General features: G+C 40.8%; 5 protein-coding genes across 5 annotated transcripts in view; 2 read left to right on the top strand and 3 right to left on the bottom strand.

Moving 5' to 3' along the window:
- Nucleotides 1–3730: 3730 nt before the first annotated feature.
- On the bottom strand, nucleotides 3731–12948 carry LOC306737451 (uncharacterized protein). Its single transcript, XM_079219185.1, is given in 15 exon segments — nucleotides 3731–3870; nucleotides 3987–4204; nucleotides 4324–4449; nucleotides 4565–4726; nucleotides 4851–5007; nucleotides 5130–5212; nucleotides 5487–5880; nucleotides 5939–6074; nucleotides 10981–10985; nucleotides 10987–11198; nucleotides 11318–11443; nucleotides 11559–11720; nucleotides 11845–12001; nucleotides 12124–12206; nucleotides 12451–12948. Coding segments are annotated over 15 exon segments (2556 nt in total). The 5' UTR covers nucleotides 12895–12948; the 3' UTR covers nucleotides 3731–3779.
- Nucleotides 12949–17830: 4882 nt separating this feature from the next.
- On the bottom strand, nucleotides 17831–23020 carry LOC306737452 (keratin, type I cytoskeletal 20-like; the record flags this gene model as incomplete). The annotated part of the gene is made up of 9 exons (XM_079219186.1): nucleotides 17831–18223; nucleotides 18341–18381; nucleotides 18473–18702; nucleotides 19307–19432; nucleotides 19549–19710; nucleotides 19838–19994; nucleotides 20588–20670; nucleotides 20965–21093; nucleotides 22715–23020. The coding sequence occupies 9 exons, from the start codon at nucleotides 23018–23020 to the stop codon at nucleotides 18117–18119; spliced, it is 1341 nt and encodes a 446-aa protein (XP_079075312.1). The 3' UTR covers nucleotides 17831–18116.
- Nucleotides 23021–26647: 3627 nt separating this feature from the next.
- Nucleotides 26648–27122, top strand: LOC306738262 (uncharacterized protein; the record flags this gene model as incomplete). Its single annotated transcript, XM_079220090.1, has 2 exons — nucleotides 26648–26891; nucleotides 27046–27122. The coding sequence occupies 2 exons, from the start codon at nucleotides 26648–26650 to the stop codon at nucleotides 27120–27122; spliced, it is 321 nt and encodes a 106-aa protein (XP_079076216.1).
- A 185-nt stretch (nucleotides 27123–27307) lies between these two features.
- hap1 (huntingtin associated protein 1) lies at nucleotides 27308–39094 on the bottom strand (the record flags this gene model as incomplete). The annotated part of the gene is made up of 14 exons (XM_079219316.1): nucleotides 27308–28991; nucleotides 29765–29867; nucleotides 30088–30276; nucleotides 30772–31109; nucleotides 31298–31516; nucleotides 32186–32397; nucleotides 32993–33067; nucleotides 33156–33286; nucleotides 33373–33451; nucleotides 33638–33746; nucleotides 34464–34558; nucleotides 34672–34788; nucleotides 35005–35081; nucleotides 38878–39094. 14 exons carry the CDS (start codon nucleotides 39092–39094, stop codon nucleotides 28598–28600), a joined length of 2355 nt encoding a protein of 784 aa, XP_079075442.1. The 3' UTR covers nucleotides 27308–28597.
- Nucleotides 39095–59068: 19974 nt separating this feature from the next.
- The window catches only part of jupa (junction plakoglobin a), a 19952-nt gene continuing 6931 nt past the window's right edge, over nucleotides 59069–72089 (top strand). The window contains exons 1-5 of the mRNA XM_079219831.1: nucleotides 59069–59203; nucleotides 70203–70252; nucleotides 70696–70863; nucleotides 70969–71216; nucleotides 71650–71888. Coding sequence (XP_079075957.1) covers nucleotides 70240–70252; nucleotides 70696–70863; nucleotides 70969–71216; nucleotides 71650–71888 — 668 coding nt within the window. The 5' untranslated portion in view covers nucleotides 59069–59203; nucleotides 70203–70239. The remainder of the gene's footprint in view (nucleotides 59204–70202; nucleotides 70253–70695; nucleotides 70864–70968; nucleotides 71217–71649; nucleotides 71889–72089) is intronic.

The raw sequence follows: 72089 nt of genomic DNA on the forward strand, positions 1-72089 counted from the left end.
CTTCACTACTAGTTACTTTACTTTCCATTTTTTTAAGCAAATGTCCAAATTAACCGCAAAGATACCTGGACAAACATCATGGCCCTTTCATCACTTTATTTTCAATTTTCAATAAAGGACATCTCTTAGCCTTTCCACATAGTGTATTGTAAACATGTAAAACAAAATGGCATATAAAACTCAGCCATTAACTTGAACGAACATTAACCCTGTTCACACTGTCTGACCAAAGAAATATGCCTCACTTTAAAATCCAAACAACAAGATGCAAGAGGCTGTGTATGGTGGGGACATTCAGGTCAAACAGCATAACACATTAAAAACAGGTTTTTGGAAACATGTGACCCCACTAAACCAAATGGGGGCCTACTCCTAAGAACAAAACCAGCTTGTTATAGGAATCATTGTAGTGGTTTAAGAAAAATAAATGGCACTTTTTCCCATAAAATAGAAACAGAAATGCACTTAACCCAAAAAATAGAAACAGAAAATGCAATTAAATAAACAGAAAATCCACTTCATCATTGCCTAAATAAACAGAAAGTGCACTATATCCTATGAAGTTTATCATTTTTCTCTATTCTTCAAAATAGCGATTGTATCGCATGAGTAAAAGTCTCTCGAATCTTTTATCCGACAGCCTGTTCCTCCTTGGGGTCAGAACAATACTGCCCAGGCTGAAAGCCTTTCCACAGTGTTGCAACTTGTTTTATTACATGATTTACTCTTATTGTGAAGAGCATGTAAACAGGAAGTGCTTTTACTTTGAAGGCAGAAAGTACAATGATACGTGCTTGTTGACGCTAACTAATGTTGATGTTACGTGTGGAAAATCTATACATGTCGGGTGCAAGAGCGCGTTCTCAATCGCTTTAACAGCTGCAGTTCACCAGTAAAGTGTTTCCGTTCATACCAGACGTGTCTTGTCCTCATTAGAAGCTCCACGTTATTACAGACAGGTGCACTTGATGGTATTGGAGTGTTGTATTGCTTTGCAATATCCTTAATCCTAGGGAACCTGGAGAGAACCTCCCAGTTGGATACGGGCATTTTTAAGTACTCCATGACTTCTATTTCTGCGTGTAGGAAAACTCCTCTTCAAAATAAAAAAGTCAGTGTGACTGGACAGTTGAAAGACACCTCTCGCCTGGACATAGAGTGCATTTTACACTAATATTTTTACCCTTTCGAGCAACAAAGTTAAAATAATGAGAATATCGCCACTGGCTGAACCCTCCTGTCTCCGTCTGATCCATTTCCCGCTTCCCTTCTACGCATCAGCAGCTACGTCACTCAAATCACTCAAATCGGAGTTTTGTGATAGGTTGTTCATGCAGGAAGTGTCGTGTGCCTCGCGCGCCGCTAAAAGAGAACTTTTCGGACTGGTAAAAATGTCTTGAGTAACGTAAGAACGTGCGTTACTGAGGTCTAGTAAAGTAGTGTAGTTACCAATATTTTGAGTGTAATGCGTTACTTTACTTCGTTACCTATAATAGTAATTACGTTACTGTAATCCGTTACTTTGTAACTCGTTACCCCAACACTGCATGCTAGCTAGCCAACTACTAGCAAGCTCGTCAATAACTAGAGGTCCTGAGACAGGCACGCGCCACCTCAGTTGTAAGTAGAGCAATCCAGGTGATAGCTAGATACTCATAATCAATAATATGTATGTGCCAGCAAACTATAAAACATACATATTAAAACATTATAAATAAAATAAATGTTTTAAAAGCTGCCTCGTTTCTGATTTCTACTTCCGATGCCAAGAAGTTTGTCAACACATCGTCTGCTGGGTGAGAAAAGCACTGTTGATAGCCTCTCCTTTTTTTATTACTTTATACCATTTATTGTGCGTCATACAGTCTCTTTAGCTGGAACGCACACACCTACCTCTAATGACCGAGAACAGTGCTGTTGGTTTTGTCTTTTTAAATGCCCCTCATTAAATTGAACCTTGACATGTTCAATCCAAGTAACCTACGCAGTACTGGGAACATGAGACATTTTAATCAACAAATATAAAATGAAAAAGTGTTGTAGTGACATTAACAAATATCTAATTTTATTTTAAAGCCACTGGGGGCCGACCGGGAGAACTTCGGACGTGTCTTCTATGCTACAAACAAATCACTGTCCTGTATTTCTTTCGAGCCGTTGATCCATTTACTCATGTTGTTCCACATTGACACCATAGCATTAAATCAGCATTGTTCAATACTTGTACCAATGAATGTGAGCATGCCAGTCACGCTCTCACACCAACAAGCTGCAGAACACCGCAGGGTACCACAGGACAGGATAAGACACGATAAGATGACACGTTGACGTGGTCAAAAACGGTCTGCTTCCCTCCCACACCCCTGATTCTCATCACCAGGCACTTACCTATATGCACTTTTACATGAATGGCCACCCTCTGTTTAAAGACAGAACTGCAAGTGTAAATTCACTTTGTGTTTCCCTCAAAGATAAAAGAAAACAACAAAGCTACATCATGGCTCCGTTAAGCGTGGTCATCAAACAATAATAAAATTAATTTGTCTTCTGTTTATCAGTCCTACGATTTTGTCAACAACCGTTCGGGACTTTTGAAAGGGCACTTTGAAACAGAATCCGATGCAACTTGAATACAGCTCATCTGCTGCTTTGAAATGTGTATGAATACACATCTCTCTCTTTTTTACACTATGTTACCCAAGGGGGACTCATATTTAAAAACGTTTACAACAGCACACAAATGCGGCACAAGAGACAACCCAAAAATGCATGTGCCAAGTTAGATGTAATTAAATATTTTTTTTTATAAAAATCACTTCTGATTTATTTAGTGATGCAATGATTACTACATCTTGCCTGAAACGTCCAGATATTTATTCAGTTTTATGGTCATGACCTTGTGTAATCGTGTCCAATTAGAATAGGTATCCAGTATTAGTTAAATAATAAATAAATGTTCTCCAAAATGATTGATCAGTTGGTCATAGTTAAAATAGGCGTTTAGTATACTTTCTTTATAAAATCCTAAATTGTGACCCTCTTATTTCATTCACATCTTGTTCCTCAGTCCCTACATATATATTAAGTGTAGTGAAACACTGATTACACCATAACTCTACATTATTACACTTGACATTGTGGTCTGTAATCTAAATTGTACCACATTATAATTGTTGTGAGGTATTAAGGTTATACAGTTTCACACTGTAGCTATATTGTTCCTCTTTTTTTTTAAATATAGTTTTTGTCTGCAGTTGAGCTGTACATCTCGTACTGTACTGCTGTACATTGTGTGGCGTCTGAGGGTAAAGTCCAAAACTCAAAATTGTGGAAAAGGGGAGAGCATCAATACTCTGCTCAGAATTGCCAAACTAGCCTCAGGATGGATATCAGCAACTTTATATTCACGACCCAAAGTCTCTATCCTTTTACATCCAGGACATAATGTGGCTGACACTGCTACAGCCTCAAGCTATTGGGGTTTTATTGAACAAGTTGTTCATACATATCGGTCAAAATAATCATATCTTAGACCTTTCAAATACCAAAAGTAACTCTTCTCAGGACGCAGATGAAATATGTAATTTCATAAGCCCTTTGCTTCATCTCAAAACCATGCCACTATAGACTTTATTTAGAAATAAGACAGAAATAAGTCAAACAAGACAAATGATAGTCAGCAAACCACAGTGTTTTATTGCATTCACATGTGTATGTGAAGGAAGTACTTGAATAATAATTGATACGTTGCTTGTGGTCATCAGGTGACAGGAGACAACTTAGGTGGATCTGGAAGTGGAGGACACCACCTTGCCATCCACTGTCTCTGTGGTTACTATCCTGGTGGTGGAGGCCCGTGAACTGCTGTAACTTTGGAGGGGGAGAATTACAGTTCTTGTATTTAATATCAGTAAATTACATCCATTTACAGAGTTAGTTATTAGTTGACAATGAAAGGACAAAATTGTTCTTTGCAGACAAATTACCTGCCCTCTCCGTCCAGCAGCCTCCTGTATTCTGCAATCTCTATTTCCAGCCGTGTCTTGATGTCGAGCAGAATTTTGTATTCCTGGCTCTGTCGTTCCATGTCAGCACGCAGATGCATCAGCTGTTCCTCCAGGCTCGTCACCTGCATCTGGAGGCCCTGGAGCTGCATGGAATACCTTCCCTTTGTCTCAGCTAAACTGCCTTCCAGAGCCGCTTTCTGGAAGAGAAAAGGTGAAGAGAAGAGGGATGAAAAAGTGAAGGAGTGAATACACTGAAAACTACTGTGGTTGCATTAAATTGCATGTAAGATTTTCCCATTGTCTCATTGTCTCTTACCATGCTAAGTTGGGACTGTAGCTCGATCTCCAGGCCCTGCATCGTACGACGGAGCTCAGAGATTTCTGACTTGAATGTGTTGAGACTTTCTGTGGTGGCGCTCACCTCCTTGTTCAGCATCTCTGTCTGGAGTAGATATGGGAGAGCATCAGTGTCATGTATAACTACATATGTTACATACGTACCAGTCAATGAGACGTTACTTAGGCAATTAATAGCACCTCCAAGGTATTGGTCTTACCTGTGTTTGGAACCAGATCTCCAGCTCTTTTTGGTTCTTGGCGGCCACACCTTCATATTGAGAACGTATTTCAGTCATAGTGCTGCTCAGGTCTGGCTGTTTTTTTGCGTCCACCTCCACATTGATCTGTCCACTCATCTGGCCTCTCATTGCTGCCAATTCCTGTTGAATAAGAGGAGATTGTTAAAAGGAGGATGTTTGCTGAGGTGTTTGAGGAGATTTCTTTTCTATATTCAAGACAGCAAACTAAATGCAAACCCACTGCTGTCAAGCATTCACTACCCACCTCCTCGTGGTTCTTTCTGAGGAAGATCAGCTCCTCCCTGAGGCCTTCTATCTGCATCTCCAGGTCTGATCTGGCCAGAGTCAGCTCATCCAACAGTCTCTTGAGACCGGCGATGTCTGCCTCTACTGATTGACGCATGGCTAGTTCATTCTCATACCTGTGAGGCAGCACAAAATCGAACATTTGCAATCAGTGTATACATCTTCCATGTATTGGTTCAGGGTGATTTCCAATGTATTATGTTTCAGACTCTTTCTGTCTCTCATATCTGATACTTACTTGGTTCTGAAGTCGTCTGCTGCCAGTTGTGCATTGTCAATGGACAGATAGATGCCTCCATTGTTACGAGTGGCCTCCTGGATCTGTGTGATGAAGCAAGGTTTCATTTGACATGATTAGTGCAATTCTTACTTCAAACTGTTTCTATGAGACTCTGTAAACATAATATAACATTACTCTCCTCATGTTCCATAGTATCAGCCTCTACAAAACCATACATATGCCTTGCCACTCAGAGTAAGTTAAACCTCCAATGCTTCATTTTTAACATATTCATCCAATAGTTGCATTGCATGATACATTACAGTGTGGCATGCTTTCTTATCTCACTCAGGAATCAGGGGTCATGTCACATACCTTTCTTTGCAGGTCAGCAATGGTGGCCTCGAAGACAGAGTAGTCACGAGAAATGGGGGAGCTCTTACTCTCCAAGAACTGGCGGATCTTGAACTCCAGCTCACTGTTGGCCTTCTCAAGGCTGCGTACCTTCTCCAGGTAGGAGGACAGACGGTCGTTCAGGTTCTGCATGGTGGCCTTCTCATTGGCCCCAACATGGAGGTCCATGCCACCACCTCTACCGAAGCCTCCACCCGCTCCCCCTCCCATGCCATAACCACTTCCACTGCCAAAACCAGAGGACACAAAATTGCCAGAGGAAACAGAGATTTTTGATCCACCTGCACCACCATGCATGCTCAAAGCATAAGAAGGCCGTGGTCCCTGGTTTCCAAAATAACCTCCACCAAAGGATCTAACAGACATTCCAGACGGCTTAGAGCCTCCATAGCCTGAACTATAGGTGGAATAACTTGACATTGTGAAGACTGCTCAGGAGGTCTGCCTGGGAGAGAATGAGATGGACGAAGATGCTCAGCTCTCCCTCTGTCCCCTTTTTATCCGGCACAAGGCTGCTGCTGCCTCTGGTGTGGGAGGGGAAGGGCAGGACTGACAGGAGGAGCATTACCTAAAAGTGTTGCTCTGTCCCACCCATCACACACACCCTTTAGGTTAATTGTGTGATGATCAGAAGGAGAAAAGCGATTAATCCTAATCCCATTTTGTTACAATATTAACTGAATTCATTCAAACCTCACAGCTACCTGCAAACCTTATACAATGGCTTAATTTTTTCATTCATCCTTTTCCCCCATATACCACATTAATGTGCATGAAGACATGACATCAGTGTGAACGTTTATTTTTTATTTCCACAAAGTCACTGGCAATTGAAAAATAGCCACTCACGTTACTGTCAGCCTCAGAATAGTTATTCAGTCAAATCTGACAGTTTATCAACTTCAGGTCATGTGACTTTACTTTGTGTCATGATTCTTGAGCAAAACTGCTGGCCAAACCTGTTATGATACCAAGGCAACACGCACTGTAATTAGAAACCTTGTAAAATTGATCAAAATGATAGGTTTTTGTCTCTTGACTTTCTGCCAAAACATCACTTCTCACAAACCTCTTTGTCGTTTCTATCGGTGTTATTAAGCATGAAAATTAGATTTTAATAATTGGTTATTTAGTTCGTCATAGTTTCAGTTGTTTTCACATCTTACATGTTATAAATTACTTTAATGGTTTGCTCAACAATAGTTTTTATAGACGTCTATGATGTAAGTTGATGCCTGGCCTTAGACAAGACCTTTTCTTGGCCTCCAGAACATGGTCACAAGCCTGGAGGCTCAGCTGTCCCAGCTCCACACCAACATCGCCAGCAACAAGCAGGAGTACCGCATGCTGTTGGACCTCAAGACTTGGCTGGAGATGGAGATCGCAAAGTACAGGAGGTTGCTGGATTGGGAGGATGAAAGGTGAAACCTGATGACGAGAGCAAAACAGTGACTGAACTGGGGGGATATACAACTCCAATTTGATTTCATGATTAATTAATGTTTTCAGTAACACTAATTAATGTTTTCAGTAACACTTTTTAATAACTACATGATTTTTAGCATTAGTTAAGCATGAGTAAACACTTAATTCATCATTTGTAAAGCATTGTTCCAACATGAACACTCATTAGTATGCAATTCATGAACACAGTTATAAATGTTTTATCCTTGATTAATAAGCTTGACTATTATGCGATTCATGATTGGGTTTTCATACTCTAAAAATGATGGATTACCCATTTGTAAATTAAGTAATACATATATATATTACAAACCAATTAAGGACTTACAGATGATGCACTAATGGTTAACATGTGTTTTATAAACGTGTTTTAATACTATAAATCATGATGATTCAGGTAGTTACTAGTCGTTAGTTAAGTAATAGTTAAGTATTTTGTGTGACCCCATCTAAAGTGAGGACTATCTATGCTTTACAAAGCATTAATAAATCACATTGAAAGGCCAGCAGTGCCTCAAAGCTAACAAAAGTCTCCGTTATCTTCTCAACAGAAAAGGGAAATAGACGTGACACAAAGTTGTAAGAACATGAATATAATGGTGATGGTAGGCGTGTTGAGTACGTTTCATAGTTTGCTGGCAGGTACACATTATTGATTATGAGTATCTAGTCATCACAGCTAGCTAGCTATGACTAGCATGCTAGCTAGCCAACTAACAAGCTTGTCACTAACTAGAGGTCCTGAGACAGGCATGCGTCACCTCAGTTGTAAGTAGACCAATCCAGGTGATAGCTAGATACTCATAATCAATAATATGTATGTGCCAGCAAACTATAAAACATACATATTAAAACATTATAAAAATAATAAGGCTGGGTTGCACCAACATGGATTAAATTAATCCTGGTTTAGAGTTAATCTAGGGTTAGTAAATCTAGGTCTAAACTGGTTTATAATTAATCAGAGATGTGTTGCACATCTTAATTTTAACCCTGGATTAGTTAAACTAGTTTAAACAAGGGTTAAAACAGAATTAGTTTATGTTGCCGTGGAAACATTCCGTTACTGATACCGTTAGTTACCGTTAGTTACCGTTCATAGCCTACCACTACAGCGGCCATAGCTAATAAACTCCGTCACCAGCTAGCTATTATGGCACGTCAAAGAAGGTCAAACTTTTCAACATTTGAAAAGATGTCGCTGACTGAGTTAATGGAGGAGTTTAACTCCAGCTACTAGGAGCTGGAGAAGTGGTGGCACAGCTAAATTATTCTCACTTCCATGCTTGATTGCTTGTCCAACCTTCCCATTGAGGTATATGACAGACTCCTTTGTGAATCTATACCGCTGTGAAAACTCACTGTTGTCATAACATTCAATTGGGTTTAACCTATCTCTAATTTTCCTGCGAGGAACTCTTTCCTCTAACTCCATCCAGTGAAGTTATGCAGCCATGTTGTCAATACAACGGAGATAAACCTCCTCCATGGGTGGTTTGAATATAACTGCTAATCCAGGTTTAGTCTAGGTTTAAAATAACTGGTGCAACAGATTTGATTTTAATTTAGATTTGAATGGAAATTAAGCAGAGATTGCCAAAGGGTTATATTTACCCAGGATTAATTGTAAACTAAGGTTAAACTAGGTTTAAAGTTGGGTGCAACTGGATTAAAAGACAAACCTGGTTTAAACCTAGTTTAAGAGTTAATCCTTGTTGGTGCAACCCAGCCTTTATGTTTGAAATGCTGCCTTGTTTCTGATTTCTACTTCCGATGCCAAGAAGTTTGTCAACACATCGTCTGCTGGGTGAGAAAAGCACTGTTGATAGCCTCTCCTTTTTTTATTACTTTATACCATTTATTGTGCGTCATACAGTCTCTTTAGCTGGAACGCACACACCTACCTCTAATGACCGAGAACAGTGCTGTTGGTTTTGTCTTTTTAAATGCCCCTCATTAAATTGAACCTTGACATGTTCAATCCAAGTAACCTACGCAGTACTGGGAACATGAGACATTTTAATCAACAAATATAAAATGAAAAAGTGTTGTAGTGACATTAACAAATATCTAATTTTATTTTAAAGCCACTGGGGGCCGACCGGGAGAACTTCGGACGTGTCTTCTATGCTACAAACAAATCACTGTCCTGTATTTCTTTCGAGCCGTTGATCCATTTACTCATGTTGTTCCACATTGACACCATAGCATTAAATCAGCATTGTTCAATACTTGTACCAATGAATGTGAGCATGCCAGTCACGCTCTCACACCAACAAGCTGCAGAACACCGCAGGGTACCACAGGACAGGATAAGACACGATAAGATGACACGTTGACGTGGTCAAAAACGGTCTGCTTCCCTCCCACACCCCTGATTCTCATCACCAGGCACTTACCTATATGCACTTTTACATGAATGGCCACCGTCTGTTTAAAGACAGAACTGCAAGTGTAAATTCACTTTGTGTTTCCCTCAAAGATAAAAGAAAACAACAAAGCTACATCATGGCTCCGTTAAGCGTGGTCATCAAACAATAATAAAATGAATTTGTCTTCTGTTTATCAGTCCTACGATTTTGTCAACAACCGTTCGGGACTTTTGAAAGGGCACTTTGAAACAGAATCCGATGCAACTTGAATACAGCTCATCTGCTGCTTTGAAATGTGTATGAATACACATCTCTCTCTTTTTTACACTATGTTACCCAAGGGGGACTCATATTTAAAAACGTTTACAACAGCACACAAATGCGGCACAAGAGACTACCCAAAAATGCATGTGCCAAGTTAGATGTAATTAAATATTTTTTTTTATAAAAATCACTTCTGATTTATTTAGTGATGCAATGATTACTACATCTTGCCTGAAACGTCCAGCTATTTATTCAGTTTTATGGTCATGACATTGTGTAATCGTGTCCAATTAGAATAGGTATCCAGTATTAGTTAAATAATAAATAAATGTTCTCCAAAATGATTGATCAGTTGGTCATAGTTAAAATAGGCGTTTAGTATACTTTCTTTATAAAATCCTAAATTGTGACCCTCTTATTTCATTCACATCTTGTTCCTCAGTCCCTACATATATATGTAGTGTAGTTAAACACTGATTACACCATACCTCTACAGTATTACACTTGTGGTCTGTAATCTAAATTGTACCACATATTATAATTGTTGTGAGGTATTAAGGTTATACAGTTTCACACTGTAGCTATATTGTTCCTCTTTTTTTGTGGGTATTTTGTGTCTGCAGTTGAGCTGTACATTTCGTACTGTACTGCTGTACATTGTGTGGCGTCTGAGGGTAAAGTCCAAAACTCAAAATTGTGGAAAAGGGGAGAGCATCAATACTCTGCTCAGAATTGCCAAACTAGCCTCAGGATGGATATCAGCAACTTTATATTCACGACCCAAAGTCTCTATCCTTTTACATCCAGGACATAATGTGGCTGACACTGCTACAGCCTCAAGCTATTGGGGTTTTATTGAACAAGTTGTTCATACATATCGGTCAAAATAATCATATCTTAGACCATTCAAATACCAAAAGTAACTCTTCTCAGGACGCAGATGAAATATGTAATTTCATAAGCCCTTCGCTTCATCTCAAAACCATGCCACTATAGACTTTATTTAGAAATAAGACAGAAATAAGTCAAACAAGACAAATGATAGTCAGCAAACCACAGTGTTTTATTGCATTCACATGTGTATGTGAAGGAAGTACTTGAATAATAATTGATACGTTGCTTGTGGTCATCAGGTGACAGGAGACAACTTAGGTGGATCTGGAAGTGGAGGACACCACCTTGCCATCCACTGTCTCTGTGGTTACTATCCTGGTGGTGGAGGCCCGTGAACTGCTGTAACTTTGGAGGGGGAGAATTACAGTTCTTGTATTTAATATCAGTAAATTACATCCATTTACAGAGTTAGTTATTAGTTGACAATGAAAGAACAAAATTGTTCTCTGCAGACAAATTACCTGCCCTCTCCGTCCAGCAGCCTCCTGTATTCTGCAATCTCTATTTCCAGCCGTGTCTTGATGTCGAGCAGAATTTTGTATTCCTGGCTCTGTCGTTCCATGTCAGCACGCAGATGCATCAGCTGTTCCTCCAGGCTCGTCACCTGCATCTGGAGGCCCTGGAGCTGCATGGAATACCTTCCCTCTGTCTCAGCTAAAGTGCCTTCCAGAGCCGCTTTCTGGAAGAGAAAAGGTAAAGGGAAGAAGGATGAAAAAGTGAAGGAGTGAATACACTGAAAACTACTGTGGTTGCATTAAATTGCATGTAAGATTTTCCCATTGTCTCATTGTCTCTTACCATGCTATGTTGGGACTGGAGCTCGATCTCCAGGCCCTGCATCGTACGACGGAGCTCAGAGATTTCTGACTGGAATGTGTTGAGACTTTCTGTGGTGGCGCTCACCTCCTTGTTCAGCGTCTCTGTCTGGAGTAGATATTGGAGAACGTCAGTGTCATGTATAACTACATATGTTACATACGTACCAGTCAATGAGACGTTACTTGGGCAATTAATAGCACCTCCAAGGTATTGGTCTTACCTGTGTTTGGAACCAGATCTCCAGCTCTTTTTGGTTCTTGGCGGCCACACCTTCATATTGAGAACGTATTTCAGTCATAACGCTGCTCAGGTCTGGCTGTTGTTTTGCTTCCACCTCCACATTGATCTGTCCACTCATCTGGCCTCTCATTGCTGCCAATTCCTGTTGAATAAGAGAAGATTGTTAAAAGGAGGATGTTTGCTGAGATGTTTGAGGAGATTTATTTTCTATATTCAAGACAGCAAACTAAATGCAAACCCACTGCTGTCAAGCATTCACTACCCACCTCCTCGTGGTTCTTTCTGAGGAAGATCAGCTCCTCCCTGAGGCCTTCTATCTGCATCTCCAGGTCTGCTCTGGCCAGAGTCAGCTCATCCAACAGTCTCTTGAGACCGGCGATGTCTGCCTCTACTGATTGACGCATGGCTAGTTCATTCTCATACCTGTGAGGCAGCACAAAATCGAACATTTGCAATCAGTGTATACATCTTCCATGTATTGGTTCAGGGTGATTTCCAATGTATTACGTTTCAGACACTTTCTGTCTCTCATATCTGATACTTACTTGGTTCTGAAGTCGTCTGCTGCCAGTTTTGCATTGTCAATGGACAGATAGATGCCTCCATTGTTACGAGTGGCCTCCTGGATCTGTGTGATGAAGCAAGGTTTCATTTGACATGATTAGTGCAATTCTTACTTCAAACTGTTTCTGTGAGACTCTGTAAACATAATATAACATTACTCTCCTCATGTTACATAGAAACAGCCTCTACAAAACCATACATCCAATGCTTCATTTGTAACATATTCATCCAATAGTTGCATTGCATGATACTTTACAGTGTGACATGCTTTGTTATCTCACTCAGGAATCAGAGGTCATGTCACATACCTTTCTTTGCAGGTCAGCAATGGTGGCCTCGAAGACAGAGTAGTCACGAGAAACAGGGGAGTTCTTACTCTCCAAGAACTGGCGGATCTTGAACTCCAGCTCACTGTTGGCCTTCTCAAGGCTGCGTACCTTCTCCAGGTAGGAGGACAGGCGGTCGTTCAGGTTCTGCATGGTGGCCTTCTCATTGGCCCCAACATGGAGGTCCATGCCACCACCTCCGCCGAAGCCTCCACCCGCTCCGCCTCCCATGCCATAACCACTTCCACTGCCATAACCACCTCCACTGCCAAAAGCAGAGGACACAGAGATTTTTGATCGACCTGCACCACCATGCATGCTCGAAGCATAAGACCGTTGTGTTTGGCTTCTCAAATAGCTTCCACCACTAGAGGATCTAGTAGGGTTTACGCCTGAACTATAGGTGGAATAAGTTGTCCTAGACATTGTGAAGACTGCTCAGGAGGTCTGCCTGGGAGAGAATGAGATGGACGAAGATGCTCAGCTCTACCTCTGTCCCCTTTTTATCCGGCACAAGGCTGCTGCTGCCTCTGGTGTGGGAGGGGAAGGGCAGGACTGACAGGAGGAGCATTACCTACAATGGTTGGTCTGTCCCACCCATCACACACACCCTTCAGGTTTATGTTGTGTGATAATCAGAAGGACAAAAGAGGGTTTAAACGTAATCCCATTGTGTTACAACATTCACTGAATTCATTAAAACCTCACAGCTATCTGCAAACCTTAAACAATGGCTTAATTTTTCCATTCGTCCTTTTTCCCCATATACCACATTAATCAGTGTGAACGTTTAACTTTTATTTCCACAAAGTATATTGTGAATTCTAAAACAGCCACTCACGTTACTGTCAGCCTCAGAATAGTTATTCAGTCAAATCTGACGACTCTACTTTGTGTCATGATTCTTGAGCAAAACTGCCGGCCAAACCTGTTGTGATACCAAGGCAACACGCCAGTAAACATTGTAAAATGGATCAGTATCATCTGTTTTTGTCACTTGACTTTCTGCACACCACTTCTATTTTCTATCGGTGTTATTAAGCATGACAATCTGATTTTAAAAATGTGTTCTTTAGTTAGTCATAGTTTCAGTTGTTTTCACATCTTTAACTTTATGAATTCTTTTTATGTTTTGCTCAACAATAGCTTTTTAGACGCCCATGATGTAAGTTGATACCTGTCCTTAGACAAGACCTTTTCTTCACTTTGTACTTTGGCATGTGTATCATGCCCAAACAAGAACAAGCTCTTTCTTGTTTGCTTTTTTTCCATTTCGCCACAATCTTTCTATCAAGTCCTTACAAGCATGTATACCTTTCCTTGAGGCTTTGGAATATATGCAAACGCTTACTTGATTCTAGGAATTCTGGATGTTTTATTTTGAACATTTTGAGTTTTAACTTCTACCTAACAAATTACTATTGCAGGCTGTTCACATCTAGAGCCTGGAGTAATACAAACCAGATGTTTCTTTTCACTGCTCTTTTCATTTTTAGGTTGCAAACTCATCTCATGCATGTGCTAAACAGCTATAAATAATGTTGATAGTTTGAAACCCTAGTAACATATAAGTAAATATAATTGTCTCTCTCTGTAGACAGAATTTTCACACCAACACACCAACTTCATTGAGGGTTTCACTGCCTGCATTATTTCTTGCAAGTAGATTCTACAGCACAGCAGAATAGCAAGAAAAACTATATATATATATATATATATATATATATATATATATATATATATATATATATATACATATATATATACATATATATATACATATATATATATGTATATATATATATATATATATCAATTAACTGGAGCAATTCAAAGTGATGAACGTTGTTTGTTCTAACCTCACTTTCTAAATATGAATCCTTTGCACCACCGGCAGAACTAAGTAATGGTTGAAATGTGCATTCACATAAAACATTGCAACACGGTAGAGTCTGTACACATTGTTAGATTTGTGCAATCAGACATCACTGTGAAAGTATAACACAGGGGTGTGACACAGGAGAGGTGTAAACAGCATATTATTACAACATACTGGTTGAGCTGGTTCATGTAAAGTTTACTGTCGTTTAGTGTCACAATTAAAAGAGCAATTATCAATGTCTGGGAAACTGCAACGCTGTAAAAATAAACATGATTAACTGTGATAAGTGATGTATCAACAAATCTGTATACGGTTTATTGACAAAGGTTGTGAGAATAAAGAATATTGACACACATTGCACAACTTGCCAAGAATTTAATTATTGGTGTAATTGATCAAATTAGAAACCAAGACAGTTTATTAGTAACTGGCTGTTGTCAGGCAGCCATTTTTCCTCAGGCAGCAGGCAACAGTTGCATCAGCCTAAATATCACTCACTGTCAGAGACGTCTCATACTGCTCTGCAGTTGGATCAGTTGGAGAATGTAACTTTGATTGTGATTGAATTGCAGAACTCAAAAAAGCAAAATATGTTTCCTCATGCTCCCTTTTTCTGAAATGAAAATGCATGTTATGGAAAATTTGGTAAATTGCAAAAAAAAACTCTTCTGAACAGACCCGCAAAATGTATCTGCTTGACAATAAATATCATCAGGCACAATTATCAAACACTTTAAAATGTATCCCCGTTTCACGATATTACTAATTTACAATACAAACAAAGACAGCAAGGCAGTTATTGAACGGCATCTAGAGCACAGCTCCCCATGCATGGCTACCACAAGGCTGAAACAGCAGCCTGTAGTTCTTCTTTCCATCAAACTACGTCACTGTCGAAGCAAATGATGGCGCTGGGTGCAGAAAGGACAACATTTAGCAGCTGCAAACTCCACTTTTTGGGCTGCAAACTCCGCTTTTTGGGCTGATATAACATGCACCGAGGTATTCGTTGCTACAATCAACTACATTTACTATCAGGACTGAGTGGACATCCACATAAAATGTAATTTTAGTCAGCAGTGGTCTAGAGGTATAAATTAGTTTGTGACCAGAATATTACACTCTGCTTGAGCAGAGCATTTGACTGCTAGCTGCTTTACGGAGCTGCTCAGTGGCACTCACATTAGACTGTGGTTGTGTGTCGAGAGTGTGAGCACGACATTTTCATTTCCACTCGCATTTAGATTTAGATTTTTTTTTTTCTTCAGTAAAACCCAAACGTGGTAGAGTTTGTTGTTTCAAATTCCCTTAAATGTTGCATCTCATATCTCAAAGTGCTTCCTTGCTGGTATCAAGCTACTAATCATATAATATATTGTATTAATTGGGAAACAAAATGAAGATATTTAATTGTCATACAATGTTCCATGAGAAACAGACTCTTCTGCTCAGACAAAGAAGGGCAGAGTTGTTGTTTATGTGGGCAGAGTGATTCGTGGCGATGGTATGTCTGGCGGGGCAAGGTGTGACCGTGGTTCTCGTGTGAAGCAAAGTATAAATGAGGCGTGTGTGCTTATAATTGAGATCCCAACTGATGTATTCTGCATTCACTAAAAAGAATTCTCAGATTTTCAGAAGATAAATTAAACTGTATTCAAACCTCACTGCAGACTAATTTGCATGCCCTGTATCTGGTAGACAATCTAAGGGAGTTTTTGCACTCTGCCAAAAAAACATAACAATAAGTCTCTTTGACACATTTAGTGAGTCACACAGCCCATCCACTTTTCATGTGAACAGGAATGACTTCTCACAATGCAGAAGGCCCATTCAAGGCTGGGTATGAATTCCTTCTCTGACACAAATAACTGCAGCTTGTACTGTATGTGGTGAAAACAAGAACAGTATGCTCAAAATGTGCTGTGCTATGAGGAAGAGCCCGCAGGGCTTTTACCTGGGTGTGTAACCCTCACATGTGAGCCAACAAAAAACAATATCTTCCTTTCTATCTCATGTTGTAGAGAGAGAGAGAGTGAAGTCTGGGATGACTCACCTTGTGTGTCTCTTGACAATGCTCCTCTGCCCTTATGTTTACTCTAATTCAGGTCCAGACTGGTTTCTGCTGCAGCCTGCGATGACCTGCCAGTATCAACCGCCCCTTTACCGCAGTAACACCCTTGATGTTCAGATATACTGAGAGTTGTGGAAATTTACAACAGTACTCTCCCTATACTTTCATTGTCTCTTTGATACTGTCAGTCAATGAAACTGAGCCGAATGAAGAGCCCATGTGCACAAAATTAGGCACTTAATCGCTTTTGATAATATTAGAGATCATTTCAGTCAGCTGAGGGAAAACCTTCCAAATGTGGTGCACACAAACATGAAGTTGCACCATCAAATTAGTACAACAGCAAAAAGGACATGTGCAGGGAAATTGCCTGACCCCGGATGACACCGTTTGACAACAGGAGAACAAATATATCGTCAGAATTTAAATTTTCTACAGGACTTTCTGTATGTACCTTTGGTGGGAGTTTTATCTCTCCAACAATGGTGCACATTTTTTTTATTGACTTTGGTTTGAAGTCTAGTCATGCAGAATCATTTTAATTGTAGGGTCTATACAGTGAGGCAAATTAATCCAGCTTTCTCTGCCTAAACTAGCAGTTGTGCTGCGCAGAGCTGCAGAAACAACGCAATTATATATCAGTGCCACTATTATGTTATTATTACATGTAATAATACCATTGACAATAACCAATAATGGGCTCATTCATTGCTGCACAAATGCAGTGAAAAGGAGGAAGTCATTTCAACCAACAGATTAACTCAATTGACCGGTGAATCACAGATGTTTGGAAGTCTCTGCTTGATTCAACTCCACCCAAATGAACACACCTTTGTTGCCTCATCTGACTAGTTGACCTCATTGAACCAAAACTACACCAAAGGAAAAAAAATTGTATACATGCTTCTTTTTTCCTATAATGTACAACATGGCATCAATATTGTGCAGTGATTTTGTGCTATTTGTGGACTAGTATTTGTTGTCCTGTAATAATCGCGTTTCTAAATGTGTCTTATGCAGCAACTATCTGTTCTTACTTCAGAAAAACTATCTACTAACGTTGGGAATGGACTTCACTTATAGAGAGAAAGACAAAGGTGACACCTGGTGGTCAGCAGTGAAGTTAAACCCAAACATTTTCACTTAGAATCAATGCCTGATTTGGCTTTATTTTGGTGTATTGTCAGGATTTTCGGCAGATTGTCTGTGCAGGGCAAATACAGAAGACATCGATCCTGAGCTTAGACAATAGAACATTATTTACATTTTTATTATTTTCTTTACATGGCCTAAAACTTTCTTGAATCTTTTAACCTTTTTACAACTTCTTTGTTATTTGGCAATTCTTGCCAATGAAAGATTCATTTTTAAACTACAATCAACCGTTCTGGATTTAAATATATGTTTGTGATCAAGAAAACGCATCTTCATCTTTGCTTTCGGGTATTTTAATCATATTTAGGTCTCACAACAGAGTAAGCATCAGTGAAGGAAAGATCATTACTTGCTGCAACTTTGTTATATGATTGCAATCAGAAGAAAAGGAAAGAAAGGTAACCCCCTTAAAACAATATGTCTATCTTATGCAATCAACTTGAAATTACAAGTTAACCACGGACTCTAGAGAATGATTCATTAAGCAAGAATTTTCTGAGAAAGTAAAATATTTAGTGGCACCAGAAGTGAGAAAAGGTATTACTGAACTTCCTCCACTTGGGTGTCAATGCTGGAGGACACCACCTTTCCGTCAACAAGCTCCTCCACGATGGTCTTCACTCTCCTCTCGATGTGGGGTTTATGCTCTGCAGAAGAGGAGAACAAACATAATGCATCACGAGACTTTAGTCAACAACAAGCCTCAGTCGATGACACTGTTACAAGATCAGAAAGTTGGTTTAGTTCATGATTGGGATTCATACCTTCCACTACCACTTCCACAACCTTGCTGATGATCACAGCCCTGTGGAGAGAGGGGAACATTATTTCATAACATATTGTATTGATGAATCTGTCGGCCTGCTGCTTTTATATTAAAGAAATGAAACACCCACCTCTTTTCTTCATATAGCTCTCCGTCCAGCAGCCTCCTGTACTCAGCGATCTCCATCTCCAGCTTCATCTTGATGTCCAGCAGCAGGCTGTACTCAGTTTGCTGCTGCTCGATGGAGACTCTCAGCTGCTGCATGTCAGTCTCCAGCGTGTTGATGGTCAGCTGCAGCTGGCTGAGCTGAACGCTGTATTGGCTCTTCACTTCTTCCATATTCTGCGTCAGGCACTGAAACTGCAGGACAGACGGGAATTATTAGTACAGTTGCAAGATGTATCTGCAAACAACTTATTAAAGCACTTTCCAATCAAATACATGCAAGAGCCCATTCCTGCTAGATTACTTTAGAACATGAACGCAGTATTTCTACTTTGCCATCCTTGTGACGAAAGATGAAATAGTTACCACGGGATGTGACTATTACAGTCCACTTTTAACATTACATATATTACTCAAACTGGACTTCTGGATCATGTTTCATTGTTTTAAACAGCATGCCCCCACTAACACAGCCCCCTGCATTGTTCTAACACAGGACTGTTTGCAGTCTGAATTCCCACTGAATCGGACTGCTGACGCCTTTTATTCACTTCAGGTCAACTCTTTTGCACAGACCCCTAAGAGCGTTAGGAAAGGATCTTGTAATGCCCATTATGAACAGGAGGAATATAAAAAGCAAGCGAAGACGGTTTCAACATATGGACATGTGAGTGTTGTTTCAGGACAGACTTGAAAAAATATGAACCCAGCATTTAGTCTAAGTGCTATCAGCTAACCGTGCACTGCCCTGCACAGTGAAAGTGTGTTTTTGCATTCAGTCAGTTCGGCCGAGGCCTACCTCTGTGAAGATGCTTTGACTGCTTATCTCCAAACTCTGTTTAGTCTTCTTCAGCACTGACAGCTCCGTGTAAAATGTCTTCACCTCTTCTGAACGTGTCACAATTTGCATCTGGAGACTATCAACCTTTTTTTTTTTACACAAACACACACATACATAAAAATATAATAAAACCAATGACATCACGATCTTTTCATCATCATCGTTTCAACATTTTCAGGCATGATCCTCTGGCGTCTCACCTGAGACTGGAACCATTTCTCGAGCTCCTGCTTGTTCTTCACCACCACGGCTTCATACTGCTCCCTCATCTCCTGCAGGACCACGGTCAGGTCCACAGACTCTGCGATGCCCATCTTGACATTAACCGTGCCGGTCTGCTGGATCCTCAGCTGACGCAGATCCTGCCACATGTTGGATAAGTTTATCTCTTAACTTTATCTCTGCAGGTGTGTGAGTCGTGGCTGCCACAACCAACAGATGGCGCCATTGCACATGAAAAGGTATCCTTTTTTTCTGAGTGGATCTCACCTCCTGTTGGATGTTCGTCGTGGACACCAGCTCCTCTTTCAGACCTTCTATCTGCATCTCCAGGTCACTGATAGTAAGAGTCAGTCCGTCCCTGACCCCTCGGATACGAAGCACGTCGGCCTCCACCATCACGCACATTTTCAGCTCCATCTCATACCTGCAGAGAAAAGCCATGATAGTTGTAATTACATAAAATGAGTAAAAACAAATTATAATTATACAGTCTCTAGTCTGTTCCAGTAGATATAAATGTTAAAGGGCTGGGCACTATACATTATATTGATATCATGCTATGAGAAGAGATATATTTTGGATATCCTAAAATATAATGGCATAATTTTTGTCTTTTCCTGGTTTTAAATGCTGCATTACAGTAAAATGAGGGTCATTTTCTGAACTTACCAAACTGTTCTATTGTTCTATTATTTGCTTTTACCCTCTTAGTCAATATGTCCACATTACTGATGATAATATATCAACAATCTCATCTTGTGAATATTTTGTAAAGGCACCAGTAGCCAAACTTACAATATTAATATCGAGGTGTTAACTCAAATTAATGTGACATTTGATTTTCTCCATATTGTCGAGCCCTAGATTTTATTACAACCACAAAGAATAAACAAATAAATAGAATTGTTTAACTACAGTCTAAACTGACAAAACGGTCTTCAAATTTGTTTGACGTATATCCAAATGAAATTATTAGCATTGATTTTAGCATGAAGCAACAGAGGAGGGTAACCCTACTTCATTCTAAAGTCATCTACAGCCAGTTGAGCATTGTCAACCTGCAGGATGATACGCTGATTCTCTGAATATCGCTGCATGATCTAAATGGGAAGAAAACCAGATTTAGTAATTTATATATTGGCTTGTTTTATACATGAGTACATTATATCTCATTTTAACACTAAAACATAACACAGTGTATTTCAGGGTTTTTGACTGAAAGACACAACAGTTGATTAAGTTACAAGTGTTTATGTGTCTCTGAAGCATGTGCATACATTGTTGGTTGCCTCTCCATCCTTGTTTGGACACCACACTCATGCTGTTGCTCTGTTTGTAGTTTATTGTAGAACAGTGTTGTTTGTTATATCATTTCTGTAAAATGCTAGCAATACCTGAGCTCGGAGTTCAGTGATGGTGGCGAAGTAGCCGGTGAAGTCTTGGGAGACAGAAGAAGCTCTCTTCTCATAGGCTTCTCTGATCTGAAGCTCCACCTTACTGTTGGCCGCCTCCAGCGAGCGCACCTGCACACAACCGGAGCGTGACACATCATGCAAGAACAGATGATGCATGACAGATGATATAAAACACTTTAGTTCTGGTTTGTGCCAAACACATTTATTTTCACCATAAAATATTTGACAGAAGACATATTCAAATCTTTTACTTAATTCTTTACTTATACTTCTGTAAGTATAATCAACAGAACTTAAAGTGTCAAAGGTATAAGTGTACCTCTCATGTACTTTTTATGCAGATGAAAGCTTCCTGTCACTACTAATGTATTTTAACTCACTGATGCATAGAAGCATTTTTATTTAATGTAGCTTTTAGAAACGTAAACTTTGTATTAATGTCTACTTTATTAACTTCATTTACACTCATTATAGCTTTTTAAGAATCTGAAATGGAAAAAAGTAGAGTATAAAGTTCGCTTCACAAAATGTCGTAGTCACATAATGAAGTGGCATAAATGTGAAACCCACAGTTAGTCTTTTATTTATTTATTCTTATTTATTTATTTAACCTTTATTTAACCAGAATAATCCCGCTGAGATTTTGTATCTCTTTTACAAGGGGGCCTTGGCCAAGATGACAGCGTAAAAGTTTCACCAAAGAAAAACACAAATAATAGACTTAAAAAACAAAACACATAACAGATTACACATAAAGGAGACAACAGAACAAAACCAGCAAATTGCATCAGTCAAATACTTTTTATTCAGTGTTAGAGGATACATTCAGTGCTCAAAATATTCTGTTTTTAAAATTTTGAATGCTTTAAAAAAATTTTTTTTTTTTCTTTGTAGCTCACTGCAAGATGAGAGTATAAAAACTTTTACCAAACAAAGGATGATGTATATACCTAATTTGTCCGTAAGATTAGAGGTTTCAGCTTGTTTTGGTGTCAGTGATCGTAGATTTAAAAAAGCAGTTTGTGTAATATGACTGTATACAGAAACATTTACAAACGTTATATGAAGAGAATATACCAACTTTCTCCGACAAACTGCATGATGAGAGACAAATTGTACTGCAGCATGATGAATCTAACATTCTCAAATAAGATGAATTTGCATTCATATCAAATATCACCATAATCAATTGTTGATAAAAATGTAGCTTGGAATATGTTTGTTGAAGTCAAGTACAGTTCGTACTTGAGTTCATGTACAGACCCCCTACATTTATGATTAATCTAATTGAGTTGCCTCAACACAAACACCAGAGATAAGAGACAATGAGAGCCACGTCTTCATGCAGCTAAACTAATACAACAACGACATACAGTATATTGACTGTGAACCTGTCCCTTCGCACGTGTGTGTGTGTGTGTGTGTGTGTGTGTGTGTGTGTGTGTGTGTATGTGTGTGTGTGTGTGTGTGTGTGTGTGTGTGTGTGTGTGTGTGTGTGTATGCGTGTGTGTGTGTGTGTGTGTGTGTGTGTGTGTGTGTGTGTGTGTGTGTGTGTGTGTGTGTGTGTGTGTGTAAAAAAAAAGTACATTACAAGTATTTGCACGTGCAGGTAAAACACAAACAACATTTTATATAATCACAGTATAAGTCTAAGATTCAGAGGATAGTGCAGCAATTTGTAGGAATCATCACCATCATCATCACCATTATCATCATCATCATGGCTTACCTTCTCCAGGTAGGTGGCCAAGCGGTCATTGAGGTTCTGCATGGTCGCCTTCTCGTTGTTGATCACGTCAGACCCGCCGTACGGGCTCAGCGACCCGCAGGAGAAGACTGACTCCGAGATGCGGGTCCCGAAACCTCCCGCGCCCCCGTACACGCTGGGCGCGCGCCTCAGGGAGGGAGCGGCGATGGACATTCTGGTCTGTCGGCCTCCGACGAGTTGCATCTCTCTGCTCACGCTGCTCACGCTGCCGCTGGAGATGCTGCGGGAGCTGAAGTGGCGGCTTTGGCGGGAGAAAGCGACAGACATGATGAGAGGTGGAGGTGAGAGTACCTGCAGGGGATGAGCAGAGCTGGAGAGTCTCTGAGCAGTACCTCTGCCTGAGACGAGTGGACATTTTATAGGTCTCTGAGGGAAGGAGACAGACAGGTCCCCTGTCACAACAATGTGTGCAGGTCATATGATATGTTTAGCCCTAGGTGTGTTCACAAGCATTAGTATGTGACAGGTTGAACATCAAGTTTGGGCAACTTGATGAGTTACTGATAACCAGACTGATCATCCGCGAGGCATGCAGATAATTGTTTTTCTTTCAATGTCAGTGATAATTAAGCTGTCACAGAATGTTTGCTAAGGCATTATAACCATGTATGCACAGTGTGCACAACCTCGAGAGTTCCTTAGAAGTGTGACCAAGACATTACACAGTCTCTTACAAATTGAATGTTGAATTTATAAGCAATAAAACTAACCCTCACTTTATTCACTAGCTACATTCAGTGATTATGCTGCTACAGAGTTACTTGTGGCTTATGTAGGCTGCAGTTAGCCAACATTAGAAATATATTTCTGTGTAACTGGATGACTGAGTCAGTTATCTTGACTCTGTGACTCTTTTGTGCTCCTGTTATTCTGTGTCTTAACATTTATTATTATCCTTTAATTGTCGCTTGTGGCCACGGAAGACAACGTTAAAGCTGAAAATTGCATGCCCAAACTAAAAAGGGTGTATCTCTGCAACCACTAGGGCTATTTGAATAATGTTGGTGTTATAATAAAAGAGTATAATGTGAGTTGTGTGTTCAGATGTGTAAATATCAGAATATGTTACTGGTTACGAGTAAATGAAAATGACACCCAACTCAAAAATTTAAGTTTCAGGTTTGCCTAGAAAAAAGCATTTTCAGGATGATTATTTCTTCCTTGAGATGATGCAGCTGTAAGGTCTAACTCTAACCCAAATCATAACACAATGTGTGAACATTCTCTCTGCAAAGTTTGACTTTGATAAAAGTGAAGCAGAACAAAGTTAGAGAGAGTTTAGAACAAGTTCAGGCGAGGTTTCCAAAATGGGCATTTGGGCACATTTTGGCACCATGTGCCATTTGAATTTGTACATGTACCAAACCATATATTTCACTTGGATATTACTTATGGTGTTCAATACATCCAAATTCATAATTTTTCTTAATTTTTAATTTTTTATGTTTAAAAAAAAGAAAGAAAAACAACCTATATTTTCTCGTAAAAAAACAAACAAGCACACACATTAACTGAATGAACAGATTTTTTAAATCTAACTGTTAATCTAACTGTAACAACAACACAGTAAAAAACAAAGTGGAAAAATTATGATTATGATATTGTTATGATTATTTTAGTTGGTGTTTGAGTTTTTTTTAATAGCTGATTTAATTTGATTTGATTTATACAGTTTTTATAGCAATATCGGCCATAGAGCCAAAATTGGTTCGACGGTTTTCAATTAAGGGCTTTAGAAATATTTGGACAAATTGCAAATTTTGCTTGCTTTCATAACAGCATCATGCTTCTTTCTTTTCCTAAGAAGCTTCCTAAGAAGGGAGTGGAGAAACCATTCTTATGAATTACATCCGTCTCAAGTGCCAAAATACAAATAAACACCAACACAGAATTGTCACACCTTTTTCATAATCCGTATCTAAGACGTTGTGAGAAGGAACATTCTTGAAGTGATTGACACAGGACTCTAAAGACCAAAGCCATCTGCTGTGGACCGCACCCTTAAGGGGAAAATAACAGTTGACACTTTGCACGCCACTGTTATGTGACTTTTCACTTTCACTTTGACAAAGTACTTCATTACGGATACAACTACAGACAAACCCAAACTTTCCAAAACTAAGTTAGTGTTTTAATGTGAAATTATCAATCTGTATGATTAACACAGTTTTTATCTCAAGCCCAGGAAACTGTCTGTATTCAATCCATTTTATTTATTTTTTACTGCAATAAGTACTTTGTTTTATGTAACTGGTCTGTTTTGAGTGCATTATTGTGGATTTTCCAATTCAGAATGAACAACATGCCACGTCTAACCTTTCTTTTAATATATAATGTCATTGTGTACTTTATGGGACATGAACAGGACCAACAACTGAAGTCAGGTCAGAGAGATTAGCAGCCTAAAGCAGCACAGAGGATGAAGAAGTTGTGGTCTAACTGACACTTTTACACAACCATGAAAATATTCACATTTTAAGTAATAGACTCATCATGACCCGTCACCAATGATGAGCCTTGCTGCAGCCTGGCCTGATAACGTGCAGTCCGATCTTGGCAACAGGTCCAAGGAACAAACTGTATACAATATGTGGTGCTTGGGACGTTTATCAGATTAGTGATGGGTGTGTGTCCCGCCGGTGCACTGAGAGCATACATGCCAGATATAAAACCAGTGAATGTCTTTCCAATAGAATAATAGAAATAATGACTGAGGTCAAACAAAGCTCACCAACATTGTTCTATCAACCGGTAGGATGATGTGTCAGGTGCAGGGTTGAATTTACTGGAAGGCTGCTCAGATGTACTCATTAGTCAGAACATCCTGGTCCTTTTGTCTGCAGATGAACATGCATGCACATTCTCAGCTTTCCATTATGTTGCAGTCACTTATAGAATTGTGGCACATAATCACACAACTAAATCCATCTGACAGGTGATGCTTTCACTGCATGGTATACATACTCTAAGGCTTTGTGGTCTTCCAGACATCACATGTTGTCAGTGGCAACTAGATACACAGTAACTGAGCCACTTGGAGAAAATCTATATAGTATGTCAACCACGCTCTGTAGTATTTTCACTAAAAGGGTAGCATGTACGTCATCTGGAAAGTCCAGGCCACAACGTGACACGGCAATGATCACCTCCAAACATTACATTGTTTTACAAATAATTTTACATTTATATATATATATATATATATGTATATATATATATACACATAATCATTTTTGTGAGATTCATCATCCATACATAAAATGAAAAGTGATGTAATTAAGGCATTTATATGCAACACAGAGATAGGAAATAATGAATAATTCTAAATATTCACACATAATGTGTGAATATTTAGAATAATAGTAACTGCTAATGTTGAGAGTGAAAATATCTGATATAAGGAAGCCAGTTGAGAACACCAGAAAACCCTGTCCTACATTGAAAACAGGGTTTTAACATCAGCTCCTCTGTATTGGTCAAAAAAGGCTCTATGGCGTATTGGATTTCTTATATGAACACATTGACTCGTTTTATTGTTATTGTAGTCCAAAACGGGCCTTGTGAGTAAGTGAAGAGCATATTAATGGATTTGTGGATGTCGTGGTCCATGGCTTCCTTTACGCACATCCTCCCAATGCACCTGTCTACCAATCAATCAGTGAACACTGTTATCTGTCTTTGATTTTCATCCGTAATCGCTGACACCAAACTTGTGGTATAAAAGGAGCTGATCTGCTCGGTGTGCACTAGAAGCATCACACTTGTTGGATTTTGTTGTGCTCATATTTCAAACAGTTTTCACAGGTAACTCCTTTCATTGGTTTTTAGATTATTATTATTATGTTTGTCACTTTAAGTACATATAACTGGTTTTGTCTGTTCTTGTCCACAGACATGTCAAGGAAGGTTATTGTGGTGTTTGCGCTGCTGGTTGCCCTGCTACCACCCACTGCAGCCGGAGAACCTAAGGAGACTCATCTCTTACGGCAGCTTCTAGGCGAGAGGGAGAGCGTGAGAGGCTCGGCCGGCAGACAGGAGCCGGCACCACAGGCTCCCTCAGCACGGATGGAGAGACGGGCACAGCTATCGGAGGACGAACGGGAGATTGTGACCAAACAAATAGTGCAAGCGATCTCAGGTATGAAGTGGGTTGGTGTGTGAAAGTTCTCCGATTGTTTTCTTACACTTGTGAAAGTGACATGATTGAGTGAGTGGGCAGAGATCCAAGGAGATGCTCAGATGTGTGTACTGAAGCCCTGTGTGTGGTTCATGTAGGAATGGTTTGTTCACAGAGGTGATGAACTCTGAGTGCATGTCAGATCGGGACTACCAGGGCTGGGTGGACTTTGGACGCCGGGACGCAGAATGAGCCACAACAACGACCTGAGAGCTCAGACTTCCTGCTTTTTGTTCACATGTTATATAAAGTCCATGTACTACTTTCACTGCAAATTTTAAATAAAACTATTTTGCAGAACTATCACAATAGTCATGTCTGTCTTCGTCGCTGCCATGAGGTAAACAAGAGACGTATACAACTCTGCTGGATGGAAATGCAAAGTTTTATTCACAGGTGGTACACTTTAAACACACACTGACATATACAGCTGTGATGCTAACACAGAACAGAGAAACAGTGGTGCAGAGAAACAGCGGTTTGGTTGATTTAAGTCACAACACAAAGTATTAAAACCTGTGTTTGTGATTTCTTCCCTTTTAATCCACAGTATCCTATGCCTTTTTGCTACAGTTGATTGTTCACAAAGATTTCAAAGAAACATGCGGTTTAAAAAATTAGGACCCCTCTTCTGCTCATCTCTAAATTGGGATTCCCCATGATGTCATGTTTTGAATGCCCAAAACAATGTTTTATTTAATTCATCTCCCAGCAATAAAACACTTCCTGATGATGTGAAATTCAGCAGTCTTTGTACAAGCAATATTTTCAGTGAACACAGTGCAGTAAATGTACATATTGCTTATAAAAATCCCATTCACCTTCCTCGATGCAGCGTCGCAAACCTGACTTCATCTTGTTGAGGTTTCGCTCAGGATAAAGTCCGTTATTCCAACAGATGACGCTGCACTGTATGCAGTAGCCATAACAACACGCGCTACGGGAAAGCATGTGGTGAACTTTATGGCAGACGGCTGCAGGACCTCAACATCATCAACATGTTTAAGCTTAGTCAGCGCATCATCTTTCATCGCAATGCTCCTTTATCAAGATCCCAAGTGTTTAACTCAGTATATTCAACAATCTTATATACAACATGCTCAATGTAGCAGCTAATAATCAGGAAGACTAGAGTGCATTTTAGTGCATTTGAAAGTACTTCAGTGTGAAAGCATCGGTTCACTTTGTGGTTTCAACTAACAATAATTTACTGTGATTAGTCATTTTATATTTTCCCAAAAGACAACTTTGTTATATACACATGAGTGATGTTCCACTTTGGAAACTGATGAGTTTTTTTAAACCAGTGGTGGAGAAAACGAGAGAAATGACAATCACGAAACACAGTATAAAACACTTTTTTCTTCATGATGTTTCTTTTTTTGTGTAAAAAGAAGTAAAACAAACTGGTGGTAATCAGGTGATTTTCCTGAGATGAAGATGTCATTCACACACACACACACATACACGCCTACTGTACATTATTCATAGAAAATAATATTACTGGTCACTACCGACAACTTAAAGTATCGCTCTAGCACAATCTGTGGCTTGTGTTTTCAAGACACCAGAGACACCTGTACTGCACAGTGGGCTCACATGGCTGGATGTAAAGTCACTGCGCTGAATGAGAGAGCAGGAAGTGATGAACAGTCCTCACCAAACTTTCAGCGGACAACTGACTGCTTCTCTCTTCCACTGTGGCCCGTGATCCCCCAGGCTGCCACTCTGTGCAACCCCAAACCTTGAAGCTTCTCGACCAAGTTTAAACTGAAAATATACCTTCGCCCCTCTTTGTCCGGTGGAGAGACTCCACATTTGTCTTTTACTGCGGAGGGTGAAGGTTTAGTACTATGGTTGTAGTGCAGGTGGTGGTGTGGATGAGGAAAGGCGGAGATGCCACGCTCTTGCAACAACTGCAGGAGTCCGAGTGATGAAGAGGTTACATTTGTGGTGTTGGTGGGGGTCGGGCCTCCTTGGCCAAAGGGCCGCTGGTGGGATGGCGATGAAGTGCTCACGAGCTCACAGCTCCGACAAGATGGCAGGCCGAAAGAGTGAAGGCTACAAACAGAAAAAAACAACAACAATTAAAAACTAAAACACAATAGATAACAAACAAAGCTGTTTCTTCTAACACAAACATGCAAGCTCATTCGCAAATAATGAGAACAAAATATAAAATGTTAACAGTTAGTTCATTTGTTGTTAGTGTCGCTCTATCATTGCTGTAAGATGGATGAACACGATGTTAGTGCGGCAGCGGCGATAAAACAGGATCTGGTGGTTTGCCGAGATGAAAACCTTAAAAAGGTCAAGAGACATTAAAACATAAACAAGCCGAGAATATGTGGGGAGTACAAACAAGTTAGTGATGTTTGGAGGCAACATAAGCCCAGTGCATGATGGTCCATTCAGTAGTGATGATCTTTTCAACATCTCTACAACCTTGAACAAAAACTTCTTAAATGATTAGCCGTGGTGTTATTATGTTAAACAAACATGGTCCTGTGCCTCCGTCATTAATAATAAGTTCCAGTATTCATAGTGTGTCCGTAACCCTCGACTCTTACTTTGCCCCGAAGGCGCTTTTTAGAGTTGGAGGAAGAGCCTCGACAGACGTTTACTGCCACTGTTAGGAGGTAAAGAGCAGAAGTTTAAGGGGAGAAAAAAAGCATCATGGAAGACAGGACATCTGGAACATCCACACTTATTGAATGAAAGTGACACTGCAAAGAAAAAAGTTGTGGATTAATGAACCAAACCCTCTTTTTCCCAACAATACCAAATAGCACACAAAAGCATGCTAAAATGTTGTTAACGGTATGTATTCTTACCTAGTGGATAAGGATGGGATGAGAAGGGAGGGTTGCAGGACTTGGCAGGTGGTAATGGTATGTTTGGGAGAGGTCTGAGGGAGGTTGGGACCAGGTGGAGAGACTGCGAAGTCATGGAGGGAGAAAATGCATATTAAACTACACATGGCGAAAGTTACGTTCAATGAGGAACTACAAGAGCTACTGAAGCTGGGAGCTGAAGCAATACCACTCAATTAATGGGACCTGAACTAAAGAGAGCAGGAGAGAAAGCAGGAAACATGGATTTTAGAGGAGATTTATGGAGGTGAAGAGCATGATGAAGCTGGAACTGTGTTTCCTACCCATGCCATGTGCTCCAGAGAGCTGCGACAGGTCCGGTTCATCCTCCTCCAGGTCGTTCAGACTGTAGACGTGCTGTATGTCGACCTCGAGCTCCCTGAAGTCTTTAGTCAGGACGCCCGGACGTGGATGCAGGATGCCTCCCAGGTTTGGTTTGGCCAACTGCTGCCATTGGTGCAGAGTCACTGAGCCTGACGACGAGAGACAGAGAGAAGTGAGGTTGAAGAGCGTTGTGATACGATGCACTTAAGTGTTAGAAATTAGTAGGATATATTTAAAACGGTTTGTCTCTTGAACCCCAATAAAGGTTTGAACTTTACTATTTTCACTGAAAAAGGGACAGTATGGTCTGGAATTATTTCTATTATAATCAAATTTCTCCAAAAAAAGGTTAAAACAAACTAAAAAAGTGTTACTGTCACTATCTGTTGATCAGTTAACGTTGGTTGATAACGTCATACATATTGTACTCTACAATAGTTCTACTTTTATAAAAGAAAAAAATATATATTAAACTGTTGCCTTTTAATACTTTTAAGAGCCGAAGAGCTTTGCCCCGATGGTATTTAATTAGGATCACAGACTAATGTCAACTATGATCAGCATGCTTGTGCTCCATTGTGACTCCACATAAACCGGGATGAACTCCAAATAGATGAGACGCAGCATCCAGCGGAGACTTTTACCTTCCAGAGGTTTGACGATCTGCAGGCGGTCGGGCAGGTAGGACCTGGATCCTCCTGAGGAGCCCCAGGAGGGCCGTGAGCTGCCGTTGGAGTAGTTGGTGCCCGTTGATGCCGCTGGGCTGGAGACCAGGCTGTCATTCGGGGTCAGGAAGCCACTGGAGCCCTCGCCTTCGTCGCAGTCTGCGGCCAAGGCGTGGAGTTTACGCTCACGCTCCACATCAAAGAAAGGCCGCTCAGAGGAGTGGTTCTCCTGGCGGGCTGAGAGCCTGCGCAAGGCGGCTTCAAGGTCCTGGCCACCTGGTGTGCCCGGCTGGCCCAGACGCTTCGGCCCACTAAGTCTGCGGGGAATACATGTGACATCGTTTTAGCTGCTTTAACACTGGACCTTTAAGTGGGTTAGTCATTATAAAAACATTTAAACTTGTAATCAAGAAGATTTTTTTTTAAATATAATGCATAGAAAATGATCAAAAACACATCTGTAATTTTCTATTTGATATTATAGTGCATGTACATTCAAACACACCTGTTGTCTTCTTTCTGAGCATTATTGAAGCTGGGCTTGTCTTCCAGAGTAAGGCTAGCATTGTCTGAGCAATAGTAGCTGGTTCGGGGGGTGCTGGTGCAGCTGGAGTGAGTCGACAGCGGGCTGGAGCCCGGCAGCCCTGGGGAGTGGCACCGAGAGCGCAGCCTCACGGCCTTGTTCACCACCTTCACTGTTTCAAACACACGCCACGGGTGGTTCCTGCAGAGAGAAGCGGGCCGTGAGTGGGCAGAAAAAGATGTCTCGGTTGCAGACAACAACAAAAACAACAGCAGCATACAACCCAAAATGCAATCACTGGATTTTTCAAGCTAAAGTAGGTAAATTGGATGAATTAGTATTTATTTAGAAGCTAAGAATGTTCAATCAATAGTAATGTTTATGCAGGGTCTTTCAGAGTAAAATGCACAAAATCCCAGCTCACCAAGATGAAGGCACATATCTGTCCTGTCAATCACTCCAGTAAGTTACCCAGAGGACTCAAGCTTTAGGAGGGGCGGGATGTTCGTATTCATCTCTTTTGGACACCTTTGCTTAAATGTGCTACTTTATACTGACTTTTTTTGTTACAGGGGAACTCATACGGTACCATTTGTTTGTTTATCTGACCTGTTATAAACTAAAATTCAGCACTGCACGTATCTTATAAAAAGATCTCAGACAACAGAACTCTACAAACATGTAAACAAAATAGATATCTCTTTTTGCAAGGGGTTACAAGCCAACAAGGTTAGAAACAACACGTTTTTATAAATATACTGTCAGTTCCTAAAAGCTTGTGTTTTTTCAAATAATTAGTAACATTAAGTGGAATAAACCAGTCCTGCAACCATTTTCTGCAGGAGAACTCAAACACAATCACAGGCTCACTTGTACTCTGAGGGTGTCGAGGTGTCCATGCCTTTGCGGAAGGTGCCCTCTATCTCTGCAGCCAAGGAGTCCATGGGGAGGACGGAGGCCAGCGCAGTGTAGCGCTGCACCGTGCTGTTGGGAAGGCTCTTGTTACGCAAGTTCTTAATGTCCTCTCGGGCCTCGCGCAGCATGTCCTCACACTGAGAGTACTTGTCCCGCAGGTCCTTGAGCTGCAGACAGGGGGACAAGAAGAATACATTGTATCATTCATAACGTCAGAGCTGAACATTGACATATTCATGATTAAGTATCTGCAAAGACACATATAAACAGGTTTGTGTGGGGACGCAGAGAAGGGGTTTCTGGGTAACAATGTAAAGGCTCTTAGGGTAGATGATCTGCACATTAAGAAAGTATCAACTAAACATTGTATGCGCAGTGCGCCGTGTGAGACACAAACCTTCTCATCACACTCACAGAGGTCTGGAGTAAATGTAAAATCCTTACTATTGTGATACTACTTAGATACTATTTGGAAAATCAGAGGCAGCTATTCGAAAAAGAAGATTGACAAGAGCTCTGAAGGTCTGGCAGCAGACAGGCTGCTTGAGTGGGGAATACCGCCATTAGCATTTAGGCTGGGCTGACAATGACTACATCTAATAGTTATTTGTAAAACAAAATTGAGCTCAAGTAAGAATTAAACTGATGAAGGCCACAAGTGGAAACACATCAGTTTTACACACCCAGTGTTACTGGACGTGAAAGGATCCTGACACTACTCCAAGTGAGTATATTTTGTCAAAGGGATTGTACGTGTTTTACCTCTGATTGAAGATTAAGCTGGCTCTCACGGGAGGCACAAAGGTGTTGGTTCAGCTCTTCGTTCTCATGGGTGATCTAGAGGAACAGGGAGGGGACAGTTATAAGAGATTTACTGTGATTTGACACAAGTATATTAGTAGAGAACATGGAAACGTTCTCTCACCCCGTTACAACGGGCATGCAGGTCAACAATCTGTGCGAGCAGTGAACTGATTTCCTCCTGTTGTCGGAGAGAGTCCTCCACTTTCCGGGCCAGCTCCTCTGACAGGTCGACAACCCGCTTATTAACGGACGCTGAAATACACAAGTCTGGTAAATACACCTGGAACGGATCGTCTCTGCGTTACTTTCATATACTGAAACAAGAGTATACCACTTACAGAGTTCTTCCACACACACCATCATCAGCTCCTGTTCTTGCTCCTCGTAGTTGGCCGTCTCCGTTGTGAGCTCACAGGCCTGCAAAAAATGTCAAAATGTCATTGTTTTAATGCTGGAGGCAATTAAAAAACTATTATTGTCAATTAAATGAACAGTACAATCTCAAAAGCTATATCTTATAAAGACATAGTCATAATAAGGGTGATGCACATTTCATCTTTCCTTTCATTTCACTCTGTGGGAGAACTTTGCAGTCTTGCATACCTCTAATCGCAGTTTGCGGTTGTTGTCCTCTAAATCCTTCAGTTTCTGCTGCAGGAAGTCGTAGTGGACGAAGCTGCTGAGTGAACTGCATGAGTCGTTTTTCTTTGTTCTACAAAAAGAAAAGATACATTGTCTGCATTAGACATCTTCATGTGTTTCTCACTAAGAGAAGAAAAAAAACAGTGAACAATATAATTAAACAAATGTTTATTTCATCCAATTATTTTCAATTAAGTGAGTGGTAAGGAATGTACTAAAACAATAAACTGCTGATGGGAAAGAGTTTAGTAGAACGCTGGGTTTGAAAGTTCGAGAGATCAGAGTTCTGATGTATGTTTACAGACAGACAGACAGACTAAAGTCCACTGAGAATAATAAATACTTAGGGATTTTATATCTCTGAATAACCAGAGAAGGTAGGGCATTTTTAACTAATGTTATGATATTACATTGCAGCACAATTATTGGTTTCTGTTCATTTTATGCTACGAGAACAAGGATAATGTAGTAAGGTTGTTTGACAGTTTTATTAGGAACAGTTTTAGTCAAAGGCCAAAGTAGCACTAGACAAATCAAAAAGTTATTACTCTGTTTATTGAAAGGTAAGAGGTTGCTCCATATCTTAATAAAAGTAAATAAAATGAGTCTTCTGTTCAATTGTGGTGATAGAACAGAAATTAGTAACATGAATTACAATTATTCTCTTTTTTAAGGATATCAATATAGACTCACAAAAAGTCACAAACCTAGACTTTGTTTTGAAACTAACTAATACCATATGTTTGTGTGAATTTAAATACTTCCAGCTGTGTGCATGTGAACCCACGGTGATTGTGATTCAGCGTTCTCGATCTCCTCGGTGCTGGCGTAGAACTGAAGGAGGTCGTCTCGCATCGAGAGCTCATGGCGTAGTTGAGCGATCTAGAACGTGCAGTAAACAATGTCACGTGACTCTATAAGTACGCACCATATTGACAACGTGACACAGGTCGCTTATTTCAGTGAGACACTTGCGGCATGAGGTTTGTTTGTACCTCTTCCTTTGCGATCTCAAGCTGTTCATCCAGCATCTCATTGCGTGCGGTTATTTCTTGGTTCTGCTTCAGGAGAGATTGACCGATGCGCGCTGCCAACTCGAGATCTCGCTCTTTCTGCAAAGTAGAGGCATAAATTCTACATTTATTTAAAGGAATAATGAATAATGATATAGTACACTTAGATATTGTAAAAATGGGGCATATGTTATACATGTAATGTACTTTTTTTTATTGCACTGACAAACACAAGAGTGCTGTTAGGGGGGACAAACAGGAATGAGGCAGATAACTTTAATCCCCTATTATCCCTTTCATCTGTGTGTCTCTCACCTCCTCCAGCAGGTGGGTGACTGCCTTGATGTCATGATACGTCTTGGTGACCTGGCCCACTCTGTCCGAACACAGCACTGAGGGAGGAGGGAGAGAGGGTTTCAATGAATGAAGAGACACAGCTGGAGAAATCACACTATTTAAGTTGTTAAACTAGCAACTGAATAAGCCAGCATTACGACGATAAAAAAGTACTGCTTTATTTTTAATAGTGAAAAAGACTGACATTTGGAAATGAATGCTGTTGGACTTTAGAAACAGTAAATCTTTATAGGGGCTGGCTTTGATTGGCCATTGGGCTTGTTTGTGTTACAAAGAGGAAACCCTGTTGCTATTGTTGTTTCTTGGTCATCAAACCACATGTCCAGTACTGTTAATTTGATTTTCGATTAATTTTTTTTAAGTTCTCCTTTTCTGTTGCATTTCTGAAGGCACTGCTCTGATGAAAATTGATTATTGATTAAAAGTATGACATTTGAAAATGGATTGTTATTCACAGATGGAATTGTTATGAACACATGTGAGGAGAGGCTGCCCACATAAACATACCCTGGTCCCATTTTTTATCATAAAATATTAACCTGTAAAAATACCAATTGACACATCCAGACTGACGACAGCCTTCTTTGTATGAATGAGATCCTCAAATACACCTTGTTTCTTCTTGAAGTCTCCACAGCTACAGACCACAGCATGTGTTGTGGTCAGCCAGATACTGATCCTCTTAGCTTGATCCCTTTCAGCCCAGATAAGACGGCTATTAAGACTTCGTTCTCCTGGATACCAATATAGCTCATCAGCACACCAGCAGGACGTGTACAGCATGGAGGGGATAACAGCGACTGACTATTGACCTGAAACTTTGTTTACATCCCGGGGAATGCTTTGTTTATGTCCACTTCAAAGTCAATAAGGGTGAAGCGGTGTGTAAGGTCAATGAGTCATTGATGTGGTTCTTAATTTAAGTAATTACTGTTCTGGTTGTGAGACACACTGTCAAGTTATGATCGTTTGTCATTTAAATTGTGCGCTTCTTTTGTAGCTGCAGTTGTAGGTTTTGTGTTTTTGGAGCAGAGCTTGTTTAGATGTGTACCATCTTTCAACATCTGACTCATCTGTTTGAGGATGGAGAAAATTTGCCTTGACTAGAGTGCAATTCTGAATGACACTGCATACCTCTAAAAAAAAAATCTGTTGTGTAATCTTACTTTGTTGGAAGACTTTGCTGGACTAAAGAGATGGGAAGTTGCCAGACAGCAAAGTAATTAGATCGAGGTCCTTGAATTTGGCCTGTAAACACAGTGATTGGGTAGCTGTATCAGTATCTAATCAGTCTGATGGAAATAACCTAAGCTCGGGCTAAACTACTGCGCTGACCATGATTTATATCATATAACTCATGTCTACAGCAGTCTGAGGGGATTTACTGTAAGGTAGAGGTCATTTTTTTCATTTTGCTAAGTAGATTAATGAGTAATGCAAAACAACACGTGAAAAAACAAGTTTCACACAAGGGACGGGGAAGCATTTAAAAAGAATAAGATTAAAAAAACTTTGCCAGATAAATGTCAAAAGAGATTAATGTGTCAAAGCCACACCTGCAAAAGTAGAATCTGGAACACCAAGATTACAAAACTGACAAATCATATTGGAAACTGAATCTCTAACAGAAGAATACAACTTGCACACTGACCAACCCTGCCTCCAAATGCAGGTCATGGATATTCCCATTTCTAATTATTATTCTGATCTTAAATGGACATATCTTGGGGACCCAATAGCTAAGTAGTTAGGGTGCATAGCACATGGGGCGCAAACGCTCTGAGCAGTAGAAAATCCCCAGTTCGAGATAATACATAGATGGATAGATATATAGATAAACTCTCAAATTCTAATCGTATAGCCAACATGGACAAGAAGTCCACAAAATGTATATTTGTACATTCACAGTTGCATAACAAACTCAGCTGCAACACCGCCTAACGGGCACGATTTGCACGGGAACTGCACTAGTATGATCAAAAACTCTACAGCAACTATGAAATGGACCATGAGGTGAAAGGTTATTGCAGTTTTGTTAAGAGGACAAGGAAGAACTTCAAAGCTTGACTCTTAATTAATTCAATCAAAACCTACATAACTCAGTACTCACATCTATCTGAAAACCCTAATCGTCAACATTTCCATGTCGGATAACAAGATGTTGCTGGCTGGTCAGTACAGCACTTACTAAATTACTTTGAATCAGGGGGTACACCAAACAATCATGTTAATAAACTACAGCCTAAATTACTCACAATTACGTTAATTGTGTCATTACCAAAATTTATTTGGATTTGAATTAATGCATTCTTCAGCAATGCACCTAAACTGAACACCCACAAAGTGTCACCTGCGGCGCTATTTCAGCTTGACCTCACGGCCACAGCGTTGAGAAGATCAAGGAAAGATGTGCTGGTATGCCAGCTGGAGGTTTTAGGGTTTGTGTTATCCAGGCGGCCAACCTGAACTTATGACTTGCTAATACTGTGGCTAATGGATGGACCTTGCAGACTTATACTTATGACGTCTGCATGGATGAGCTCCAAAAATGAGATTCTCATTGATCCTCTGTTGATCTCCGTTGTTCTGAAGGTGCAGACTTGACAAGATTGGCAGGAGTCTCCCAGAGCTTCCTAATGTTAATCTGTGTGGACCGTGAACAGTCCCACATATTTTACATTGGTAGCATTAACCTCACTATGAGAATTGGGAGTTATAAATAACATTATAAATAACATAAAATCCATCACTAATTAAAAACCACAGCTTGATTTTAGCCTCAAAGATCCTGACAATATAGACATATCAATTATCAAGTATATGTGCACTGAAAATATATCCAATATGTCAGTTTTTTCTGGAGGGGCGCCCGTGTCGCAGCATTCATGTCGGTGCCAGCCACATGCCCATTTAGACAAAGAACGCCCGACTCAGAGCAGGAATAGAGGGGACCTCCCGCTCACATTGACCGATTCATCACCTTTTTTAATCTTAGATGTATAACCAGCCCCGTTGTCTTCATGGTAAACGCACACATCCATTTTAAAAACCCTGTACAAGACAACTGACGGTATTGAACTGAAACCAGCAGCAGCCAAGTTAATGCACCGGCACTCTCTGAACCAGCGACCACAAAGTAACGGGTGAGGGAACAATCAGCAGGAGTCCTTGCTTAGGTATTCAGGTCATTTCTTCAATCTTATTTGACCAATTCTCTGTTTCCAAAAGCAAAATTCCTCTCTGTAATTCAAACCATGAGAAATACCCCCCCCCCAAAAAAAGAGTAAACCAACATTAAAATACTATTCCCTAATTTGATGGCTCTGACCTCCATATAATAAAACACAAACGCACAATGCTGCCAATGACAACTGCTGACATGAACACAGGGCTTGATTACACTGCTGCAACGTGCATGGACACACACACACGCAGGCTCAGTGACCTTCACAGCACTAAGAGGAAAATAAATATATTTACAAAACTGTAAATGTCTCGAGTCACACACAGGTTGAATTAAAGGAAATTCTTGAAGAGAGCTTCAACATCAAGCAGTATTTTGTTGAATGGTAATCATCATTTGTGTGATGCAATGACATCACTGCACCCTGCAGTACATTAACTGCACTATAAAGTATTTAAGCAGTGAGATAACACCTTGAAGATGCAATGTGCAACAAAACACACACAGACAGCAATATTTGGAGGACAGAGTAATCATTAACCATGATACTTTATACTTTACATCTAATTTTTCTTGACTCTCTCTTCTAAACATGAACTGATGTAGATCACCGACCAGCCTCCTATCCTCTGCATCACGTATCTCACCTTGTGTCACCTCCTGGCAAAGGATTTCCTTGTTGTTGTTGTTGTTGTTATTATTATTATTATTGTTATTGCTGTTGAGGCATGTCTTCTCCTCCTTCACTACTTCATCCATCACAAGACTGGAAGTGCTCTTCTCTTCTTCCTCCTCCTCAGAAGCAGAGGAGCTCCACACCTCCATGGTGACCGGAGAAAAGCTGTCCTCTGCCTCTCGGTCCATCGGTTAAGCCCCTTCTTCCTCTGAACTACTGTTTGTACGCTGTGCGGTCACACGCCAAATGCTTCTCTGGCTTCATTCTGCCGGCCTGTCGTTTGGGAAAACAATAGCCACGAGCCTACGTGAGTGGGTGTATGCACCTGTGTCCCTGTGTGTGCAAGAGAATCTGAGCTGCTTGGGGTTAATATATAATCCCTCAGACTGTAAGAGCCATCTGTCGTCATGCCTGCCTCCGTTCACCTGGCCACGTTGGACTACCGGGTATGAAGAGGGGAGGAAGAGGAGGAGGTGCGAAGGAGGAAGACTAATCTAAACCACAAGCCATAAAGGCTGATATTGCTCACACTGACCCTGTCTAAGCACAAAAAGATAAGTATTGTTAGCTATCATTGAAAGAATTATTCAGGATGGGGATGCTTGTGCGGTTTAAAAAGATGCAGCATTAAGACCACCCACCCCTCTGGAATTAAGGGAGATGGTAGGTTCCGGCCCTGCCAATGGCTGTTCTTGTTCTGTACCCATACGTAATACCAGATAGAGAGAGGGCTTCTGCGTTATACTGGTGCAGACACACCCACTTTACAGGGGTCTGATGGGAGCAATAGTGGGAATAGAGTCTAAGATTTGATGGGTTTTTACTGGAGCTATTGAAAGAAAATATATGCATTTGTTTTATTATTTATATATTATCTATAAATATAAATGTATCCCCATACTAAAACGATGATATGTGTAATATGTCGTAAGCTGATACTTATATATATATAAATACAAAAATAACAATGAGTATGTCATACTGAGCATTAGAGGATCGCTTTCTAGGAGCAGATAGTAAGTAAAACTCTGTCTTCCTAGATTATTAGATTCAAATTCGGAATTTCCTAAAAATGTTACCGTGAACTTCATTGTGCTGCAATGATCCACAGTCACTCTACACCCAGTGTCTGGTTGTATTCTAAGTCTTGTCTCTGTCCGGCCCGTGGCCCTGGCAGTTGTTACCCAAGACACAGCAGTTTGCCTACAATCAAATATTAACCAACTCATACATTTTTCAACCCCAAACCGTCTCTTTCCAGGTCAGATGCAGCACGCAGGAAATAATGGAGACACAACTTTCACTATCTGTGATTTCCTATCCCTGCGCTCTGTCTTTGCAGAGTAAAATCATTGAGGGCAGCACATCTAAATTAAATGGTTTAGGTAGACAGGAATGGTTAGACCAGTTGCAGTTAACAGGCCAGTGCTATAACAACACAACTAAACATGCTGCAAGGGGACATCAGTTATAAGGAAGTGAAGTCTCAAGTGCCTCGCCAATAATAACAAACAAAGGCCACAGGTACTTGAGTCACCTCCCAGTAATAAAATGTACAATCTGCTTTGATTCAACCTTCTCTGACAATATGTCACCTGGATCATTGAGAGAATAACCTTATTTTAACTATAAGTATAGCATATTCACGAGGGGACATTTCTTACACAACATTAAGAACGGTTAGAATAAATCTTGATAAAATCAGCTCAGCCCACTGGTGTCACACAATAGGAGGATATGATAAGCACCATATCACCAGTTCAAGTCTCTGCAAACTGAGAGCTGATATCACTGGTCAATGTGTGTCCAAGGAAACACCCTGAAAGGTCATTTGCCACGTTATTTTGCACCACAGCGAAACACAGCCCTGCACAACAACCACATAGGGCTCGTATTTCTGATCTAATATATAAACGAACATTACTTATTTAAGATGAGAAATGCTCTACCCTCAGTCTGCCAGCTGACACTACAAGAGCAACACATGCTGCGTTGAGTTAACCAGACAAGTGAACTGCTGAACTGCCCCAGTTGATTCCGAGGAAATTTCCCATGTACTCTTTGAAGTGGATCAGTTGCTTTGCAGGTCATTGATATTATTCTTGAGTAAAACATTTAGTCAAACGCTTCCTTGAACTACCGGTTGTGCTTTCCAACGAAATGAGAGTTAATGATTAATCCCTTCATAACCACAATCATAACAGGTTTTTAAATTATGTTTGCATGCACAACATTGTTATATTATCATCTTGTAAAGTTGATTTGACACATTATTTAGCAACAAGTTGCCTAATTACACATCCAGCAGACAGAGAGCAACATTAGCATTAATTTGGAATCGTTTCCATCTGCTTCTGATATTCTGTAATATCTGCCTCTTCAGCTGCTAAATGCTCCACTGGGTTCACAAGCTGGGTGCTGTAGCATGGCACAAACTCCATGGAGTCTGTCCTGGTCCTACACAAACATCAATATAAAAGGCAAGGTCATCAGGGGTAAGGGATAGCAGAGAATAAAAATCTGTCAGTTCAGCAAATCTTTCCTGAGAAGCTTGTGAAGTGAGCCTGCATACATAGTGGTATGTTAGTTTTTAAATGTCAAAGTACTAGCGGACACAATCACATTTCTCTTTCAAAGCCTTACCGCAAAGCAAAAGTTCTTAATCTTTTCAGATATCATTGCAAAGTAAATACAGCAGATATTTGCAAATCCACGAGTTTGAATGGTGTGTCGCTAATTGCCACTGATATACTGGCTTTGCGTTATGAATGTCAAACTGTTCCGAAGTGAGGCTCTCTGTCGGAGAGCAGATCTCAGTTATTCACTGAAAACTGCAAAAAATGATCTCTCACGCACAAAGCTGCAGTGCAAAAGCAAGCCTTAACGTAGTTGAGGTGTGGATGGACACAACGTCCCATCACAACACCGTCGAGACAACCTATACATCCAATAATAAGCCCTTTTCTGGGTTGCTGCAGTCAGAGCGGCCACTGGGTTATGCCGTCTGTGCGGCGCTCCAGTGGAAACTGCTTAGGAAGCCAAGTGACGGCAGGTTAATCAGCTTGGTGACATTTGACATCTGCAACTTACAAATGCGGCCGTGTGTGTGTGGAGGAGAGGGGAGATCAGGCGTCACACACTCCGGTCATTTCAAACACACATACACACCCTTCAGTTCTTTCTCATTTCTTGGCAAAATACTAACAAAGAAAAATACATAATAATGTGATCATGCAAACAAGTTAACAGGCAACTAAAGATTATTATTATCAATTAATCAAGAGTAATTTCTTGATGAATTGATCATTTAGTCTACAAATGTCAAGAAAGTATTGAAAAATGTCCCTCACATTTTACTGATGACCATTATTTTCACCGTTTACATGTTTATATTCAGTGCATGCAGTCTAGCACTGTCCAACTATTTTTCAAATACAAGGCTGCTATGTTCCAATTCCTGGCCAGCTGTCAAAGGTGACTTTCTTTAACCTCCTGAGACCCGGCAATTCATTTTTGTTTCACTGTAGTGCACAATATGTTTTTGCTAATTTCTCTCATACTACACATGACACTCTATTGAGTCCGGATGTTCCTTAAAGAGGACAACCGTAGCTTTAAAATGACATCACATGTCATCATCTTTTCAAAATGGAAGCCATCACAACAAGCACATTTTATGGGAAAAAAGAAAGGTAAGTATTATATTCATATTTAAAATGTTTTTTTTAATGTTATATTTGGGTTGTTTTTAGTAAGTAAACATCTATGGAGTAATTTGAGTGAGTTTTCAGAGCTGAGCTTATTTATTGTCATAGGAAAAACAACTAATTTATGAATGTACACTGTAGTGCACGTCAGGACTTTGTACTTGTGTTTATTTCTATTTTTTTAGTAGAGAGCTCCATGACAGAGGCAGAGAGCATTCTTAACCGAATCATTGAGGTAGATTTTATAACATGTTAATTGTACTAAATTATAGAGTGTGCTTTGTATTTCTCTTAGGTTCATGCTGTGTTGGAAGAATACAGAATTGCACATGATGGTACCCAAATAAGCCGTAGAGACTGGAGCCCACAATGCAACGTGTTTTTTACCACCCCAACACTTAATTTAGTAAAAAAGTATATATATATTTAACATATTTTTTTCCCTGGGTCTCAGGAGGTTTTAATGTTCAACAAACCTTATAGGAGTTGAAAAGATCAGTGACACGGGGCACCATTGCTGTGAGGAGTTTGTTGTGTTGGAGAACAAAAAAAATAGCTTAGCGTTATTTAAAAGATTTTCAGAGTCATGGCGGAAAATGCTGATGCAAGATCTTAGAACGAGACTACGCGGAAAGAGACACACCATTCCAAACAGGCCGAATAAACAAAAGATAGTTATTATAAGTTGTCAGACACTTATAATAACCATCTGAGCATGTCACTGGTAAAAAGAAGCACTTTTAGTATAAGCACACTACTAGAGAGAAGAGAGGAGTTGCTCACAGCGGGTACATAGCAGCCCGTTGAGCAGCGAGTTGTCCCTATTAGTCACTTAGAGATATTGAATATATTGAAAAAATATGAATGTTACCATTTAAACACAAAACACCATACAATCCCAAAAAACTTCACTGGGGAACATGAAGTGGAACCTGCCACTGGTAACACCATCGCTACACACTATATGATATGTCAAGTGTACTTAAAACAGTACTCACAGAAGTACTTGAAAGTCTCTTCAATCTGCTCGTGCGTGAGTCCCAAAACGACTGCTGGTGGCAGCAGAGGGGTGTGCAGCCAGTCGTCATTGTCGTATCCAAACACACTGTCTGCTCGAAGAGTGTAGTTGGGCTGACCCTCTGATAGGAGGCTCACTATCTCCAACTCTGGCATGTCTGAACAAAGGTCTGAGTGTGGGGAGTGTTTGTGCATTTGTATAAAGATGTGTGTGTGAGAGTGTTTGTGCATTTGTATAAAGATGTGTGAAGTGTTTGTGCATTTGTATAAAGATATGTGAGAGTGTTTGTGCATTTGTATAAAGATGTGTGTGTGAGAGTGTTTGTGCATTTGTATAAAGATGTGTGTGTGAGAGTGTTTGTGCATTTGTATAAAGATGTGTGTGTAAGAGTGTTTGTGCATTTGTATAAAGACGTGTGAGAGTATGGGTTTATGTATGAGGGAAGAAAAACAAAAAGACAGAGAAAGGAAGCAGCACTTTAACAACTGCAATTTGACTGACATGTCCCCTACGATGGCGCACTGCCCACTAGTGGTACATCTATGAAACTACAGTATTAACTTAGGAGTACAATCAGTGTTTCCCCTAGGTTTACAGCTTCGGGGGGGGGGGGGGGGGGCACAACGACGGCGACGACACCGACACAAACACTTAAAGTAGTGGTTCTCAAAATTTTTCTGTAAATAACTTCATTTTGTGACTCCATCTGTGCTTTTATAGATAACAGAATAAAGAAAATTGCAATCACTTTCAAGTAAATCAGATTGCTCCATTAGACAATTTTTTATTTTTAAATTGCAATCACTTAGAACAATGAAAATAAAGTTATATCTGTGCAAAAATGTGATACAATTCATACTCAACGTTGTGCTGAGATCTGTTTTCTGTTTTGAGACACGCAGCAGCAGAAAGGAGACGTCACGAGACTTCTGGCAAAGAGCCAAAAGTCGGCGAGTGGCGCATGTGCAAAGGTAACCTGTTAACGGCGTAACGTAAACATTTACCCAAAAGTACAGGCATTTCTCCATGCATTTATTAATGACTTAGTTTTATGTCTGTGTACTTTGTACTTTTGTAATATGTGAAGCCAGCAGCTCATTGTTGGGTAGAAGACACGTTTCACCTGGAGCAGGAGAGCTGCTCCGGTGTGAGGAGCAACTCCTCTGCTCATCACAGGAGAGCTGCTGTTGCCATCTTCACCCTGGGAGTGTTTAAAACGCAGATATAGCGGTCTGCTTTTCACGCGACATATTTTTCTACGCTCTCTGTTCGCTGCTGTGTGTGTTCAGTGCTCACCTGTGTGCACACGCACGTGTCTGTGCGCATCGGGCGGAACTCCGCTGTGCACGATGCAGAGCAGAGGAGAAGTGTTAACGCGATCATGTAGAGACCGAAATGATAAGCTGTCGTGTGGATAATATAAATAAAATCCGGCCGTTTAGTTTGTTTAATAACAGAACAAGGTGTAGACCTGTTTTATAGAAAAGAGAACCTTAAATGACGACTTGCGATCTGGCGCTATCGAGAAAATTACAGGGGGGCGGGAGGGTTCTTCAGGGGGGGCACCCCGCCCCCCTATTATAACTGTAGGGGAAACACTGACAATGTTTAAAATATTATTAAATCAACCTTTGTTGGTATCATAAACATATTTAAGTAATTTGCGGATTGATAAGTGAGTGAAGTTTTTATCTTGATTATGCACTCATTATTTTATCTTTTGAAAAGACATTTTAAAAAGGTATTCCTCGTTTGTGACTCACCTGTTAAAGTTGACACATCGTGGCATTGTTTTCCTAGGTCTCTTTGGTCTTCAGGTGAATCAAGATGAAGAGGCTGGGGGTCCACAGCCAGACCCCCCGGTGCCTCCCCCCACCCCTCATGGAGGGAGAAAGCTGAATGGGAGGCCAGGTGGGCCTGTGGGGACCAGGAGGGGAGAGAAAGAGTAGCAGGAGGAGAAGAGGAGGAGGGAGAGGAGGCAGGGTGGGACAGCTTGCCTGGGGCTGGAGGGTTCAGGGTGAAAGCAAACCCAGAGCTTGGCGTCCCGCTGTGGGACTGAGGCCCCCTGGTGTCTCAGGGAGACGACGCAGGCTTCCAGGACATCCGGCTCTGATTGGCTGAGAGAGAGACAGAGAGAGAGAGAGAGAGAGAGAGAGAGAGAGAGAGAGAGAGAGAGAGAGAGAGAGAGAGAGAGAGAGAGAGAGAGAGTCAGATTAGGGAATGTAGGTGGGTCATACTGTATTTTTACATCTAAAACAGTAACTAGCAAAGAAAGCATCATTATCATAAAATATGTTCATCATTATACAAAAATGCTAATTTGATAGCATCTAATATATCTATTCATGTAAGTAACTGAGACTCATTCATTTTTCAAAAGATCTGAACCATCCCAGCATCAAATCTTTTGTTTGATCAAAGAGCTTATTACTAGAAGCAAAACAGGACCTGGCCTTCTGTCCGTGTTTTAGGGTCTAGGGTCACAAAGATAGAGTTACCGCTGCCTGAAGCTACACACACAGATCAGGTTCCTCATAACTGAAACACCTCTTTTAAAAACACACACACACACACACACACAACATAAGGCAGTAGGTACTCCGAGGATTACACACAGAACAGAACCACTAACGCAGTAGCTGCGGCTAGAAGGATTGTATTGAATACATAATGCGCTGATCTGTGTCTGATTCAGTATTGTCTCTTGACATGATGCACCACACAATGTGTGTGCCACCTATTTAAATATATTGCCCAATGACACACACATATGGAAAACAAGAATCATATATTATGTTGTGAAGTTTACAATCTTTGCATAATCAACAGAAACACCTCTCTGTGTAATGTAATATAGTTCAACCACAAACCACATCTTCCAAAAAAGACCATAACCTCCATGAGGGTAAGATTGATTGCTGGACTGATTTATTTGAGGGCATTAGGTTTAACTAGGGATGCCTAATGAACTGGCAACTGAGTGTATAATGTATGTAGTTTTTTCTTGAACTGTAGTTTATATAATATCTGCCAGCACAGCACAATGTGGGCCTGTGTCCACATAACGACTTGTTTGTTTCTGGCAGAAAAACGGCCACAGGGCGCTGGGTAGCGCTTCATCGTAGGGTTTCCATGAAAAAGCTCTCCTGCACTGCATATGACAATGGTGTGTGTATGTAAATACACAGCGGTATGTTCATGACACAGATTTGTATAACATATACTGAATCATGAAGAGCTTTATATCGACAGTAAAAAATATTCTCATACAGTTCAAAAAGCTGTGTAATAAAACTAGAACAACGTTCTATAACTCACATAATGGCGTCATGTTGCTGGTAACAAAAGGACACTTGATACCTCAACCGAGTTATCGCAGTCAATAAAACATGCCGGCTGGAGGACAGAGGGTTAGCCCCAATTAAAGCAACAGCTACGAGCTAAGTACAGGGCCAGCATGTGCATATATGCACATGACACACAGCTGACGACTGCTGCTGTGTACACCTAAAACACACACACACACATCTTATTGCACTTGATTTGAATTGACTCCCCCAGCACCAGTATCACTACATCAGCAGCACCAGAAGCCCTTTATTTCCTCTTTCTCCTTGTTGGTCCCCTCCTCTGCTTTCCACCACAGGGTTCATCCAATCAGCTGAGTGTTTTGGTTTGTGGCCAACACTTCCCCATCAATCCTCTCGCTTATAGATGTCAGAGGAGACCCACCACCTGCACACACTTCAGCTATTCAGCCACATCAGACCGACTATTTCTGGCTGTGAATCTACAGCAAGTGTGGTGGGAGGAGAGTGAACGTCCTCACTTACCCACAACAACAAAAAATTACATTTGACATTAACTGGGGGTATACAAATATCTTATTTTTTTCACAAGCTGTGTACTCATGTCATTAACACTCTGTCAGTTCCAATCTAGCAGTGAGTGAAACACTGCTGGTTTGTTAACCATGCAGCCGAGCGAGACCCTGTCAGCCATGCGGGGTGACACTGGGGGACATGGTTATTAGCCATCTCTCCCTCCTTTGTAGTCTCATCTTTTTAGTATGCTAGGCAGGATGCCAGAGAGAAGAGAAAAAAAACTGTCAGCTGAGTAACATTCATACAAAGCATAATGGAGCTGCAAAGAAGATTAGTGCACCGACCTCTGTGATCTGAAACAGCAACAGAATAACTGGCCCAAACTAACTTAAGATGCCATCAGGGAATCGTGAAAGTGAACTTTAACCAGAATCAATGTCAAATGAATCGAATAGAATAATAACTAAATTAATAAGTTAGGTAAGAGTAACTAACAAACTATTTTAGTAGTTAACTACAGTTGGGAAGGCTGTTGTCCTAGTTACTGGCTTTAAGTCTGAACTGAAACTTTGACCTTGAACTGGACGGGAGCTGAACTTAACAGAGATAGAGGACGTTTGAAAAGCTCTACGCTGGTACTCTGTGCAAGCAATGCCCTTCCAGGAGGTGTGTACGTGAGCAGAGGCACACAGGAGTGAGAGAGAGATGGGAGGGGCTGAAGGAGGGGTACATTTGGGTCCTCAATGGCACACGAGCAGGTAGCAAGTCTCATTTTTAATTAGGCGCTTCTCTCTACGATCTACAAAAACCAATGAGTTTAAAGTAAGGCCATTTCAATCAACTTCTCATTAACAAAACTCTGGCAAGCAGCATGCTCTTGGTTCTTACTTGTTCATGTGACCGAGCCTCAAATTACCTTTCACAAGACTTTGAAGCAAATTATGACAGGAGAGCCTCTGCGTGATGCCAAATAATAGATGTGGGTTAAAGGGAATAAGAAGGAAAAGTAATAACGCATTATCTGTTTTGTCTCGTCTAGATGCTTGAATTCATAAGTTTCAGGGGCAGTCTGCATCCGTTCTCCATGGTTATTAATGTAACAGGAGAGTTGGGGACCAGAAAATGAGACGGTCTTTGGCTTCAAGCAGATCTGTAACAGTAACTAGGGACTGCTTAGTTTCTTTATATCCAATAGAGTGCAAATGAACTCACTTAACTCCAGCATGCACCACACCATATAGGACTAGAGAGTAAAGCACATATGGTCTGGATAATCAGTCATTTCATGATTAAATGTCAAAGACCGTTTTAGGGCCTTTGCTGAGAAACTTTGTTTTGAGATATTCTGCACTATTGTACTGTTTTACCATTAACTATTTTTGGAAAGCTCCATATTACTATTTATCAACGTCACCTGACTGATCTTCTGAAAATGCAAAGATCCAAACATCAGACTGGATTAAATATTCAACCCTAATCAGCAAAGAGGATACAATGATCCAACAGCATCAGTGTGTGACAGACCAGAGATAAGCGGACGTGCATCAGTCCACGATGTGAGCACATCATAAAGTCCACAAACAATTGACAATACCTGCAACCTGCACACACTCTGCATCACAAGGCACTGATGAAGCAAAATGATGTTTAACCAGTGATAAATCTTTATCCGTGTTGCCAACCAATGCGATATTCTGCTCCTCAGGTTACAATATCTGTAACATTCACAAGGCTGAACAATCATATTGATCCTGTATTCTATTTTAATCCACACAAGGCAGGCACAAATGTAGAGGGCAAAATATGCAGAATGAATAGCTTTGTGTGTCATCAAACTGACTAAATGATGAGCTGCAAACTTAAGATGTTAATAGTAGTGATCATCACACATGCATTATTTATTTGACCAAATAATCGGATATCCACAATATTTCTGAGAAATAAAATGTTGTGTATAAAGTGTAATAAAGTCCTTTAAACCCTTCACTTTTCTATATTTAAATCTAATAAGATTTACTCCTAATTTAGCTCATTACAGATTGATCATATCAGCATTTATGCCCATAATTTACAAGAAATTGAAATACAGAAACGTCAAAGTTTCTAAACAGTGTTTCTTTGTCAACTATTTGTTAACTATTATAACCCCATGAATGACATAACTCATTCATTAATGTAGATGAAGTTGTTCTGAAGCAGCAGACTCCTGCGTAGCGTGGAATTACGAGAAGTGTTTGGCTAACCATTAACAACTCATACGTCTATGCCAAGTTTTCACAAAGGGACAAGTTCATTATTCATCCTGTGATATCATTCATAAAAAGGTGAGTGAGGCAACACCTGAGAAATAATATCATCTTTTTATATGCATGAGGTCAGCACAATGCAAACACAAAGCCTGCATCATGACAAACACAGGAAATGATGCCGGATATAAAACAAATATTGAATTTTTCCACTAGAAAGAGAGCTGGAAAAGGCTTGGGAAAAGGACAGGCTGCTTAGGTTAAGAGGAGCAAATTATGATTATTTTAATTATTGATTTAACTGTTTATCATGCGATTAAATTAATTGATTCATTATCTAGTCTACAGAATCATAGAAAATTGGGAAAAAAAACAAAGATATATTCAGTTTACAATAATATGAAAAGCAGAAATAAACACGTACTTGAGAAGCTGAAACCAGTGAACGTTCATCATTTATGACAATGAATTAATTATAAAACTTGTATTTGATTAATTGACTAATTACAGTGCTGGGAGAGAGTGTGGTGCTCAGATGAGTAAGCCGAGAACAAATGAGAAAAGACAGTTTAACAGCTCGACGTATCAGACATGGAGATAAAATAGACAAACGGGAGTAAAAGAGCATGGGAAGCAGACAACAGGCCGGTGCACAGAGGACCTTAATGTGAGCAAGAATGTCACCCTGACAACTGGGAGAGCTATATCTGGACAGCATTTCCACATTAAAGGAAAGTGGTCACAAAAACCCAAATACCAATTACTCCCTCTCTAAAGGGCAATCTGCTCGGTTCACTCAACATGCAGCCCTTTAAATCTGCTCCAGGAGATGTAAGGGACACGCAAAACTTCAGACACATATTCTGACTTACTCCCCCTGTAGAACTTTGAGATTTGGGCAGGAATAATAACTTGAGAGTTAAAGATTATGCGAATGAGAGCCAGCCTGCTGAGGTACTGACTGCCATGACCTTTAAAAGAAACATGTGAATAACAGAACAAGAAGCAAGGTTGACATAATGATTCCATTCTGCAGATTTACATTATTACTATCAAAAGCCTGTATGTGTCCTTAATCTGACGGCGAGCAGGATTTTGACTTGAAAGACTGCCATTATGTTGCTAAAACAACAGATTATGTCAGACAGGGGCAGAAGATTTAAGGCAATCTAGAGCCCTTTTTGAATCCACCTCATATAATTATATGGTTGTCTCATTCATTTTTTAATGAAACTTTGTATCTGACCTTAGGAGCACTTCATTCAAGAGAAGCCAAAACCCAGAGTAGTAACTGAGAGAAGGCGGCCCAACCACACATAATATTAACTACCTCAAGGTTACGCTCGATTAAACCGCTGCTCAGCTGTTTTACAGTCAAGTGTCTTCGAGACATATAACACATGCCTTAACATTATTCCTCTTAGCTTTAAAAGTAATTTGTACTTTCTTGATTCTTGTTGTTTGAGTTTGTAATCATGGTTGAATGCACTTATTGGAAGTCACTTTGTATAAAAGCGTCAGCTAAATTAAATGTAATTTAATTTAAGGGAAGGTTGTAAAACGATTAACTCAGACTTAATAATTGAAAAGAAATGTGTATTTACCCAGTACACATCACTGTGTTTTTATATTCTTAACCTATTAGCCTCCTCTGGTAATGAAACAAACAGAAACACAACTGTGAGCTGTAAAGTTACAGCATGAGCTCAACATATTTAACCATGAATGCCAGTGTCTTATGTTATGAGTCTCAACCACTAAGCTTAATTTATTGGCATTCTTATGTGTTGTGATGAGAAACAGCTGAACATAATAGACATCAGACAGAAGTCCTCACATCGTCACGTCGAACAGTTCAACACTTCACACATCGGAAACAGAAAATATAATTTCCTCGGGACATCTAATCAGCAGGGTTGGTTCAAAAGTACAAAGACAAGTCTGAAGCAAAACTTAAAATAGGGTATGGCAGTAAATCACTCACAACTGCAACTCTTCTTGCACACAAAGTGGCACAATTAAGCAAACAAAGCATCTCGTCATGTTGACACGACACGCTCCATGAGTGGGGAAAACAAATGCCGCTGGATCAAAGCTAATCAACACAAACTGAGCCCCACACACACACACACACACACACACACACACACACACACACACACACACACACATTAGCTACATGCTAATAACACTGGACAAGCCAGAAAGCCACAGAATGTATTAAAGAACTGAAACAGACTTACAGGGATCCTGCTGTAGTCAGCTTAGCATATGTTGTTCTGTGTGTGGACTGTCACCTTGAAGAGTGTGTCCATCAAATTAAATGCTTTGTGGGCTGCTGGGCCGGCCGGCTTCTGTCCTGTCCCGAGTGTGTCCTGTCACAGGGAGAGAGAAAGCAACAGTGAGGCGGGGTGTGGAGGTGGGGCCGAAGGGGAAAGAGAGAGGAGGAGGAGGGCCGTACAGAGAAAAGGCGTGCTGCTTTATCATGGTGTGTGCCGGAGAAACAAGTGGCCGACAGAGGCTGAATTTAAAAGAAGAGCAAGAGGTCTATGAGCCAGCACTTGTCCAGATTATTGTACCACTGCAGCAGGTCAGCAGGTCCCACTTCCTCATAGTTAAAGACATTTGCATCAGCCAAACACTGCAACGCTTTGGTTTCTTCTGTACTATCAGAATTAGATATGTGCCTATAGTTCAGCCTTTTATAGGAACAATGTTGCAGCACGACTGGTCAGTGATTTACAGACAGTAAACAGTGATTAATTACTAGCTGTAAAACTGAACAAAACTATTAGATTTTGTTACTAAAGCATGTGGATGTCTTACCCACTTCATAAATGATTGTTTCTTATGTTTAACTGTAACACTAAAATACATCATAATGTCTTGTTTGACCCGATTTGGACCTAGAATTATCTTGCATGTTTATCCTTATCTAGGATTTATCTTCATGACAAGTTTAGGTTACATCCTAAGGGAGTGATGAGAATATATTTACTTTTAGATAACATCAGTGGTGTGTACTATTTACCATGAAGCTCACACGGGCTGATTGTTTATGAAGTCTGGTTTAACATAATACTGGACTGGTTTGGATAATAACACAAAAAGTAAACAATGTATACTGTAAAAATATGTGAATAAAACAAAGACTATGTATGCTACTTTATTTTTGTTCGTATAAGCTCTGAGCAACAAAACAATTATATGTTCAATGTAGAGCAATTTTACTTTTTTTTTATTTAAGCATTCCATGTTTACCAAAAAAGGGCATTGTAGTTTGTTCTGGATCTTCTACTTAGCTGCAAGACTGCAACCTCCTCTGTTATCTAACATGTAATCTGATATGATCATGACATCTTGAGAAAAAGCCAAAATATTCAATTACATCACACAAGATGTTGTCCAAAAAGTAAGAAGCTTAAATCCCTCAATGATACTGATCTCTGTTCTTTAAGTAAGCACCTTTACACTCCACAAACTAAGTAAACAAGTTTACTGACTGATTTTCTCTTAATGTAAAATGTGGCATTCGGGCAGCATTTAAAGTAATCAGCTATTGAAATGATTGTGCTTTTCAATCCCTTAGTAAAAGCACAGAACGGCAAGAAATATCCCCCCATTAAAAACTGAAACTCTACAGTAGTTCACCAGTTTGTTACTGAGGCTAAAATTACAACTGAAGTTAAAGGTGAATAAAACACCATTAAGAAGTCATACTTTTTTATACATTAAAAGTGAAAACCGTTGTGGTTGAACCCAAATGTTCCTATGTCTTGCTCCAAGGAAGGAAATAAGACAGTTAAACTACTCAGAATATAGAGTAATAAAACCGTTCAAAGTCAAATAAGTCTGGGCAAAGGTTGTAGGAACCCAGACAGATTACAACCATGAACACTGCTGGTGGAAATTCTGAGCAAAGATGCGTATCCAAGTCAAGAGTAGAGAACCATGCTTGAGATTACTCTGTGCCTTCTGATAATTAACAATAAGTGGAGACCTTTTTTTTTGTGGACAAACAACTTCCCATGAATATAACACAGTCTAATATTGATAAAGCTATGAGATGAAGAAATAATAATCTGTGCTACAAACAAAGTATTTGTCTATTATACATTAAATGCCTAGTTATATTGATAACAATAAAATAATTCAGTGCACTTCAAAAAATGTTTTATCGTGTTCTTTCAAACATATTTTGTGTGTGTGTGTGTGTGTGTGTGTGTGTGTGTGTGTGTGTGTGTGTGTGTGTGTGTGTGTGTGTGTGTGTGTGTGTGTGTGTACACACAGTAAAGCTGAAGGTGCACAGAAGCTGAGGAGGGGACGACTTCTTCTGACTGTTTCCACGCTACTGGACGGGATTGACAGAGAAGTGGTCGATGAAAGGCGACGTTTTTACTCTAATGGGCAAAATGGTCCCTAATGAAAGTAGTTGTGTGAACAGATTGCTGTTATGTAACACAAACTATATGTAAAGCTCGTAACGGTGAGGGCTGAGCGCTGCCCGCCGACTGAGATTCACAATCAGAGAGAGAAAGACAACGATATAAGTGAGCTAGCTTATTTTAGCTTCAATTAGCTTCAAATACAGCGTATTAACATCTGCTTCTTCACGTCTCACCGAAGAGTCGCACGCTTCTTTGTTCAAGTGGAAGTGAAAAGGTAGCTTCGTGTTAAAAGATAGGTGATGGGAACAATGTAAACTCAAATCCCACCCTCCTGCACAGTTATGGAAAGTCCGCCTTGACCAAGTTTGGACAGTTTGAGAAACATCCTCCAAAGCGACAGGCGGACAAAACGAAGTGTATGAAAGCACAGCAGGAGCTGGACGGGGAACAGATTCAACTTACATGTTTTATCTCATTCGTGTCTGATCAAGGTCGGAGTTGGCGTTTAAGTTTTCCTTCAGCGAACTCGACACTCAGCTGTCACAACGTCTGGTCCACTCCGTGTTCCATTCGGTCATGTTGAAAGCAAGGCATCATGGGACATGTAGTTCTCTACGAAACACTTTCCCTTTTTTTCAACCACAACATTACATTTTGTCAGAAGTAAATAATTGATGATAGATTCTTGTTGTTGTTTTTAGGGGCCTGAAGCACTGAGACTGTTTATTAAGTTCACAATAAATGTCTATCGTGTTTTTTTTTCTGTATAAGAGAGGGTGATGGACTCTAAGGAAATTAAGCAAGGCTCTTTATTAACTGGTGACATGCAAAGTATTTTAAGCCAGAGAACTCAAATCACACCCTGTTGATATTTATAGTCCTATCTGACAGAGCCTGAGTGTGTGACAGGTGATGCTCGCTATAGAAATATACCTAGACGCCGCTATAAGCAGATGAAGGGCTGCACTGCCAATAATGAAACAAAGATTTGTCAACATTTAGAAGATGCAATACCTGTAAACAGAAGTGTTTATGATATACTCACATAGCAGATCCAATTGCAAACACCGACAACAACAAGTTTTCCAAGTTTAACATCTGTCTGATTGTTATGTGTAATCTCTGGGTATTTTCAGCTGCCTCTCTTACTTTATCTTCCTAAATTCGTAAGGACGCCCACATGTGACTGGACCAAACGCTGAGCTATTTTAACCCTGAGAGCCAACCACCAGCTCGCCTGATAATGTGCACAGACATGCTGCAGCACCCTCAAACCTTCACACACAGAAACTGACACACATCTGATCCGACCCAACAAATGCCCCCGGTCTCTTTGGCCCAATGTACCCCCTAAAGACTTAAACCTGAACCCTCATGGACGTTTTGGGAAGGCGCATCAAAATCTGTGATTCTGTGAGTGTTGAGATTGGGATTAGGCCTTTAAGTGTTAACCGGTTTTGAGGGTCTCTGTCTACCTCTAGTGGTAAAAAGTCTGAATGAACAGAAAGTATGTTGTCATTAAAATCTGGCAATAAGATCTCTTGCTCAATTATGTTTCTTTGTGTGGCTGTATATGCCACGCACTTAAATGCTTATCTGACAAAAGAATGTTGCTTGTTTCGGTTGACAGCTCAAAAACAAGCTAATAAGTAAGAGGACCTTGAGTGGGAATCATCTTGTCTGCTGATTCTAAGATCATATTTGAAACAACCATTGATAGGAAGTCCTTGAAGTGTTTCTTCAGTTCCAAAAGAGGTGAGCAAACTCCTGGAGCCTGTGGGATGAGGTCAAAAGCTGCAGAAGAAGGGAGTAAGTGAACGTTGAGTGGAGTTTGTTTTGACAGCTTTTGTTTCCAAGATCAAACATTTGCTGTCAAGCTCAGGTTCTTTCTAGTTTTGGAAAATCCTGTAACTCTTGGACTCCACTTCTTTGTGCTACTGTATGTCCTTTCTTCATTTTTACACATATCTTAGAAACATTATTTGTCATATTACATGCAATTTGGTCTCTGCATTTAACCCACCCATAGCCATTTAGGAGCAGTGGGCTGCTGAAAAGCGCCCGGGAAGCAACTAGGGGTTCAGTGTCTTGCTCAAGGACACTTCGACATGCAAACTATGGGGAGACCAGGGATCAAACCGGCTACCTTGCGGTTTCAGGACGACCACTCTCCCCATGAGCTACAGCCGAGTCAGTGAATGCTTAAACGTGTCTTTATACTCCAAGTACCAGAGTAGCTCTCTTAGTACAGGTGGTCAAATGTGGCTCTACTGTCCATTGTTCCAAAACATTCCTCTGTGGTCAGCCAAAGCTACAGTATCTGCATAAGGGATGATTAATAATTTACCAGTCTCCATCATCCAGTGAGCTAGTGGTCTGCTCCAGGCCACTTCCTCTCCCAAGGACAATGGGGCCATTTCCTGTCGGGTGAGACTCATAGGACCAGAGGGAGCGAAACAGTCGAGTATTGTAGAGCAGGGACATCATATCAGCATGTCCTGCCCTTGGAGTTAAAGGCAGATTCAAGCGTCTAGTGAGATTGTGAAAAACCAGAGCCAGGGCTGCCAGACACCAGTGCAGACATCTTTTTTTACCCCTGTCAACAGGAGATTCAGAAAACTGTCTGACTTTGTAAATATATCTATATATAGACAGAAAGACAGCATAAGGAAAACATCCTATAAATTAGCTCATAAGTAAGCAGAGTAAGCAGCCTCTAACTTATTCTCAGTGAGAGAGAATGTTTCTACATTCAAAGACAGTTTTATAAAATGAATGGACATCAAAAGCTTCATATTGAATTAGTGCCTAAACCCAAAACGCCAGGTGTCTTTGGTAGAATCAGCATGAGCTGAAGTCTCATATGTATCCCACTCTTTTAATTCCTGGCTGATTTTCAAAGTAAAAAGGCTGCTGTGTTAAGAACAATGGCTCCATTCATGTCCCTGCTGCCCTATCCAGGGTTATTGGAGAAAGCCAAAACAAGTCAAAGACCTGCAAGGGACAAGTAACAGCTCTGAGAGTATGAAGGTATGAACCTATCCTGTCCACTTCAATGACCGGTCCAATAAACATGAAGCCCCTCAAGCAACTCACGATAACTCAAGAATGTTGATTGGGCCGAAAGCTATTTTTAAAGAGAAGGCTGTCAGTCCACACATTCACTCTGACAAATATGATGGCCTATATAAGAAGCAGTGGTCGAGCCTGCCTTGTCCCTCCTCTGTCCCTGTCTCTTTCATTATAGGAGGCACAGAAGAAGACTGTCACAATGGCCACAAAGGAGAGAGCCGTGACAATATGCCCCGTGGCAGGACATATACACAGCCTGACCTATCTACGCCTATCATCACGTTTGCATGTGTCACATATAGCGAGACACATTTTACTGCTATCTAAAGGTGGAGGGATTTAATTTCCTCTACCTTTACATGTCTAAAATGAATCAGAAATAAAACAGATCTTTTGCAGCATGTACTGTTTTTCAATCACTTTATCATTTCTTTATTTTACTGTGCATCACAGTGGTGCTCAAGCACATTCATAGTCAGCCTCCTACAGATAAAATGGGCACGTTGTTGTGATTCTTAAGATCAATTTATCCTCAATTGTGGGACCTCTAAGAACTTTCAACATGCATCCAATGGAAACTTAATTTCCACATATTTTGGTTTCCTTACACGCCTTTATTACAAGAATATACTCGCGCAGGCGTGTTTTCACCAAATGCTTTAAAACAAGTAAAACTGGCAGTCATTTGTTTAATGCAATTTCTTTGGAGCTGATAAAGATTAGTTGATTAATTGAGTCTTAGTATCATATTTACAGAAATTCAAATTCCAATTTTACAGAAGAAAATGTTAAATATTATATGTATTCATAATAATTATTGTATGTAACACAAATGCTTAACATTCTCAAAAGTAAGATCTATCTATCTACTGTTCATAATATTAATACTTGTTTTTAGGTAAGGCACTTTACCTGGTAAAAACAAACAATAGAAGCAATAGCAATAGATAAGCGAGTTCATGCCATGATAATCTCCTATTATCTCTCCCTTTCTCTCCCTCCACACGAACACCTCCAAAGAAACTATTGTCAGACAAGGGAAAAAAATTACTTTTGTCAAACACATGACCCAATCACACAAACTATCTGTTCTCTGTAAATAGCGTGAGCAACCCCCCTGGCGTATCGCTTCCCGGCTGCAGTGACTCATCGGGTCGTCTGGTTTCGTGTCGTAATCAAGGTGTGGCCATGGCGTCACACAGGTGCGCGGATCGGTTGCTGGCACACGGCGTCGTCGTATAGTCTCTTGACAAAAACGAATGAAAACAAGAGCATAATAATAGTAACATAAGCTGCTTGAGCCACTCAAAATGTTTTATAATAGCCTACTTCATGCTTGAACTTTGGGGTGTGGGCTACTGTAATTTGTGGGCTTTTGTTGTTTAGTTAGTCACTGCATACTTCTATTTCACTGTATATACACTGCATATATACTTTGCATTGTTGCACTTTCTTTAATGTTTAATTTTCTTAAATGTGCGCTCTGCTTTTTTGTTGAGTATTTTTCATACCTAATATTTGTGGGTCTTCTATGTAACTTTGTTTGCTGCTGCCACAAACAAATTTCCCCTTGGGGATGAATAAAGTATCTATCTATCGATCTATCTATCGATCTATCTATCGATCTATCTATCTATCTATCTATCTATCTATCTATCTATCTATCTACACTCACTGTAAAAAAAAACAAAGTTTTAAATGATATTTTCCCTCTTTTGATGCACCTATGTGTATGGGCCCTTGAGATAATCTCTCTTTTTTTAATTTCCTCAGAAGTAAACTTAATTTCTCTGTGCATTTGCCTGACAATGAGACGCGGTGACGCGGTGGCAGGGTGGGGCCGGGGTGCGGAGGGCGGAGTCTGGGCTGAGGTGACGCTTCTTCTACTCGTTTCTGTTCAGTGGACTGTCGGACAGCAACAGCAGCAGCAGCAGCAGCGGAGAAAGTGGAGTGAAGTGAGGAGAAAAACAGACAAGAGTCCCGTCCCGGAGAAAACCCCACTGATCTGGAATAATCTAAAGCGCGTCCGTGTGTTCCGACAGGTAAAACGCAATGAATGTTCACTTTCTCAAACTGCTTTGTCTTTGTCCCCGACGCGTATTTTTTTCTTCTTCTCCCCCTCAATATTTGTTGGCGTATATTAGTCGCTATCCTGCTTTCTATATGAGCGTGTATGTTCACGTGGGTTGAGGTTTGGTCTCATTGTTCATCTTTGCGTACCTGGGTGTAAATCCAGCCTTGTGTTTGGAGTTCATTTCCGCATGCCTCAAACTGCCTGCTGTTTCGGAGTCAAGCGCGAGCTCTCCAGGCCCCAAAAGTTTCCTTTCTTACGTTAAATACATTGTTGTATTGTTCAAAGAGCCCGTTCTGACGAATCATATCGATGCTTTTGGCCCCAGTATCGATCAGAAAACTTGACGTCACTTGTCAATAGTGTCCTACAGTGTCATTGGTGGTGACCAAGTAGGCGCGCGCGTGTGTGTGTGTGCGCGTGCGCGCGCGTGCGCGCGCGCGTGTGTGTGTGTGTGTGTGTGTGTGTGCGTGCGAGAGAGGCAGGTGAAGAGAAGCGCTTTAACCGAGCTAATGTTGAGAACTTTTCTATAGAAAACAAGAAAGTATGAGGTTACACAATGTGTATCGGTGATAGTGATACGCATTGCATTTTACGAACAACAAAGCTTTTATCTTTCCGGATAACTCATCAATATAAACTTAATTAGAACTGAGGTGATTCATTCAATATCCACAGAAGGTTAAATGGCAGCTGTTTTGTTATAATCATTTAAGTCGTTTTTAAGTAAATGTTCCCCAAATGACCCAATCAATTGGATATACAGTTTTCAGTTTTTCTTAGTCCTTGATGAGTATCAGCAGAAAATAGGCCGTTTGAGTGTTTTGAAGAGGTCATCTCATCTAATCAGTTTTATTAAACCAACTGTTAATCAAGAAGTTGACAAGCCAATTATTTGAGAAATATAATTGTTAGTTGCAGCCCTGAATTAAAAAAAATGTTGAGCTCAAATGACAGTAAATAGTACAATGAGCTAATCGGGTGAGGAAGTTCCTTGTCACACAAATCTGTAATGTGTGACATTTGAATAATGAATCATGTCCCTAAAATGTGTTGTGCTGTTTCTACAGCGCCCATCCACTCTCCCACATGCCAGCAGGGATGTCTCCAGGTGTTGCCAAATCTTCTATGAGGTCATAACCTTAGTCTGAACATGCTCCAGGCTTGACAAGACAGCAGGTTTTCAATCCCGCTTATTGGCCGTAGGAGCACACATTTCTTTTATTACATTTCCACCGAAGGGAGCAAGTAAATCCACTGAAATCAGCGACCATTTTAAATTACTTTTGTTTCATCCGCTTTCTTCTTATGCGATTAAGTCATTTGCGGAGCCCTCCGCCGCCAACTTTAATATCTCTTGAAGTGAAATTTAACGAGGGTCAAATTGGAATTACAAGTGAAACAGCTTTCCTCTCTCTCGGATTATTAAACACGTAATCGCATTACCTATTGTTGTCTTAATTATGTCTAATTGTCAGCAAGTAACAACATCACAAAGCACAGAGAACACTGCTAAACAACTTTTGGCATCCTACTTGTTCTCAGACCAACGTGTCCAGCTGAAGCTGTTGAATGTGTGTCCGGTTGAAAAGGAAAGCCTGGCAGTACTTTCTGCCTGTCAGGCCTCCACTGAGCTCACCCTGGGTCTGTGTCAAGTAGTGCAGCAGCAGACAGCACCCTGGTTGGAAAGCTGTTCCCGTCTGCCCTCGCAGGAGAGGGTAGATGAGTGGGGGGACGGCGACGAGGGGTGGGGGCGACTTACTGTAGCTTTCGCTGCTACAGCTGTGGTGGCGCAGTGATAATCCCCCCCCAGCTTCCCTCCCTGCTTAATTCCCTGATACTGTCCTACATTAGCAGAGCAAGAGGCCCAGAGATCCTTCAGTATATAAATAGGTCTACACTTTGCAAAGGGAATTACTGTATATGACACATATCATAACCTCTTTGTTTAGCATGAAGGATTTATTTTGCAATGGATTCCCTTTCTTACCTTGTGTCTGTTCAGTGGGGCCTGGCTGAGTACTTTCCAGGGGCTCTGTTACAGCCGCTCGTTGTGTGACCCGCTCTGTGTTTGCACAGCACCCGGCCTCTGTGTTTTACTGTTCCCATGGAGAAGGGGGCGCAGAGAGATAACGTTTTCCATCAGCTAAGATAGGGGTCTTTGTGGTGGGACAGCATCGAAATCTCCACGTGTTTAACTTCCACAGGCTTCAGAGGAATTGTCATCAAACAATGTGTAGACACCCAGCACTTTACCATGATCATTCTCTCTGACCAAAGGACGTGGCTTCTCATTAACCTGTGCAGGTAAACCAGGCAGGTGCAGCTTAACACTGGATTTCCAGAGAAGGGATTAAATCAAGCAAGCCAAAAATATAGTTGAGTCTCTTTGTTTAGGATGAATATGGTAATTAAATAATTGACAGGACTGCCGAAAACATCCATTCATAAAAAAACATTTTTGTCACCAGAAGCTTCTAGTGGAGGACAATGGTTTAATGCTGAGCAAGTGAGGCTAAAGCTGCCCAGCTGAACCTTACCCATGACCGTCACTGAAATTAATTATTTACCTTCAGTTCACTTGGTTGGATGAAACGAGGACAAGAAAATGTCCCTTACTTAAAATGTCAAAGGCCTAATGGCTGTTTCTTCCCATCATACGCACTTAGGAGCAATATGAATGTCTGCCAAGTTTCAAGTCAACGCCCATCAAAGACACCCATGCATCCGTCCAGCAGCATGCTGGAAATAGCTGATCCCTATGGTTTTCTTCATGAACACATTACCTGTGATCATTTCTTTTTCATTACTGACTGCATATCCAAGCAGGGTGGGAGGAAACTAGATTCCACCACTGACTCAAAAGACAAAGTTTTCACAGTTGGATGATTTGGCTGAGTTGTACTTCTCGGCATAGTGACTCTGAGTCCTGTGGTGTCAGTCCCTCCCTGTCCCTTAATTACACTGCTGTGAGAGATTGAGGAAGGTGATGACAGCAAGGGTGTGGTTGAGACAGAAAGTTGTTCGACGTGCAACATGAAGAACATCAACATCTCACAAGGAAGTTGTTTGTGCATATGGTCAATTTGTTGCATGACAATCCCATAACTCATTTTTTGATTGTTTTCTTTTGAAGTATTTCAAGATCTCTTGGGTTGAGAAAGTTGTGCAACCCTGGGGCCTGTGCATACTTTACAAAACACTGGATAAACTGAAATATGCATGGGGGTTTCTTCTTCCTCCTTCATGTCTTCTTTGTTCCCTTTTTTTTTTTTTTTTTTTTTTTTTTAAGTTGACATTTTGGAGGTTAATAAAAAACAGATTAGATAAAACAGATTTTTATTACAGTTTTCAGAATAAGCCCCTACTGTTTTTTTCTTTTTTTTTGTATGCAATTTTTTTTACTCTTAAAATATTCAGATTCTATGTTTTTGTTTTCTTAAAGAACAAGCTCAACTTGAACGGTTTTTAGCGCAGCATTGTATTCTTTAAGGTCCCTTTTAGACTTTTGCCCTGCTCTCCAAAGCACTCCCTCCCTCTCCCTCGTGCCTCTAATCTCCCTGAAAAATTAATCATCTGTCACATCGCCTCAGTGCTCAGCCGCACACCGATGCGTGGCAGTTCAAGAAAAAAAAACTCCTTGTCAGGCCTTTTCTAAACAGGGTTTTAGATGCAGCCTCCAAAGTTGGCCAGTGAACACACAGAGCCATCTTGATGTGCTTCAGCCTTTTTGGTCGCATCCAGTGACACTTGAAACCCGGTTTCCTTTTCACTGGGACGGCAGTCAGTGGGACAATGCGGCTAATCTTGTCCTGTCTACCCCAAACGAAGTAACACAGAGGCTCTCTGTGCTGTATCAGAGACTGAGTTCATCCTCTTCCTTCCTACCGCCAACTAAACAGCATGGCGGGGCACATCCTGCTTACTGTAGTGCAAAGACAGAATCATGCTGTTTTTTTTGTTTTTTTTCAAGCAACTGGGCTTCAGATGTTCAAATACTGGATTACATTTTTTTTGTAAAATGAAATCCAGCTATATCTTGATTATGGAGTATTTATCGTTCTTCTGATATGGAAGACAATCTCTGGACATCTGTGTTTATCCCCTGCAATGTGATTGACACAGTATGGTTAACTTTGCAGGCCTTTCAAATGAGGGTTTATTGTCACACAGAGGTACACCCCCTTTTTTTTTTTTTTTTTTTTACTCCTTCCCTCCGTCTTTGTCAGCTTTGTGTAATCTGATCCTGCTCTCACTAAGGCACCTCCTCCGAGACAGCTCGCATTTCCTTTGATTCACAGCGAGATCCCACAGGGAGTAAACAACCAGTTTAGAGCCACCGTACTGCATCCACTGGCTTAATTCAACTCATTAAAGTAGCTTCAGTGAATCAACTGACAGATCTAAAGCCATTACCCATTCTGCTGCTTATTTTATTCATTGGCACGCTGACTGTGGTTGACTGTGTTGTTGGGACTGTTTCCAGTCCAGGCAAAGAAGCGGAGTGCACTGTGCTGTAACGGCCACATTTAGACAGAGTTGGTTTGTGTGTTGCTCAAGTGCTCACCAGCAGTATCTCTTTGTCTGTTCTTTCTCCGTGGGCTCTTGGCATGCTGGCGTTGCTATGGTCTGGATTTTATCATCTGTCTGTTCCAGCCTATTGACAAATGCTCTGGCTCAAAATGTGAACATGAAGCTGTGTTCTCCCTGAACGTGGTGCATGACGTGATAACAGCCTGTTTGTCGCCATAGTTTTGTGTCTGCTTGTGTGTGTGAAAGGGCATCAACTTCTCCTCTCCGACCAGACAGCCCAGCAGTTGATGAGTCGGATAATGTTGACCACCACTTCCTGTCACCCACCACAATAAATCCATTAGCTGTGCTCCACTTCACATCCTTTCTTATTGATTTATAACAAACAACTATCCAGTCAGCCCCTGCTGCCTCTATTACAGTGCCATAATGGCTGTGTGTGTGTGGGGGGGGTGTAAGGAATGTGTGGTTTGGGGACGAGGAAGGTTGGTGGGGGTGCTAAGATGTATCCCATTGGGACAGCTGAACCCTGACTGTGGAGAAGGGATGCAGAGAGCACAATGTCAACTGCTGCCTCTCTGCTCTGGAGGCTCAGCTGGCCATTTACTGCGTCAGAGGATCGGGCTGTGTGAGTGCAGGGTGACGCGTTAAAGGCAACTGGGAAATGGTGTATAGTAAGTGGAGTGTCTGTCACATGTCATGGGGACGTGTGTGTGTGTGCAGTCTACATGTCAAATAGTTGATCTGTGCAGATGGTGCAGAAAGCCTTTTACAGATATGTGGTAAAATAATCTGTTTTATTTGCATATCAGCCTAAACATGACATTAGCAAACTTGTTAGAAATCACGGAGCATCAGATGAGGTTTCTACAACAAAGCTGCAATGTTCTGACAACCAAGAGACTTTTTATTTAACAAACTAAAGATAACCGTCTTGTTTGTTTTTCCGAGATGTGAATTAAAGGGATGGATTGCCATTTTTCTTGCCGTGATTTAACTGATTGACGTCCGTCTCGTGTCTGTACAATAAACATGGAGTTAGTTTTTTGTAAAATAAAATACTGGTTTTAGTTGTGTTTGACTATTTCCTTTTTGTACGGGGTAAACAAGTGAGCTGTGGAGTTACTGTGCTTGAAGATGGATCTTGTCATCTTTGGACAGAGCCAGGCGACCTTCTGTTTCAAGTCTTTATGCTAAGCTAACTGGCTGCTTGCTCTACTTTCATACATAATTGACAGACATGGGAGTGGTATCAATCTTCTCATCTAACTCTTGGCAAGGAGGCGAATAAGCATCTTTCCAAAAATGTCAAACTATGACTTTACACTAATTTGGCACCCTTCATCTTCTCAAGCAGGCATGTTAAAGCCCCAAAGAGCACACTGTACAAGCTTGGTGGCATGTTATTTACACCCCTGTCTGCCAAACAAGCTTGAGACTAAACAACAAATCACCGCAAACTCTGAAGTGTATGTTAGGAGCCTCTCTGGAATACGACCAGAGTACATCTCCAGCCCCCTGGGCCTCTTCCCTGACCTGATTCATTCCTGCTGTGAGACAAAGAGGAGCTTAGGCCTGCCAAGTCAAAAATCTGGAGCACTGGAATGTTTTTCAGTTCGATACCAAGTTTGTGACATAAGCTTTAAATTATCTTGATGATTTAATATGGAGAATAACATGTCGGAATAAACAGTTTATCCCCTTTAGCAATAAGGTGTATTCAGCCTCACCCAGTTAACACATTCAGACACACACTGTGCTGCCACACCCTCATACAGAGCCTGTTACTGCTGGGGAGACACTCCCTCTCAAATATGTGTGTGTGTGTGGGGGGGGGGGTACTCAGCCATTGTCTCAGCAGCCATACCCTTTATAGTGTTTGCTAGTTTCAGCCATGTATGAGTCAGTGAGAAGTTTAGAAGAGTGAAAAATAAGGGCACTTTTCAGCGCAAGATTTACTATTGAACACAGGACTGAATTTACAACGTTAGTGTGGAATGTCACACCAGCGCTTCACCATCGGGTGCTGAACAGTATCCATCTCTGCTATTCTGTTGCAACTCGTTCACAGATACGCATTCCTGGTTTTACCGTGCAGGGGCTTTTAGTCGCCTAAATTAAGTCATCCACAGAGGCCGTTGCGTCACAATATAGCGGGAATGGATGGGTGTGAGACGTGGTTTTCGAGAGAAAAAAGGTGTCCTCCATGTATATGTTCTGTTTGTGTGGGTGGATGGTGGTAAAGATGGTGATTGAGCAAGGTACAGTAAGAGTGAAAGGATGCATCACTCATTAACTGGAAGAGAGCAAAGTCCAGTCAGACGCACACAATGCAACCAACAGCTTTTACCCAGCGCTGAACAACGGGGGAGGGATCAGCCGATAAGCCTCGACACTCAGTTTTACTATCACCATAATATAAAAAGAGAAAAGTTAGGTGTTTTTTTTTGCTTGGCTTAAATTTCTACTTTGCAACATGTTTTTAGATCTAAACTTCAAATGGTTTTCTTGGACCACGGTCATGGGCAATTTGGGGGGAGGAAAACAAATGAATGAGAAAATCCAAGAAGGGAACCGCACTTATCAGCAAACAAGCGAGCATAGCTTCAAACATCAGATGGGTCAGCGGATAAAACCCCCACTGTACAATGCCTGAGCAGGGTTTTGTAACCTAGGAGATACGCGGGGCGTGTCGCAGCATTGCAACAGTTGGCTGAACCCGCTGCCTCGCCCCGGAAAACAAAGACTACACAAACACGATCCCTGATTTACAGAGAACAGGGAAGTTGTGTGTGGATGCGGTGTGAAAGCTGGAGCTCTACTTGAAACAAAATGTAGAACAGGCTTTATTTTATATCCGTTGCAGCTGTGCCAGTGGATCAATCAAATGTTTTGAGATTATTATTTTTTCAAGACTTTGGTAATAGGCAGAATTTAAAACTGTCCGATTTATTGCCATATTGATCGATGGGTAGATGGTCAGGAATTGCCTACCGTCTTGGTGAAGCGGCCCTCGTTAAAGAGGCCACACCTTTTTAGTCAGAACGGTGGGAATACAGTGACTGTAAGCATAGTTTCTGTCCCATGAGTCAGTGCAGTAAGTGTAAGACGGCGTGTAGCTGCAAGCACAGGCAGTCCTCTGGGCACCGGTCCTGCAGGATCTGGTGCCAGACGGACTATAGCCGAAACTCGCTGAGCTGCTGCTCCCATGAGAGTTAGCTAGAGGGACGTGTTGGGACCTCTCCAAGATCATCAGGTTCAGGTGAATGTATTGTGAGCACATGCATATCTATGGTGATTAACACATGCGGGTGCAAAAAACAAGTGCGGACTTGCATGCGAGTTACCAGCCTATTAAAGTGCCACAGAGAGAAAACTGAGGACAGACCTAATGAAGAACATGCCGTACAGGCTATTGTCAGTTTTCCTTCATCGTACAAACTGTAATGGAAAACCAAACCTCCTGCAGAAGTTACACTGATATACAACTACACACATAGTATGATGCCCAGGTGAAGAAGAAGTGGGCCAATGGCCTGAAACATAACACGAAACATCCTTATGCAAAGCCAGGGGGCAAAAAGATGAGGGAGTGGCGCTTCACATGAACAGCTCCAGTGTCAAAGGCAGACGCACACAGTACATCAGCTTTGTACAAATTCCTTTCCTTCGAACCCATCAATCAACTTTGCAGTACTCTCTAGAGTTGTGCGAGTATGACTGTGTTGCATGAATTTGAATGTAAGCAACGGTAAAGGTGGTCATTTAGTTATTTATTACAGCTCATTTTGTGCCGACACAGCAGCTTGACATTGGGACTTTCAGACCCGACTTGTTTTATTAGTTGTAAAGACAGAAGATAAGTGTAGGTGCTTTATGCATGGACTTGTGTTAAGAGCTATAACCAGATGGCAATATTTTTTTCTGTTTAATCCTTTATCTATTGACCCTCAAAGTACCTTCAGAAGTGCATCTGCAGAACACTCTTGTGTACAGTACACTCACACAAAAGCACAATGCATTCCTGCAACGTGCTCTGCAAAGAATCCTGACAGTAACGGTCAAACATCTGAAAACACTTTTGATCAGCACAGTGAACGCATTGTGTCAGTCATGTCGGTCAATGGCAGATTTTTCAGTGATGAGGAGTGTTTCTGTGGTGGGTGTTCTGAGCTGCAGAGATGAAAAACATACATGCATAGTCTGAGGTTGTTTTTCATAATATAACAAGGAAGTCTTGAAGGATAGACTAGATTGTGGTCTTCATTTTAAGGTTGCAAATTAGAATTTAAGATGAGGATATTGTGTTCACGTTTAGTGACAGTTTGCAACTTTTCATGAATATTCAATTGAATATTTGAGACATTATTGTTTTGGCAGGAGGTAATACGCGTTTGCTTTATCTTCATAAACAATTGTTACAAAATTATGAGATTCACCTGTACAACCCGGCAATATTCAAGCACAGTAGACCGGTGTAAAAATGACTATTTTACAATGAAATACAGTAAGATGTCTGAGGATTGAGATTACCTCAGTAAATGTAGCAAGATGATTTATTTTTATCATACTGTAGGAGGTGTAGAGCAAACTTAAGCACAAGTAGTAGCAAGTAGACTGTCAGTTAGGCAATCAGGGCCCTATTTCTCGTACCTGGCTTACTGAGTTAGCGGGCTAATTGTCAGGATAAGATGACGTAGGTCAGGCTTTCTCGGTTTCTCGAAGCAAGCTTAGATAAATCACCATAGCAACACATCCAAAAATTTAAACCTGCTCCCGGGCAGGCTTACTGAAATTCACTGGATAAACTGGACACTCCCACGGACAAAAAAGGCAGCTCCCTTCCTCATTGATGAAGGAGCGATATTAGTTATATTAGTTTTATAGGGAGAGAGTTCTTTCAGATCGCCAGGATCCATACTTTACCTTATCATGACTTCCTGTACGCGGCGCTATAGATTTTGCCGGCAAGAAATAATTTATTTACGAGAGCTTCTTGAGCCGCGGACATTGATCACCACAGGCGCAGCTGATCGCCCGTCTCAGACACAGACTATCAGCCGCTGCATGCCGCTGTTCTTAAGTTTATTTAGCTCTTAAGAAACTTATGGATGTGTTGAAAGCACTCATAATTATATGACAGTGCTATTAGTACACCATCCATATCATTATTGTAGAACATGATTAAGGTGATCGTGATGAGAATACAGAGAATCACACACAATTTATTTTCACTGCTTCAATTGATTGAATTTCTGATTATGAATAATACATACATACTGATCCGCCCATACACATATTCAAACTCATATACACATATATAGTACATGATTCATACGTGCATACAGTACATATATCCTCATAAGTATATATTTATTCTTAAATATAATCTGATTGATTTGGGTGAAGCACTTCAAATTTGCCAATACATTTTCCCAACACTGACGCATTTAACTTGTCTGATATATTTGCGACGCTTATGTCTCGCAGCGGGCGATGTTAAAGTTGCGTTCACGGCAACAATGTTGCAAAAACTTTGGAATATTCGCAACGCGTTTGCTGTGAATGACTACGGTATTGACTTCCTCATATGCCTTCATGATCATCTCCTGCTTCTCATTAGATAAATAAAAAGAGGTTTCTCTGAGTTTATTTGCCATTGTACTGTTAGAACATTGTGGTGTCAGTGCTCCATTATTATCCCTTCTGAAGAGGAGCGGGCGCGCGCATTCATCCAGATGACTGACGTCTGGCTAGAATTAACGAGACGTTTCAGTGCGGATCAGCCGTGAAGAAACCCAGATAGCCTGATGTCAATCATCTCGCTAATTTAAGCTGAAGATTAGGACATTTGCTTGACTTTGTTTAGCCAGGTACGAGAAATAGGGCCCTGTAGCGGTGATTTTAAAATACAACACAAGATGTCAGATTGCTTGAAACGTATTTAATGAAACCTGGACGGCAGGTGGGTCTTAGTAGTTGAAATAAGAAAAGTCAAGTTGCAGGCGTTATCTAAGAGGTGTAGCGTGTGACAAGAAGTGTGTGTGTGTGCTCACTGTCTGCACACATTCCCCTAGTGGTGTCGAAACCTGACGAGCAGGTTGCTGATTGCCATGCGTCAGCAGCAGGCTGCTCCCACGGCGGTATGGGCGGAGGCCCGGGGTGAAAGGTCACTTGTGCTGGCTAGCATTCCTTACTTACAGCTGCCTCTTTGCCCTTCCTCCCCCATGAACCTCTGCTGCTGCTCTGTGTTGTCATTTTCAGGCTGGGGTGGGGTTGTCATTTTGTGAACTGTCATACTCTGGTTGCATATAAAAACTGTGACTGTTGTGGGAGGGAGCAGACATCTCCTTGGAATATTAAGTCATGTTGTGAAGTTTATCTCCAAACAAGACATGTTTCAAATCTTGACTTTTTTTTCTTTTGTGTTTTTTTAGGTTTGCTCCATCGTTCTTTTGATAACGGGAGGCAAGGATGGAAAGGCAATGTAAGTAATTCACAATTAAGCTCTTGTTTAAAAAAAAATGTTTCATGCATTTTACTTTAAAAAATATAGTGATTTTATGTAGTTTGTATTTATTTATTTATTAATAAATAAAGCATCACTGTAAATGCACCAGAGTTAGCCAAGAGGCTATTTTTCGTGTGTGTGTGTGTGTGTGTGTGTGTGTGTATTTTAAAATTTGTAGGTTCTATATTTTAGAGTTCACTTTTGTATTTATCACATCTGTTTATATGATCATTACCTTTCCAACTTCCAACAATTGTTTTCATATAGTTATGTTGCCATACATTCAACAACTGAAGGCTACTTCTGTAAATAGGTTCCTTTATGTGGCGTAGAAGTAAAACACTTCTGGCAACTTGTTGATAAATTACTTTGGTCCAACATTTGTGACGCCCCATGATTCCTCTTTTTGTGCTTGGCAGATGGTGTGGCCAACAGTAGCACGACTAAGGTGGAAAATTGGCAGGACACGAGGTATGCCGTAGACTCGGGCATCCAGTCTGGAGCTAACACAATCAGAGATGACGACGGCGACTTCGCCACCTCCAAGCACTACACCATGACCACCACTGTCACAACAGAAAGTCCTGGTAAGACAACAAGCACCGGGCCGAACCAACCAGTGTGCATACACTTGTAGGCCTCACCTTTTATTACATGTGGCCTGTGACATCATCGTCATCATTTCTCTGTAGACGTGGATGCCCAACTCACTAGAGCCCAGCGGGTGCGGGCTGCAATGTTCCCAGAGACGCTAGAGGCGGGCACCACCATCCTGTCGACTCAGACGGACCCGTCCCAGATGACCAACGTCCAGCGGCTGGCAGAGCCCTCCCAGATGCTCAAGAACGCAATCATCCATCTGATCAACTACCAGGACGACGCGGAGCTGGCCACACGCGCCGTGCCTGAGCTCACCAAACTGCTCAACGATGAAGACCAGGTGACGAACGCAGAATCATGTCCGCGCACACAAATGGAATTACAGCCGTAGTTTGGTCAATAGAAGGGACTTAAGAGATAATTATATTGACTTAATTGTATTGCTGTTGCTCATAATGCAGTATAACATGCATTCCTTCAAGTCTGAAAATCATTAAAAGTTTGTGTCATTTATCAAGAAAAAAATGCAGCTTCCCAGTTCCAGCTTTTCAAAACATCTGCTGTTTTATGTTTTTATTTTCACATCTTTCCATTGTAAATGGAAAGATGTGGGGGTTTTGAGCAGTTGGGCCGACAAAGTTTGAAGCCGACATGTTGAACTTGAACATCTTAAACACTACACTATTATGGAAGTAGCATTGAAACCAGGTCGTCACTTACATGTGTATCTATAATTTTCCACCAGTAAAACTGAACTCTTCTTCTTCCGTCAGGTGGTGGTCAGCAAGGCAGCACAGATTGTCAACCAGCTTACCAAAAAGGAGGCGTCGCGGCGTGCGCTGATGCAGTCCCCTCAGATGGTGGCAGCGGTGGTGCGGGCGATGCAGAACACGAGCGACATGGAGACGACACGGGCCACAGCCAGCATCCTCCACAACCTGTCCCACCAGAGAGAGGGCCTGCTCTCCATCTTCAAGTGTGGAGGCATCCCTGCTTTGGTCCGCATGCTCAGGTACAGACCAACACAAAGAAAGAAGACTTTTATTTGACTTCAGTCACTTATGACTTTGACCCTTGTTGTTGTTTTGCAGTTATTGCATTTAAATCCTTTTTTATATGTAGGTATCAAAAGGAAAATGTACCTTAAATCACCTTTTAGTCGATGTAATTTGCATTTCAAGTCCCGACTACTTTTTTTTTTTTTAATTTCAAG

The sequence above is a fragment of the Taurulus bubalis genome (genome assembly GCF_910589615.1).
Source record: "Taurulus bubalis genome assembly, chromosome: 6".
NCBI classification, from domain to species: Eukaryota; Metazoa; Chordata; class Actinopteri; order Perciformes; family Cottidae; genus Taurulus; species Taurulus bubalis.